Source organism: Lemur catta, chromosome 26 (assembly GCF_020740605.2).
Source record: "Lemur catta isolate mLemCat1 chromosome 26, mLemCat1.pri, whole genome shotgun sequence".
NCBI lineage: Eukaryota > Metazoa > Chordata > Mammalia > Primates > Lemuridae > Lemur > Lemur catta.
Genome location: NC_059153.1, coordinates 8097038 through 8169126, shown reverse-complemented (window position 1 = coordinate 8169126; position 72089 = coordinate 8097038). Strand labels below are relative to the sequence as shown.

At 40.9% G+C, this 72089-nt stretch overlaps 1 protein-coding gene, 1 long non-coding RNA gene and 2 other non-coding genes across 4 annotated transcripts; all 4 read right to left on the bottom strand.

Moving 5' to 3' along the window:
- Positions 1–15186: 15186 nt before the first annotated feature.
- LOC123627682 lies at positions 15187–20659 on the bottom strand. The gene is made up of 3 exons (XR_006731422.1): positions 20592–20659; positions 20146–20216; positions 15187–15225 (listed from the first exon to the last, which is right to left on the bottom strand). It is a non-coding gene; the product is annotated as an uncharacterized LOC123627682 (long non-coding RNA).
- A 20883-nt stretch (positions 20660–41542) lies between these two features.
- On the bottom strand, positions 41543–62099 carry LOC123627681 (ankyrin repeat domain-containing protein 26-like). Its single transcript, XM_045537364.1, has 5 exons — positions 62076–62099; positions 49353–49428; positions 45197–45257; positions 44916–45109; positions 41543–41831 (listed from the first exon to the last, which is right to left on the bottom strand). Exons 3-5 carry the CDS (start codon positions 45225–45227, stop codon positions 41763–41765), a joined length of 294 nt encoding a protein of 97 aa, XP_045393320.1. The 5' UTR covers positions 45228–45257; positions 49353–49428; positions 62076–62099; the 3' UTR covers positions 41543–41762.
- LOC123627774 lies at positions 58701–58807 on the bottom strand. Its single transcript, XR_006731484.1, has one exon. It is a non-coding gene; the product is annotated as a U6 spliceosomal RNA (small nuclear RNA).
- Positions 62100–68523: 6424 nt separating the features above from the next.
- LOC123627773 lies at positions 68524–68630 on the bottom strand. Its single transcript, XR_006731483.1, has one exon. It is a non-coding gene; the product is annotated as a U6 spliceosomal RNA (small nuclear RNA).
- Positions 68631–72089: the final 3459 nt, after the last annotated feature.

The following is a 72089-nucleotide window of genomic DNA, read 5'->3' as shown; positions in this document are numbered from 1 at the left end:
ATTCCAGCTTCCAAAAGATGCTACTCCAAACTCTTTCTCTTTGAATGTCATTGGACCTTTCACACGTTCACATGTACCATGCAATTTAACATTTGGCCACGGCTTGACCCGGAAGAATTCTTTAGCTTGTAGGTCAACATACTTCAAAGCCCAAATTGATTCTTTCCCACTTCTTAGCCTTATTTTTTACCCTACAGTATGATGGCCTCTTAAAACTATGCAGCAAACGAGCAGAATTATACTGCACAGCTGTCATGTCCTCAGCACACCATTATTTTCTGACCTATAAGCTGAAAATGGTAAGACGATCAGCCCTTTTATGCAAATGCAGAGGTCAGACTGTGACATCACACTACCCCTTCTTGGATTTTAACTTCACTCAATGCTTAGATTTTAACAGCATAACAACAACAACAACAAAACACAGTACCTCCGAATCCCAATCCCAAGGTGACGACGCTTCCTGTTCCTTCGGTCCAGACGTTAACAAGGACATCTTAGCTGTAAAATGTCATTCACAGAGTCATTTATGAGAACATGTGTGACTGTATGTTTCAAATACCTACACAAGTCTACTGCCATTCACTTTTATTTAGATGCAATAAAATTAATAGCAAAAAATTATTTCAGAATTGATGCAGATTAAAAGAACAAAAGCTAGGCCGTATGAAGGAATACAAGAAAAGAAAACTAATTACAGGAAATGGTGGTTACATTTGAAACCACATACGTTAACTGGTGCCTTTATAACAGTATTTACGCATGGAAAAATCTCAGAGATATTCACTGATTTACCGCTTCTGCTATTTTCACGCGTTACAGTGAAACTGACATTACTTTTTTGCTCTCGTGGAGCATTTTCAATAGTACTCATACCATTTTCCTCTCTGAAACCTGCTGGCCTTGTTGTCTCCTCCTGTAAAAAAAAAAAAAAAAAAAAAGAAACGCACTTCAGAACACATTGTATTTATTCTCTCACTCACCCACTCAGTCATTCAGATAACACACAGTCACTGTGTCTGCCAAATCATGGGCAACATTCTGGGACAAAGCGGAACATATAAACAGAAGGCAGATTCTGCCTGATATTCAAGCGGGACTTGAGATGTACGGAAGCAAATAAGAAGACAAATGGGTAAGTCACTAAGTCACCAGTTCGACAAATGGACTGAACAAAGTCTAGTGAGGGCACAAAGGAGCGAACAGTCCGTTCTAACTGGGAAACTCCAGAAACGCTACAAAGAGAGGAATGGATTTTGAAGGGCACACAAAATACAGACCGAAGGTGTGAAGAATTTCTTGACATGTGAGATCAGCCCAAGGACAAGGAAGCAACCAGGCAAATAGGGGAAGCAAAATAATGTGGTAAAACTGCAAAACAGCTATAGGAAGCGGGATGGAGAGGGAAAACGGGAGAATCAGTCATGGAATGAGCATCCCCTCAATGAGGAGATGACTTACATCTTCACAAATATATTTTGAAAGGTCACCCAGGCAGCCATGGAAAGCTAAATGAACTTAGCAAGCGGGGGTGGGGGGCGGGAATCCAGAAAACAGTCTTCCAACATCATAAGTCAGAGAGTGAGTAAGCGTAATAAGATAGGAAAAATGGTGAGCAGGTAGAAGATACAGAACTTGGTGAATGACAGATTTGGCGACTGGGGGGAGGACTGGAGAGCTGGACTGTTCCTGCTTGAGTCTTTCACTGCTATTTATTCGGGGTTGTTTACTGGGGTGAAGAAGCCAGATGTCGGAGTATATTACGGACAGTCAGGAAGACTCAGACAAGGGTCAAGGACAGCTTCACCTGGCAATGCGTCAAAGCTGAGGACCCAGCGGACGTGATGCACAACACAGAGCTGGGTAAACACACTGGGCGTAGGAATCGGTAAGCTTACTCGGGAAAATTACCTGGAGTTATGAAGGTAAATATTTGAAAACCATACAAAAGTGGCAGAATTCAATAAGGCAAACATAGAAAGAACTCACTAATTCTAGAAGGATAAGGAGAGGAGGGAAATAAGAGACGGGATGCAATTTTTCAATTACATAACTCAGTGTTTGATTCAAGGATATGAAATATACTTTTATTTATATACGCAAATATTTACTTCCAGAAAATTGCCGGGATATGCATGATTCAATGAAATGAAATCAAATGGCTGAATTCTACAACACTGATTCAAAATGCCTGTTCAAGAGGATTCCTTTGTAAAAATTTATCTGATGAGTGTTAAACTGTAGAAGACCTCCTTCTCCATTTGTGTGATTACAGAATTAGGAGGCATCTTTAAGTGCTACTATAATGTAAAAAGGAAACATAATACTCTATGTTGAATTTCACGTGCTTTTCCTTCTGCCCCGGTAGGGGACATACTAATAGCTCTAATTTCCGCTTTATGCCAGATAGGGTAGTAGTTAAGAGTGGGAGAGAGCATCTAGTATGAAGAAAAGTAAAGCCAGGACTATCCACGTTGAAGATTAAAAACCTTCAGGTACACCTACGACTGTCAAGGGGGACCCAATGTTCCTAGGAAGACAGAAGAATTTGACTGAAATGTCAAATGTACAGGGTTCCTCAGTTTCAGAGATGAATGACTGTACAGGCCAGGTGGAACAACTGTGAATACGAAAGTTCACAAAGCTTCCCGGGAACAATATAAAGCGTGCCCTTGGCGGGAGATATTTTTAAAATTAAAAAATCACCGCCCAGAGATGATTTTCTATACTCCTTTGGAAACCATGCCTTCAGCATGTTTCTGTGATAAAAGGTAGTTTATGTGAGCAAGCAATCGACAATTCTGTTTACGTTCATGTGGCATGTGTACATACAGGTGGCCGTTAGGTACCGATATTATTGCCACAAGACAGATCAGAGTAACTCCAGAAAGAAATAATCGCTGCACTGATTTCTCTAAGAGGGTTGTGGCTCAAAATTGCTTTTCTGATTTCATCGAAACAGACTGAGAACCTCCTGTATATAACCTCACATTTCAATTTTCGTTAACAAAGATATCCAATCAAAGGCTGATTTATTTCTCTCTCCTTATTCTCCAAAAGATCTAAAACAGCCACCAAGATTATATCAAACAATAAGATAAATTACTTAGGTAACTGATGGAATGACTGAACACTAAGTTGGACACGTTTACCAAGAAACAAAAGAGTCAAAACTACTTTGCATCACGTAGGACAGAGATTTTACTAGATTCAATACAAGACATCACTTTACTAAATTGAAAGGAAGTGAGGATTAAATTTTCCTTACTTCCCACATGGATTCTAATTGATGCTCACTAGGTGTACACATATGAGGACTAACATGTGATAATTTGAAACATTCATTTGAGTAGAACCTTAAATGATTCTCTTTTCTATATGCTAGCAACATTCAAATTATCCTCTTCTAGCAATTTTAAAATGCCCAGCTGATTAATGTTCATGACAATCATCTCAAACTCTCTTTCAGTCCTTCATTAACATCAGGGATATGTCGTTCTGAAGAATCTTTTGCACTGACTGTCTCTCGTTTCTTAATTTGCATTTATTTTTATTTTTATTTATTTATTTTTTATTTCGGCTCATCATGGGGGTACATAAGTTCAGGTTATATACATGGTCCATGTCCCGCCCATCCCCCTGAGTCAGAGCCCCAAGGGTGTCCATTCTCCAGACAGTGTGCCTGGCACTCACCATGCAGTCATACCTCCATCCCCTCCCACCCCACCTCCCCAAGTCTTAATTTGCATTTAAAAGCATTTCCATCTAGCACTCTGGGAGGCCTGGGCTGGTGGATCCTCTGAGCTCAGGAGTTCCAGACCAGCCTCAGCAAGAGCAAGAGCCCCTCTCTACTAAAAATAGAGAGAAATTAGCAGGACAACTAAAAATATACAGGAAAAAACTAGCCAGGCATATTGGCGCATGCCTGTACTCCCGGCCACTTGACAGGCTGAGGCAGGAGGATTGCTTGAGTCCAGGACTTTGAGGTTGCTGTGAGCTAGGCCGATGCCACGCCACTCTAGCCCGCTGTCTCAAAAAAAAATAATAAAAATAAAAATAAAAAATACAAGCATTTTCATCATATTTTTTAATGTGGAGAGATCCTGCTCTCATTTAACTCCACTATTTCTGAGGTGTTTTTCTACTAATCTGTCATATTGACGCTCTTTTTCAATCATTACGTTTATCTTGCCCTTCGCACATGAATTCTTCCCCTTCATTCATTCCTCCATCCACATCTTTGTGGAGCAGCACTTTTGGGTTGCTTTCTAATTCTTTGCTCACACAGTGGCAGCCCTAAGAATTGTTTTCTCCCACCAAAGTTTATAAATCTCAATCCTGTACATCTCTCTCTCTTGTGATTACACTGGTTTCTATGATGACCTTGAGGCCATCCACTACTTTCTAGGATCCTTGTCAGCATGATGAGGGTCAGGGGGTGGTATGTGAACAAAGCGTGGGGAAAAGAAGGGGTTTTTGTTGTTGTGGTTCCTTAAACTAACTTACCTCTGTGTGACCTTCCTCAGTTGAAGACATCAAGACAGGTTGCAGACCAGGGCCATGTGTGTCAACGAAACGAGCATGAAAGCCCTGGACTTTGACTGACGTCGGAAGGCTTTCAACCACATCTCGATGATGAGAAATACCGTCCTGTAACATGGTTTCCTTTTCTGTTCCCACACCATTATATTTGCCTTTTAGTACTGCAAATATAAAGAGTATATGAAAATATGTGTAATTAGTTAACAAGGAAGAACACAATATAGGCAGTCTTGAAATAGCTTACCACTTTTCGTGAGTTGCTGAGAAGTGGCCTTTGGCTTCGTCAATCCTGGTTGTGCAACATTCTAGAACGAAAACCAGAAGCCTTAATAAAAATGAGTATCAACACGGGTAACTCAAGTGTAATGTTCACCATTACCAGACGAATCAACACAACGTGCACAGCTTGTGGAATCACTTCAATGTAGACCCAACACTCAATTCTGTCATTATTTAACACATATCTTCGTGTGGGGAGAGCGTTAAGGGAGCTAATACAGATGTCCTCAAAATATTATCCCCCTCATGCCTACTTCATTACTATACAAACAGTATGATTCATTTAGAGTATTTTCTTAACCAGAATAACCGAGGACAAAAATTTTCCGACATAGTTGAGAGCATTTCTGAAACAACTAACATTAAGGAACTTACAGTCATCATGTGTTATATTTTTACATCCATCCACATGATTTATATTTGTATGAATTATCTCTTGCCCATCAATATGTGGGAGTTTAGTTTTTACTAGTACCTTACCCAAAAGGATGGAGATTAAAAGTAGTATAAGACACTTCTATCTTGTTTGACAAAAAGCTACAGAGAAATGATTGTGCCCACTCAGGTCTTTGCAAGAAAGAGAGAAATAAACATTAATAAAGCTCACAGGGCACTGATGGAAGAAAGAAAGGCACACATAGCTACTACAAAGAAACCTGTAACTAAATACGGAGGCAGAGAGGGAATGAAGAGACAGACACTGAAGAAACGTCTCCTACAAGGAAAATTTAGGTGGGTGTGAAACCATTTCAAAAGCTGCGGGCACATGGATGAACACACAAACAAAAACAAGAAACATTTCCACTCAATTATGAACGTAAATCAAGAAAGAAAAGAAAAGACATTCAGCACAATAAGATCTATAACAGAGACTTCTGTTCATAGCACATCCACAATAATACTGACTAACATTTACGTGACAGTTACTTTTTGTCTCCACTTTTGTAGACTTTAATTTATTGCTATAAAATGAGCCATTCAAGTAGCGAAACATGGTCACATACCACTATCTGAAAGCTGTAAACTTATAAATACAAAAAGAGAAAAATAGAAACAGAAGCATTCCATCAGTTTCTCCTAGGAGAAAAAAAAAAAAAATAAATGGGTAATGAGAATTCCAAACAGTAATGTGCGGCTTGTAATGATATCATGTCTTAAAGATATCTTCAGAAACCCTCACTAGAAAGAGCACAGAGGGGAATACGGGCAGAATGGCTGACTACAGATATCGGGCACCGGATCCTACGAGGAAGAACAGAAAGTCTCAGATGGTAAGGCACACCCCAGGTGTAATTCTAAGGACACAGTGCCAGAAACCACCACAGATCCCACGGGAAGAAGTCGCAGGGCAGAACAGGAAGGAGCAACGTTCTGGCAGAGAGAGACCCCGGAGGACCTGGGAGCCCCAGGGAAAGGGTAGGTGGGGAGGTTTGTCTTTCCTCCCCTCACACCTCTGGCAGTCTGCAGGCCCCCAAACTGTCAGACAGCCCCTCTGTCCTCAGGAGCCCAAGCGCTGCTGCCCTCAGGGAACTGGGAGCTTCCTGAGCACAGAGCACAAGGCCGCTGGCACCCTGGAGGTCCTTCTCCCTCCCCACAGACCACAGCCCACCTGGTGGGCACCATACTGCTTTCGCACCCATTGTGTGCCTCTGTGCTGCCCAGGGAGCTTCAGCCCTTCAGTTTCTCATTTCACTGGAACCGACACAAATGTGCTACACAACCCACTCAGACTGCAGCAGCCAGAGGGCACCAGTGAATCTCGGGGACCTGAGCGATCTCACAGCTGGCACATTCTGGGCAGGCTGCCTACATGTGAGAGGACAGCACCAAATCCCAGAAGGGCTCCTTGAGACACAGGTGTCAAGAATGACAGGTCTCATTCTTGTAGACCCTTCTGATCTTGCTCCTCCCTCCCTCTTCTGTCCACCGCTGCTGGCACAGCCCTGGCAGTTCCCTCAGATTTCATGCCTAGTGTAATCAGTGACATAACCAGGATGCTAACGTGTCACCTGACTTCTCCTCCGTCCAGGTACCACTGTGCAGCAGCTGCTTCTATCTAAGAGGTCAAGCTCTTTCCACAGCTGTCCCCTTACTATATACGGCGTCACTAGTTCCTACCTACCCTTGTAAAAGCACAGCAGCCACAAATATATTTAGCGCATTTTGTTTTTGAAAACAAATTCTACTCATCAAAACATCACTAAATAGAATTGCTGTTATTAAACTCTCACGCATTTACTATTCCTCACACTTTTCCATCTCCTCTTTCCTCAACATCTTGACTTGACTACCCAACATTTTAAAATCTTCAGGTTTCAGGCACTATCTTTGTTAATTCCAGCTTCCAAAACATGCTACTCCAAACTCTTTCTCTTTGAATGTCATTGGACCTTTCACACGTTCACATGTACCATGCAATTTAACATTTGGCCACGGCTTGACCCGGAAGAATTCTTTAGCTTGTAGGTCAACATACTTCAAAGCCCAAATTGATTCTTTCCCACTTCTAAGCCTTATTTTTTACCCTACAGTATGATGGCCTCTTAAAACTATGCAGCAAATGAGCAGAATTATACTGCACAGCTGTCATGTCCTCAGCACACCATTATTTTCTGACCTATAAGCTGAAAATGGTAAGACGATCAGCCCTTTTATGCAAATGCAGAGGTCAGACTGTGACATCACACTACCCCTTCTTGGATTTTAACTTCACTCAATGCTTAGATTTTAACAGCATAACAACAACAACAACAAAACACAGTACCTCCGAATCCCAATCCCAAGGTGACGACGCTTCCTGTTCCTTCGGTCCAGACGTTAACAAGGACATCTTAGCTGTAAAATGTCATTCACAGAGTCATTTATGAGAACATGTGTGACTGTATGTTTCAAATACCTACACAAGTCTACTGCCATTCACTTTTATTTAGATGCAATAAAATTAATAGCAAAAAATTATTTCAGAATTGATGCAGATTAAAAGAACAAAAGCTAGGCCGTATGAAGGAATACAAGAAAAGAAAACTAATTACAGGAAATGGTGGTTACATTTGAAACCACATACGTTAACTGGTGCCTTTATAACAGTATTTACGCATGGAAAAATCTCAGAGATATTCACTGATTTACCGCTTCTGCTATTTTCACGCGTTACAGTGAAACTGACATTACTTTTTTGCTCTCGTGGAGCATTTTCAATAGTACTCATACCATTTTCCTCTCTGAAACCTGCTGGCCTTGTTGTCTCCTCCTGTAAAAAAAAAAAAAAAAAAAAAGAAACGCACTTCAGAACACATTGTATTTATTCTCTCACTCACCCACTCAGTCATTCAGATAACACACAGTCACTGTGTCTGCCAAATCATGGGCAACATTCTGGGACAAAGCGGAACATATAAACAGAAGGCAGATTCTGCCTGATATTCAAGCGGGACTTGAGATGTACGGAAGCAAATAAGAAGACAAATGGGTAAGTCACTAAGTCACCAGTTCGACAAATGGACTGAACAAAGTCTAGTGAGGGCACAAAGGAGCGAACAGTCCGTTCTAACTGGGAAACTCCAGAAACGCTACAAAGAGAGGAATGGATTTTGAAGGGCACACAAAATACAGACCGAAGGTGTGAAGAATTTCTTGACATGTGAGATCAGCCCAAGGACAAGGAAGCAACCAGGCAAATAGGGGAAGCAAAATAATGTGGTAAAACTGCAAAACAGCTATAGGAAGCGGGATGGAGAGGGAAAACGGGAGAATCAGTCATGGAATGAGCATCCCCTCAATGAGGAGATGACTTACATCTTCACAAATATATTTTGAAAGGTCACCCAGGCAGCCATGGAAAGCTAAATGAACTTAGCAAGCGGGGGTGGGGGGCGGGAATCCAGAAAACAGTCTTCCAACATCATAAGTCAGAGAGTGAGTAAGCGTAATAAGATAGGAAAAATGGTGAGCAGGTAGAAGATACAGAACTTGGTGAATGACAGATTTGGCGACTGGGGGGAGGACTGGAGAGCTGGACTGTTCCTGCTTGAGTCTTTCACTGCTATTTATTCGGGGTTGTTTACTGGGGTGAAGAAGCCAGATGTTGGAGTATATTACGGACAGTCAGGAAGACTCAGACAAGGGTCAAGGACAGCTTCACCTGGCAATGCGTCAAAGCTGAGGACCCAGCGGACGTGATGCACAACACAGAGCTGGGTAAACACACTGGGCGTAGGAATCGGTAAGCTTACTCGGGAAAATTACCTGGAGTTATGAAGGTAAATATTTGAAAACCATACAAAAGTGGCAGAATTCAATAAGGCAAACATAGAAAGAACTCACTAATTCTAGAAGGATAAGGAGAGGAGGGAAATAAGAGACGGGATGCAATTTTTCAATTACATAACTCAGTGTTTGATTCAAGGATATGAAATATACTTTTATTTATATACGCAAATATTTACTTCCAGAAAATTGCCGGGATATGCATGATTCAATGAAATGAAATCAAATGGCTGAATTCTACAACACTGATTCAAAATGCCTGTTCAAGAGGATTCCTTTGTAAAAATTTATCTGATGAGTGTTAAACTGTAGAAGACCTCCTTCTCCATTTGTGTGATTACAGAATTAGGAGGCATCTTTAAGTGCTACTATAATGTAAAAAGGAAACATAATACTCTATGTTGAATTTCACGTGCTTTTCCTTCTGCCCCGGTAGGGGACATACTAATAGCTCTAATTTCCGCTTTATGCCAGATAGGGTAGTAGTTAAGAGTGGGAGAGAGCATCTAGTATGAAGAAAAGTAAAGCCAGGACTATCCACGTTGAAGATTAAAAACCTTCAGGTACACCTACGACTGTCAAGGGGGACCCAATGTTCCTAGGAAGACAGAAGAATTTGACTGAAATGTCAAATGTACAGGGTTCCTCAGTTTCAGAGATGAATGACTGTACAGGCCAGGTGGAACAACTGTGAATACGAAAGTTCACAAAGCTTCCCGGGAACAATATAAAGCGTGCCCTTGGCGGGAGATATTTTTAAAATTAAAAAATCACCGCCCAGAGATGATTTTCTATACTCCTTTGGAAACCATGCCTTCAGCATGTTTCTGTGATAAAAGGTAGTTTATGTGAGCAAGCAATCGACAATTCTGTTTACGTTCATGTGGCATGTGTACATACAGGTGGCCGTTAGGTACCGATATTATTGCCACAAGACAGATCAGAGTAACTCCAGAAAGAAATAATCGCTGCACTGATTTCTCTAAGAGGGTTGTGGCTCAAAATTGCTTTTCTGATTTCATCGAAACAGACTGAGAACCTCCTGTATATAACCTCACATTTCAATTTTCGTTAACAAAGATATCCAATCAAAGGCTGATTTATTTCTCTCTCCTTATTCTCCAAAAGATCTAAAACAGCCACCAAGATTATATCAAACAATAAGATAAATTACTTAGGTAACTGATGGAATGACTGAACACTAAGTTGGACACGTTTACCAAGAAACAAAAGAGTCAAAACTACTTTGCATCACGTAGGACAGAGATTTTACTAGATTCAATACAAGACATCACTTTACTAAATTGAAAGGAAGTGAGGATTAAATTTTCCTTACTTCCCACATGGATTCTAATTGATGCTCACTAGGTGTACACATATGAGGACTAACATGTGATAATTTGAAACATTCATTTGAGTAGAACCTTAAATGATTCTCTTTTCTATATGCTAGCAACATTCAAATTATCCTCTTCTAGCAATTTTAAAATGCCCAGCTGATTAATGTTCATGACAATCATCTCAAACTCTCTTTCAGTCCTTCATTAACATCAGGGATATGTCGTTCTGAAGAATCTTTTGCACTGACTGTCTCTCGTTTCTTAATTTGCATTTATTTTTATTTTTATTTATTTATTTTTTATTTCGGCTCATCATGGGGGTACATAAGTTCAGGTTATATACATGGTCCATGTCCCGCCCATCCCCCTGAGTCAGAGCCCCAAGGGTGTCCATTCTCCAGACAGTGTGCCTGGCACTCACCATGCAGTCATACCTCCATCCCCTCCCACCCCACCTCCCCAAGTCTTAATTTGCATTTAAAAGCATTTCCATCTAGCACTCTGGGAGGCCTGGGCTGGTGGATCCTCTGAGCTCAGGAGTTCCAGACCAGCCTCAGCAAGAGCAAGAGCCCCTCTCTACTAAAAATAGAGAGAAATTAGCAGGACAACTAAAAATATACAGGAAAAAACTAGCCAGGCATATTGGCGCATGCCTGTACTCCCGGCCACTTGACAGGCTGAGGCAGGAGGATTGCTTGAGTCCAGGACTTTGAGGTTGCTGTGAGCTAGGCCGATGCCACGCCACTCTAGCCCGCTGTCTCAAAAAAAAATAATAAAAATAAAAATAAAAAATACAAGCATTTTCATCATATTTTTTAATGTGGAGAGATCCTGCTCTCATTTAACTCCACTATTTCTGAGGTGTTTTTCTACTAATCTGTCATATTGACGCTCTTTTTCAATCATTACGTTTATCTTGCCCTTCGCACATGAATTCTTCCCCTTCATTCATTCCTCCATCCACATCTTTGTGGAGCAGCACTTTTGGGTTGCTTTCTAATTCTTTGCTCACACAGTGGCAGCCCTAAGAATTGTTTTCTCCCACCAAAGTTTATAAATCTCAATCCTGTACATCTCTCTCTCTTGTGATTACACTGGTTTCTATGATGACCTTGAGGCCATCCACTACTTTCTAGGATCCTTGTCAGCATGATGAGGGTCAGGGGGTGGTATGTGAACAAAGCGTGGGGAAAAGAAGGGGTTTTTGTTGTTGTGGTTCCTTAAACTAACTTACCTCTGTGTGACCTTCCTCAGTTGAAGACATCAAGACAGGTTGCAGACCAGGGCCATGTGTGTCAACGAAACGAGCATGAAAGCCCTGGACTTTGACTGACGTCGGAAGGCTTTCAACCACATCTCGATGATGAGAAATACCGTCCTGTAACATGGTTTCCTTTTCTGTTCCCACACCATTATATTTGCCTTTTAGTACTGCAAATATAAAGAGTATATGAAAATATGTGTAATTAGTTAACAAGGAAGAACACAATATAGGCAGTCTTGAAATAGCTTACCACTTTTCGTGAGTTGCTGAGAAGTGGCCTTTGGCTTCGTCAATCCTGGTTGTGCAACATTCTAGAACGAAAACCAGAAGCCTTAATAAAAATGAGTATCAACACGGGTAACTCAAGTGTAATGTTCACCATTACCAGACGAATCAACACAACGTGCACAGCTTGTGGAATCACTTCAATGTAGACCCAACACTCAATTCTGTCATTATTTAACACATATCTTCGTGTGGGGAGAGCGTTAAGGGAGCTAATACAGATGTCCTCAAAATATTATCCCCCTCATGCCTACTTCATTACTATACAAACAGTATGATTCATTTAGAGTATTTTCTTAACCAGAATAACCGAGGACAAAAATTTTCCGACATAGTTGAGAGCATTTCTGAAACAACTAACATTAAGGAACTTACAGTCATCATGTGTTATATTTTTACATCCATCCACATGATTTATATTTGTATGAATTATCTCTTGCCCATCAATATGTGGGAGTTTAGTTTTTACTAGTACCTTACCCAAAAGGATGGAGATTAAAAGTAGTATAAGACACTTCTATCTTGTTTGACAAAAAGCTACAGAGAAATGATTGTGCCCACTCAGGTCTTTGCAAGAAAGAGAGAAATAAACATTAATAAAGCTCACAGGGCACTGATGGAAGAAAGAAAGGCACACATAGCTACTACAAAGAAACCTGTAACTAAATACGGAGGCAGAGAGGGAATGAAGAGACAGACACTGAAGAAACGTCTCCTACAAGGAAAATTTAGGTGGGTGTGAAACCATTTCAAAAGCTGCGGGCACATGGATGAACACACAAACAAAAACAAGAAACATTTCCACTCAATTATGAACGTAAATCAAGAAAGAAAAGAAAAGACATTCAGCACAATAAGATCTATAACAGAGACTTCTGTTCATAGCACATCCACAATAATACTGACTAACATTTACGTGACAGTTACTTTTTGTCTCCACTTTTGTAGACTTTAATTTATTGCTATAAAATGAGCCATTCAAGTAGCGAAACATGGTCACATACCACTATCTGAAAGCTGTAAACTTATAAATACAAAAAGAGAAAAATAGAAACAGAAGCATTCCATCAGTTTCTCCTAGGAGAAAAAAAAAAAAATAAATGGGTAATGAGAATTCCAAACAGTAATGTGCGGCTTGTAATGATATCATGTCTTAAAGATATCTTCAGAAACCCTCACTAGAAAGAGCACAGAGGGGAATACGGGCAGAATGGCTGACTACAGATATCGGGCACCGGATCCTACGAGGAAGAACAGAAAGTCTCAGATGGTAAGGCACACCCCAGGTGTAATTCTAAGGACACAGTGCCAGAAACCACCACAGATCCCACGGGAAGAAGTCGCAGGGCAGAACAGGAAGGAGCAACGTTCTGGCAGAGAGAGACCCCGGAGGACCTGGGAGCCCCAGGGAAAGGGTAGGTGGGGAGGTTTGTGTTTCCTCCCCTCACACCTCTGGCAGTCTGCAGGCCCCCAAACTGTCAGACAGCCCCTCTGTCCTCAGGAGCCCAAGCGCTGCTGCCCTCAGGGAACTGGGAGCTTCCTGAGCACAGAGCACAAGGCCGCTGGCACCCTGGAGGTCCTTCTCCCTCCCCACAGACCACAGCCCACCTGGTGGGCACCATACTGCTTTCGCACCCATTGTGTGCCTCTGTGCTGCCCAGGGAGCTTCAGCCCTTCAGTTTCTCATTTCACTGGAACCGACACAAATGTGCTACACAACCCACTCAGACTGCAGCAGCCAGAGGGCACCAGTGAATCTCGGGGACCTGAGCGATCTCACAGCTGGCACATTCTGGGCAGGCTGCCTACATGTGAGAGGACAGCACCAAATCCCAGAAGGGCTCCTTGAGACACAGGTGTCAAGAATGACAGGTCTCATTCTTGTAGACCCTTCTGATCTTGCTCCTCCCTCCCTCTTCTGTCCACCGCTGCTGGCACAGCCCTGGCAGTTCCCTCAGATTTCATGCCTAGTGTAATCAGTGACATAACCAGGATGCTAACGTGTCACCTGACTTCTCCTCCGTCCAGGTACCACTGTGCAGCAGCTGCTTCTATCTAAGAGGTCAAGCTCTTTCCACAGCTGTCCCCTTACTATATACGGCGTCACTAGTTCCTACCTACCCTTGTAAAAGCACAGCAGCCACAAATATATTTAGCGCATTTTGTTTTTGAAAACAAATTCTACTCATCAAAACATCACTAAATAGAATTGCTGTTATTAAACTCTCACGCATTTACTATTCCTCACACTTTTCCATCTCCTCTTTCCTCAACATCTTGACTTGACTACCCAACATTTTAAAATCTTCAGGTTTCAGGCACTATCTTTGTTAATTCCAGCTTCCAAAACATGCTACTCCAAACTCTTTCTCTTTGAATGTCATTGGACCTTTCACACGTTCACATGTACCATGCAATTTAACATTTGGCCACGGCTTGACCCGGAAGAATTCTTTAGCTTGTAGGTCAACATACTTCAAAGCCCAAATTGATTCTTTCCCACTTCTAAGCCTTATTTTTTACCCTACAGTATGATGGCCTCTTAAAACTATGCAGCAAACGAGCAGAATTATACTGCACAGCTGTCATGTCCTCAGCACACCATTATTTTCTGACCTATAAGCTGAAAATGGTAAGACGATCAGCCCTTTTATGCAAATGCAGAGGTCAGACTGTGACATCACACTACCCCTTCTTGGATTTTAACTTCACTCAATGCTTAGATTTTAACAGCATAACAACAACAACAACAAAACACAGTACCTCCGAATCCCAATCCCAAGGTGACGACGCTTCCTGTTCCTTCGGTCCAGACGTTAACAAGGACATCTTAGCTGTAAAATGTCATTCACAGAGTCATTTATGAGAACATGTGTGACTGTATGTTTCAAATACCTACACAAGTCTACTGCCATTCACTTTTATTTAGATGCAATAAAATTAATAGCAAAAAATTATTTCAGAATTGATGCAGATTAAAAGAACAAAAGCTAGGCCGTATGAAGGAATACAAGAAAAGAAAACTAATTACAGGAAATGGTGGTTACATTTGAAACCACATACGTTAACTGGTGCCTTTATAACAGTATTTACGCATGGAAAAATCTCAGAGATATTCACTGATTTACCGCTTCTGCTATTTTCACGCGTTACAGTATAACTGACATTACTTTTTTGCTCTCGTGGAGCATTTTCAATAATACTCATACCATTTTCCTCTCTGAAACCTGCTGGCTTTGTTGTCTCCTCCTGTAAAAAAAAAAAAAAAAAAGAAACGCACTTCAGAACACATTGTATTTATTCTCTCACTCACCCACTCACTCAGTCAGATAATACACAGTCACTGTGTCTGCCAAATCATGGGCAACATTCTGGGACAAAGCGGAACATATAAACAGAAGGCAGATTCTGCCTGATATTCAAGCGGGACTTGAGATGTACGGAAGCAAATAAGAAGACAAATGGGTAAGTCACTAAGTCACCAGTTCGACAAACGGACTGAACAAAGTCTAGTGAGGGCACAAAGGAGCGAACAGTCCGTTCTAACTGGGAAACTCCAGAAACGCTACAAATAGAGGAATGGATTTTGAAGGGCACACAAAATACAGACCGAAGGTGTGAAGAATTTCTTGACATGTGAGATCAGCCCAAGGACAAGGAAGCAACCAGGCAAATAGGGGAAGCAAAATAATGTGGTAAAACTGCAAAACAGCTATAGGAAGCGGGATGGAGAGGGAAAACGGGAGAATCAGTCATGGAATGAGCATCCCCTCAATGAGGAGATGACTTACATCTTCACAAATATATTTTGAAAGGTCACCCAGGCAGCCATGGAAAGCTAAATGAACTTAGCAAGCGGGGGTGGGGGGCGGGAATCCAGAAAACAGTCTTCCAACATCATAAGTCAGAGAGTGAGTAAGCGTAATAAGATAGGAAAAATGGTGAGCAGGTAGAAGATACAGAACTTGGTGAATGACAGATTTGGCGACTGGGGGGAGGACTGGAGAGCTGGACTGTTCCTGCTTGAGTCTTTCACTGCTATTTATTCGGGGTTGTTTACTGGGGTGAAGAAGCCAGATGTCGGAGTATATTACGGACAGTCAGGAAGACTCAGACAAGGGTCAAGGACAGCTTCACCTGGCAATGCGTCAAAGCTGAGGACCCAGCGGACGTGATGCACAACACAGAGCTGGGTAAACACACTGGGCGTAGGAATCGGTAAGCTTACTCGGGAAAATTATCTGGAGTTATGAAGGTAAATATTTGAAAACCATACAAAAGTGGCAGAATTCAATAAGGCAAACATAGAAAGAACTCGCTAATTCTAGAAGGATAAGGAGAGGAGGGAAATAAGAGACGGGATGCAATTTTTCAATTACATAACTCAGTGTTTGATTCAAGGATATGAAATATACTTTTATTTATATACGCAAATATTTACTTCCAGAAAATTGCCGGGATATGCATGTTTAAATGAAATGAAACGAAATGGCTGAATTCTACAACACTGTTTCAAAATGCCAGTTCAAGAGGATTCCTTTGTAAAAATTTATCTGATAAGTGTTAAACTGTAGAAGACCTCCTTCTCCATTTGTGTGATTACAGAATTATTAGGCATCTTTAAGTGCTACTATAATGTAAAAAGGAAACATAATACTCTATGTTGAATTTCACGTGCTTTTCCTTCTGCCCCGGTAGGGGACATACTAATAGCTCTAATTTCCGCATTATGCCAGATAGGGTAGTAGTTAAGAGTGGGAGAGAGCATCTAGTATGAAGAAAAGTAAAGCCAGGACTATCCACGTTGAAGATTAAAAACCTTCAGGTACACCTACGACTGTCAAGGGGGACCCAATGTGCCTAGGAAGACAGAAGAATTTGACTGAAATGTCAAATGTACAGGGTTCCTCAGTTTCAGAGATGAATGACTGTACAGGCCAGGTGGAAAAACTGCAAATACGAAAGTTCACAAAGCTTCCCGGGAACAATATAAAGCGTGCCCTTGGCGGGAGATATTTTTAAAATTAAGAAATCATCGCCCAGAAATGATTTTCTATACTCCTTTGGAAACCATGCCTTCAGCATGTTTCTGTGATAAAAGGTAGTTTATGTGAGCAAGCAATCGACAATTCTGTTTACGTTCATGTGGCATGTGTACATACAGGTGGCCGTTAGGTACCGATATTATTGCCACAAGACAGATCAGAGTAACTCCAGAAAGAAATAATCGCTGCATTTATTTCTCTAAGAGGGTTGTGGCTCAAAATTGCTTTTCTGATTTCATCGAAATAGCTTGAGAACCTCCTGTATATACCGTCACATTTCAATTTTCGTTAACAAAGATATCCAATCAAAGGCTTATTTATTTCTCTCTCCTTATTCTCCATAAGATCTAAAACAGCTACCAAGATTATATCAAACAATAACATATACTACTCAGTTAAGTATCCAGAGACCAAACACTAACTTAGAAACCTTAAACAAGAAACAGAAGAGTCAAAACTTAATAACTCACTAATATAATCTGACAAGTCCGAAAGAGATAGCACTTTACATGATCTATGACACAGGTTTTACTTGACCCTCAGTTCTCTGATTTGTTCCCCTACATCTTCTCATTGGGAGAGGATTATGAGAGCTCATACAGACATCTTCCAAATATGACTCCGGTTACTGCTAATGCATTATTATGTAAGCATTATGATATCCATTAGATTATTTTCATAACAAGAATAACCTAGGAAAAATATTTCCCCAGGTAGTCTGAGCATTTTTGAAATAAGTAACATTAAGAAACTTACATTAATTTTGTGTTATATTTTGCAATGCGTTCACATGATTTATACTTCTGTGAATTATCTCTTGTCTCGGAATATGGAGAGTTTAGATTTTAGTAGTACCTTATGAACAAGTGTTGACATTGCAAATACTTCAAGTCACTGCTATCGTGGTTTGTCAAAAACCTAACGATAAATGATTGTACCCACTCAGGGCTTTGCAAGAATGGGAGAAATACACTGGAATAAACCCTGTTGGGCAATGATGGATGAATGAAAGGCACACATAGCTACTACACACAAAGCTGTAACTAAATATGGGGACAGAGAGGGAATGAAGGGACAGAGACTGAAGAAACGTCTTCTGCAAAAAAAATCTAGGTGGATGTAAAACCATTTCAAAAGGTGGGGGAGCATGGACGAACACCACAAACAAAAAGAAGAGATATTCCCAGTCTATGAGGTCTGAACATAAATCAAGGAAGAAAAGAAAAAAAATTCGGAGCAGAAAGATATATTAACAGACATTTCTGTTCGTAGCACATCCCTAATAATGATGCCTTTCCCTTGACAGTTGCTTTTTGTGTCTACTTCTATACATATGATTATATTGCTGTAAAACGAGACATTGAACTAGTGAAAAATCGTCACCTATAACTACCTGAAAGCTGAGAAAGAAAAACGGAAACAAAACTGTGCCATCAATTTCCACCTTGAGGAAAAATGGGGCATCAGAATTCTAAAAAGTAATGTGCAGCTTGTAATAATATCATGTCTTAAAGTTATCTTCAGAAAACCTCACTAGAAAGAGCACAGAGGGGAATACGGGCAGAATGGCTGACTACAGATATCGGGCACCGGATCCTACGAGGAAGAACAGAAAGTCTCAGATGGTAAGGCACACCCCAGGTGTAATTCTAAGGACACAGTGCCAGAACCCACCACAGATCCCACGGGAAGAAGTCGCAGGGCAGAACAGGAAGGAGCAACATTCTGGCAGAGAGAGACCCCGGAGGACCTGGGAGCCCCAGCGAAAGGGTGGGTGGGGAGGTTTGTTTTTCCTCCCCTCACACCTCTGGCAGTCTGCAGGCCCCCAAACTGTCAGACAGCCCCTCTGTCCTCAGGAGCCAAGCGCTGCTGCCCTCAGGGAACTGGGAGCTTCCTGAGCACAGAGCACAAGGCCACTGGCACCCTGGAGGTCCTTCTCCCTCCCCACAGACCACAGCCCACGTGGTGGGCACCATACTGCTTTCGCACCCATTGTGTGCCTCTGTGCTGCCCAGGGAGCTTCAGCCCTTCAGTTTCTCATTTCACTGGAACCCACACAAATGTGCTACACAACCCACTCAGACTGCAGCAGCCAGAGGGCACCAGTGAATCTCGGGGACCTGAGCGATCTCACAGCTGGCACATTCTGGGCAGGCTGCCTACATGTGAGAGGACAGCACCGAATCCCAGAAGGGCTCCTTGAGACACAGGTGTCAAGAATGACAGGTCTCATTCTTTTAGACCCTTCTCATCTTGCTCCTCCCTCCCTCTTCTGTCCACTGCTGCTGGCACAGCCCTGGTAGTTCCCGCAGATTTCATGCCTAGTGTAATCAGTGACATAACCAGGATGCTAACGTGTCACCTGACTTCTCCTCCGTCCAGGTACCACTGTGCAGCAGCTGCTTCTATCTAAGAGGTCAGGCCCTTCCAAGCTCCTTCCACAGTTGTTGCCTTACTATAAGTCATCAGCAGTTCCTACCTACCCTTGTAAAAAGCGCAGCAGCCACAAATATATTTAGTGCATTTTCTTTTTGAAAACAAATTCTACTCATCAAAATATCACTTATTAGAATTGTTATTATTATACTCCCACTTATTCACTATTCCCCACAATTTTCCATCTCCTGTTTCCTCAACATCTTGACTTGACTATCCAACATTATAAAATCTTCAGGTTTCAGGCACTATCTTTTTTAATTCCAGGTTCCAAAACATTCTACTCCAAACTCTTTTTCTTTCAATGTCATTAGACCATTCACACGTTCCCATGTACCATGCAATTTTACATTTGGCCACGGCTTGACCCAGAAGAATTCTTTAGCTTGCAGGTCAACATACTTCAAAGCCCAAATTTATTCTTTCCCAATTCTAAGCCTCATTTTTTATCCTACAGTATGATGGCCTCTTAAAAAAAATGCAGCAAACTAGAAGAATCATACTGTACAGGTGTAATGTACTTAGCACACCATTATTTTCTGACTTATAAGCGGAAACATGTAAGACCATCAGTCCTTATATGCAAATGGAGAGGTCAGACCATGACATCACAGCACCACTTATTTGATTTTAACATCACTCAGTGCTTAGGTTTCAACCCCATAACACCACCACCACCACACATTACCTCCGAATCTGAATCCCAAGGTGATGACTCTTCCTCTTCCTTTGGTCCAGATGTTAACAAGGACATCTTAGCTATAAAATGTCATTCACAGAGTCATTTATGAGAACATGTGTGACTGTATGTTTCAAATACCTACACAAGTCTACTGCCATTCATTTTTATTTAGATGAAATAAAAGTAATAGCAAAAAATTATTTCAGAATTGATACAGATTAAAAGAACAAAAGGTAGGCCATATGAAGGAAAACAGGAAAAGAAAAATAATTACAGGAAATGGTTGTTACATATGAAACCACATAGGTTAAGTGGTGCCTTTACAACAGTATTTACACATGGAAAAATCTCAGATATATTCACTGATTTATCGCTTCTGTTATTTTCACGTGTTAAAGTAAAAGTGACATTATTTTTTTGCTCTTGTTGAGCATTTTCCATAATATTCATACCATTTTCCTCTCTTAAACCTGGTGGCTTTCTTGTCTCCTCCTGTGAAAAAAAAAAAGAAATGCACTTCAGAACACATTGAATTTATTCACTCCCACACCCACTCACTCAGTCAGATAACACACAGTCACTGTGTCTTCCAAATCATGGGCAATATTGTGGGACAACGCAGAACATATAAAAAGAAGGCAGATTCTGCCTGATATACAAGTGGGACTTGAGATGTATGGAAACAAATAGGAAGACAAATGGGTAAGTCACTAAGTCACCAGTTCGACAAATGGACTGAAGAAAGTCTAGTGAGGGCACAAAGGAGAGAGCAGTCCGTTCTAACTGGGAAACTCCAGAAATGCTACAAAGAGAGGAATGGATTTTGAAAGGCACACAAAATAGAGACGGAAGGTGTGAAGAATTTCTTGACATGTGGGATCAGCACAAGGATAAGGAAGCAACCAGGCAAATAGGGGAAGCAAAATAATGTGGTAAAACAGCAAAACAGCTATAGGAAGCGGGATGGAGAGGGAAAATGGGAGAATCAGTCATGAAATGAGGATCCCCTCAATGAGAAGATGACTTACATCTTCACAAATATATTTTAAAAGGTCACCCAGGGAGCAATGGAAAGCTAAATGAACTTACCAAGTGAGGGTGGGGGGCGGGAGTCCAGAAAACAGGTTTCCAACATCGTAAGTCAGAGAGTGAGTAAGCATAATAAGATACGAAAAATGGTGAGCAGGGAGAAGATACAGAACTTGGTGAATGACAGAATTGGGACTGGGCGGAGGACTGGAGAGCTGATTGTTCCTGCTTGAGTCTTTCAGTGCTATTTATTCGGGGTTGTTTACTGGGGTGAAGAAGCCAGATGTCGGAGTATATTACGGACAGTCAGGAACCCTCAGACAAGGGACAAGGACAGCTTCACTTGGAAACGCGTCAAAGTTCAGGCACCCAGTGGACGTGATACACAACACAGAGCTGGGTAAACACACTGGGCGTAGGAATCGGTAAGCTTACTTGGGAAAATTATCTGGAGTTATGAAGGTAAATATTTGAAAACCATACAAAAGTGGTAGAATTCAATAAGGGAAACATAGAAAGAACTCGCTAATTCTAGAAGGATAAGGAGAAGAGGGAAATAAAAGATGGGATGCAATTTTTATATTACATAACTCAGTGTCTGATTCAAGGATATAAAATATACTTTTATTTATATACGCAAATATTTACTTCTAGAACGTTGCCGGGATATGCACGTTTAAATGAAACGAAATGAAATGGCTGAATTCTACAACACTGATTCAAAATGCCAGTTCAAGAGGATTCCTTTGTAAAAATTTATCTGATGAGTGTTAAACTGTAGAAGACCTCCTTCTCCATTTGTGTCATTACAGAATTAGGAGGCATCTTAAAATGCTACTATAATGTAAAAAGGAAACATAATACTCTATGTTGAATTTCACATGCTTTTCCTTCTGCCCCGGTAAAGGACATACTAATAGCTCTAATTTCCGCTTTATGCCGTATAGGGTAGTAGTTAAGAGTGGGAGAGAGCATCTAGTATGAAGAAAAGTAAAGCTAGGATTATCCACGTTGAAGATTAAAAACCTTCAGGTACACCTACGATTGTCAAGGGGGACCCAATGTGCCTAGGAAGACAGAAGAATTTGACTGAAATGTCAAATGTACAGGGTTCCTCAGTTTTAGAGATGAATGACTGTACAGGCCAGGTGGAACAACTGTGAATACGAAAGTTCACAAAGCTTCCAGGGAACAACATAAAGCGTGCCCTTAGCGGGAGATATTTTTAAAATTAAAAAATCATTGCCCAGAGATGATTTTCTATACTCCTTTGGAAACCATGCCTTCAGCATGTTTCTGTGATAAAAGGTAGTTTATGTGAGCTAGCAATCGACAATTCTGTTTACGTTCACGTGGCATGTGTACATACAGGTGGCCATTAGGTACCAATATTATTGCCACAAGATAGATCAGAGTAACTCCAGAAAGAAATAATCGCTGCACTTATTTCTCTAAGAGGGTTGTGGCTCAAAATTGCTTTTCTGATTTCATCGAAACAGATTGAGAATCTCCTGTATATAACCTCACATTTCAATTTCCGTTAACATAGATATCCAATCAAAGGCTTATTTATTTCTCTCTCCTTATTCTCCATAGGATCTAAAACAGCTACCAAGATTATCTCAAACAATAACATAAATTACTCAGGTAAGTATCGAGAGACCAAACACTAACTTAGAAACCTTAAACAAGAAACAGAAGAGTCAAAACTTAATAATTCATTAATAAAATCTGACAAGCCTGAAAGAGATAGCACTTTACATCATCTATGACACAGGATTTACTTGACCCTCAGTTCTCTGATTTGTTCCCCTATATTTTCTCATCAGGAGAGGATTATGAGAGCTCATACAGACATCTTCCAAATATCACTCCCTTTACTGCTAATGCATTATTATGTAAGCATTATGATATCCATTAGATTATGTTCATAACAAGAATATCCTAGGACAAACGTTTCCCCAGGTAGTCTGAGCGTTTTTGAAATAAGTAACATGTAGTAGCTTACATTAATTTTGTGTTATATTTTGTAATGCGTTCACGTGATTTATACTTCTGTGAATTATCTCTTCTCTGGGAATACGTGGGAGTTTAGATTTCAGTAGTACCTTATAAACAAGGGTCGACATTGCAAATACTTCAAGTCACTGCTATCGTGGTTTGTCAAAAAGCTAAAGAGAAATGATTGTACCCACTCAGGGCTTTGCAAGAAAGGGAGAAATACACTGGAATAAACCCTGTTGGGCAATGATGGATGAATGAAAGGCACACATAGCTACTACACACAAAGCTGTAATTAAATATGGGGACAGAGAGGGAATGAAGGGACAGAGACTGAAGAAACATCTTCTGCAAGAAAAATCTAGGTGGATGTAAAACCATTTCAAAAGGTGTGGGAGCATGGACAAACAACACAAACCAAAAGAAGAGATATTCCCAGTCTATGAGGTCTGAACATAAATCAAGGAAGAAAAGAAAAAAAATTCGGAGCAGAAAGATATATTAACAGACATTTCTGTTCGTAGCACATCCCTAATAATGACGTCTTTCCCTTGACAGTTGCTTTTTGTGTCTACTTCTATAGACTTTGATTTTATTGTTATAAAATGAGACATTCAAGCACTGAAAAATCCTCACCTACCACTACCTGAAAGGTGAGAAAGAAAAATGGAAACAAAACTGTGCCATCAATTTCCACCTTCAGGAAAAATGAGGAATCAGAATTCTAAAAAGTAATGTGCAGCTTGTAATGATATCATGTCTTAAAGATATCTTCAGAAACCCTCACTAGAAAGAGCACAGAGGGGAATACGGGCAGAATGACTGACTACAGATATCGGGCACCGGATCCTACGAGGAAGAACAGAAAGTCTCAGATGGTAAGGCACACCCCAGGTGTAATTCTAAGGACACGGTGCCAGAACCCACCACAGATCCCACGGGAAGAAGTGGCAGGGCAAACTGGAAGGAGCAAGATTCTGGCAGAGAGAGACCCGAGAGGACCTGGGTGCCCCACGGAAAGGGTAGGTGAGGAGGTTTGTTTTTCCTCCCCTCGCACCTCTGGCAGTCTGCAGGCCCCCAAACTGTCAGACAGCCCCTCTGTCCTCAGGAGCCCAAGCGCTGTTGCCCTCAGGGAACTGGGAGCTTCCTGAGCACAGAGCACAAGGCCGCTGGCACCCTGGAGGTCCTTCTCCCTCCCCACAGACCACAGCCCACGTGGTGGGCACCATACTGCTTGTGCACCCATTGTGTGCCTCTGTGCTGCCCAGGGAGCTTCAGCCCTTCAGTTTCTCATTTCACTGGAACGGACACAAATGTGCTACACAACCCACTCAGACTGCAGCAGCCAGAGGGCACCAGTGAATCTCGGGGACCTGAGCGATCTCACAGCTGGCACATTCTGGGCAGGCTGCCTACATGTGAGAGGACAGCACCGAATCCCAGAAGGGCTCCTTGAGACACAGGTGTCAAGAATGACAGGTCTCATTATTTTAGACCCTTCTCATCTTGCTCCTCCCTCCCTCTTCTGTCCACTGCTGCTGGCACAGCCCTGGCAGTTCCCGCAGATTTCATGCCTAGTGTAATCAGTGACATAACCAGGATGCTAACATGTCACCTGCCTTCTCCTCTGCCCAGGTACCACTGTGCAGCAGCTGCTTCTATCTAAGAGGTCAGGCCCTTCCAAGCTCTTTCCACAGTTGTTCCCTTAGTATAAGTCGTCAGTAGTTCCTACCTACCCTTATAAAAAGCACAGCAGCCACAAATATATTTAGTGCATTTTCTTTTTTTTTTTTTTTTTTTTTTTTTTTTTTTTTTGAGACAGAGTCTCACTTTGTTGCCCGGGCTAGAGTGAGTGCCGTGGCGTCAGCCTAGCTCACAGCAACCTCACACTCCTGGGCTTAAGCGATCCTACTGCCTCAGCCTCCCGAGTAGCTGGGACTACAGGCATGCGCCACCATGCCCGGCTAATTTTTTTTTTCTATATATATTTTAGTTGGCCAGATAATTTCTTTCTATTTTTAGTAGAGACAGGGTCTCGCTCAGGCTGGTCTCGAACTCCTGACCTCGAGCGATCCACCCGCCTCGGCCTCCCAGAATGCTAGGATTACAGGCGTGAGCCACCACGCCCGGCCCTGCATTTTCTTTTTGAAAACAAATTCTACTCATCAAAATATCACTAATTAGAATTGTTATTTTTATACTCCCACTTATTCACTATTCCATCTCCTGTTTCCTCAACATCTTGACTTGACTATCCAACATTTTAAAATCTTCAGGTTTCAGGCACTATCTTTTTTAATTCCAGCTTCCAAAAGATTCTACTCCAAACTCTTTCTCTTTCAATGTCGTTAGACCTTTAACACATTCCCATGTACCATGCAATTTTACATTTGGCCACGGCTTGACACGGAAGAATTCTTTAGCTTGTAGGTCAACATACTTCAAACCCAAATTTATTCTTTCCCAATTATAAGCCTCATTTTTTACCCTAAAGTATGGTGGCCTCTTAAAAAAAATGCAGCAAACTAGAAGAATTATATTGTACAGCTGTAATGTACTTAGCACACCAATATTTTCTGACTTATAAGCTGCAACTTATAAGAGGATCAGACCTTATATGCAAATGGAGGTCAGACCGTGACATCACACCACCCCTTCTTTGATTTTAACATCATTCAGTGCTTAGGTTTTAACCCCATAAGGACACCACCACCACCACACAATACCTCCGAATCCGAATCCCAAGGAGATGACTCTTCCTCTTCCTTTGGTCCAGATGTTAACAAGGACATCTTAGCTATAAAATGTCATTCACAGAGTCATTTATGAGAACATGTCTGACTGTATATCTCAAATACCTATACAAGTCTACTGCCATTCATTTTTATTTAGATGATATAAAAGTAATAGCAAAAAATTATTTCAGAATTGATGCAGATTAAAAGAACAAACGGTAGGCCATATGAAGGAAAACAGGAAAAGAAAAATAATTACAGGAAATGGTTGTTACATTTGAAACCACATACGTTAACTGGTGCCTTTAAAACAGTATTTACACATGGAAAAATCTCAGAGATATTCACTGATTTATCGCTTCTGCTATTTTCAAGTGTTACAGTAAGAGTGACATTATTTTTTTACTCTCGTGGAGCATTTTCCAAAATATTCATACCATTGTCCTCTCTGAAACCTGCTGGCTTTGTTGTGTCCTCCTGTGGAAAAAAAAAAAAAAAGAAATGCACTTCAGAACACATTGAATTAATTCTCTCACTAAGACACTCACTCAGTCAGATAACACACAGTCACAGTGTCTGCCAAATCATGGGCAATATTCTGGGACAAAGCGGAACATATAAATAGAAGGCAGATTCTGCCTGATATTGAAGCGGGACTTGAGATGTATGGAAGCAAATAAGAAGACAAATGGGTAAGTCACTAAGTCACCAGTTTGACAGATGTACTGAACAATGTCTAGTGAGGGCACAAAGGAGAAAACAGTCCGTTCTAACTGGGAAACACCAGAAATGCTACAAAGAGAGGAATGGATTTTGAAAGGCACACAAAATACAGACCGAAGGTGTGAAGAATTTCTTGACATGTGGGATCAGCACAAGGATAAGGAAGCAACCAGGCAAATAGGGGAAGCAAAATAATGTGGTAAAACTGCAAAATAGTTATAGGAAGCGCAATGGAGAGGGAAAACGGGAGAATCAGTCTGAACCACACCAGTCACGTGCCATGCTAGAACATCAACTATCCCCTTCATTTATTGAGGATCACCTCAATGAGGAGATGAGTTACATCTTCACAAATATATTTTAGAAAGGTCACCCAGGCAGCAATGGAAAGCTAAATGAACTTATCAAGCGGGGGTGGAGTGCGGGAGTCCACAAAACAGTCTGCCAACATCATAAGGCAGAGAGTGAGTAAGTGTAATAAGACAGGAAAAATGGTGAGCAGGTAGAAGATAAAGAACTTGGTGAACGACAGAATTGGGGACAAGGGGGAGGACTGGAGAGCTCGACTGTTCCTGCTTGAGTCTTTCACTGCTATTTATTCGTTGTTGTTTACTTGGGTGAAGAAGCCAGATGTCGGAGTATATTATGGACAGTCATGAAGAGTCAGATAAGGGTCAAGGACAGCTTCACCTAGCAATGTGTCAAAGTTGAGGCACCCAGTGGACGTGATACACAACACAGAGCTTGGTAAACACACTGGGCGTAGGAATCGGTAAGCTTACTCGGGAAAATTATCTGGAGTTATGAAGGTAAATATTTGAAAACCATACAAAAGTGGTAGAATTCAATAAGGCAAACATAGAAAGAACTCGCTAATTCTAGAAGGATAAGGAGAGGAGGGAAATGAAAGACGGGATGCAATTTTTCAATTACATAACTCAGTGTCTGATTCAAGGATATGAAATATACTTTTATTTATATACGCAAATATTTACTTCCACAAAATTGCCGGGATATCCATGTTTAAATGAAATGAAATGAAATGGCTGAATTCTACAACACTGATTCAAAATGCCAGTTCAAGAGGATTCCTTTGTAAAAATTTATCTGATGAGTGTTAAACAGTAGAAGACCTCCTTCTCCATTTGTGTGATTACAGAATTAGGAGGCATCTTTAAGTGCTACTATAATGTAAGAAGGAAACATAATACTCTATGTTGAATTTCACGTGCTTTTCCTTTTGCCCCGGTAGAGGACATACTAATAGCTCTAATTTCCGCTTTATGCCAGATAGGGTAGTAGTTAAGAGTGGGAGAGAGCATCTAGTATGAAGAAAAGTAAAGCCAGGACTATCCACGTTGAAGATTAAAAACCTTCAGGTACATCTACGACTGTCAAGGGGGACCAAATGTGCCTAGGAAGACAGAAGAATTTGACTGAAATGTCAAATGTACAGGGTTCCTCAGTTTCAGAGATGAATGACTGTACAGGCCAGGTGGAACAACTGTGAATACGAAAGTTCACAAAGCTTCCCGGGAACAATATAAAGCGTGCCCTTAGCGGGAGATATTTTTAAAATTAAAAAATCATCGCCCAGAGATGATTTTGTATACTCCTTTGGAAACCATGCTTTCAGCGTGTTTCTGTAATAAAAGGTAGTTTATGTGAGCAAGCAATCGACAATTCTGTTTACGTTCACGTGGCATGTGTACATACAGGTGGCCATTAGCTACCGATATTATTGCCACAAGACAGATCAGAGTAACTCCAGAAAGAAATAATCGCTGCACTGATTTCTCTAAGAGGGTTGTGGCTCAAAATTGCTTCTCTGATTTCATCGAAACAGACTGAGAACCTCCTGTATATAACCTCACATTTCAATTTTCGTTAACAAAGATATCCAATCAAAGGCTGATTTATTTCTCTCTCCTTATTCTCCAAAAGATCTAAAACAGCCACCAAGATTATATCAAACAATAAGATAAATTACTTAGGTAACTGATGGAATGACTGAACACTAAGTTGGACACGTTTACCAAGAAACAAAAGAGTCAAAACTACTTTGCATCACGTAGGACAGAGATTTTACTAGATTCAATACAAGACATCACTTTACTAAATTGAAAAGAAGTGAGGATTAAATTTTCCTTACTTCCCACATGGATTCTAATTGATGCTCACTAGGTGTACACATATGAGGACTAACATGTGATAATTTGAAACATTCATTTGAGTAGAACCTTAAATGATTCTCTTTTCTATATGCTAGCAACATTCAAATTATCCTCTTCTAGCAATTTTAAAATGCCCAGCTGATTAATGTTCATGACAATCATCTCAAACTCTCTTTCAGTCCTTCATTAACATCAGGGATATGTCATTCTGAAGAATCTTTTGCACTGACTGCCTCTCCTTTCTTAATTTGCATTTATTTTTATTTTTATTTATTTACTTTTTATTTCAGCTCATCATGGGGGTACATAAGTTCAGGTTATATACATTGTCCATGTCCCGCCCATCCCCCTGAGTAAGAGGCTCAAGCCTGTCCATTCTCCAGACAGTGTGCCTGGCACTCACCATGCAGTCATACCTCCATCCCCTCCCACCCCACCTCCCCAAGTCTTAATTTGCATTTAAAAGCATTTCCATCTAGCACTCTGGGAGGCCCAGGCTGGTGGATCCTCTGATCTCAGGAGTTCCAGACCAGCCTCAGCAAGAGCAAGACCCCCTCTCTACTAAAAATAGAGAGAAATTAGCAGGACAACTAAAAATATATAGGAAAAAACTAGCCAGGCATATTGGCGCATGCCTGTAGTCCCGGCCACTGGACAGGCTAAGGCAGGAGGATTGCTTGAGTCCAGGACGTTGAGGTTGCTGTGAGCTAGGCCGATGCCACGCCACTCTAGCCCGCTGTCTCAAAAAAAATAATAAAAATAAAAATAAAGAATAAAAGCATTTTCTCCATATTTTTTTAATGTGGAGAGATCCTGCTCTCAGTTAACTCCACTATTTCTGAGGTGTTTTTATACTAATCTGTCATATTGACGCTCTTATTCAATCATTACCTTTATCTTGCCCTTCGCACATGAATTCTTCCCCTTCATTCATTCCTCCATCCACATCTTTGTGGAGCAGCACTTTTGGGTTGCTTTCTAATTCTTTGCTCACACAGTGGCAGCCCTAAGAATTGTTTTCTCCCACCAAAGTTTATAAATCTCAATCCTGTACATCTCTCTCTCTTGTGATTACACTGGTTTCTATGATGACCTTGAGGCCATCCACTTCTTTCTAGGATCCTTGTCAGCATGATGAGGGTCAGGGGGTGGTATGTGAACAAAGCGTGGGGAAAAGAAGGGGTTTTTGTTGTTGTGGTTCCTTAAACTAACTTACCTCTGTGTGACCTTCCTCAGTTGAAGACATCAAGACAGGTTGCAGACCAGGGCCATGTGTGTCAACGAAACGAGCATGAAAGCCCTGGACTTTGACTGACGTCGGAAGGCTTTCAAGCACATCTCGATGATGAGAAATACCGTCCTGTAACATGGTTTCCTTTTCTGTTCCCACACCATTATATTTGCCTTTTAGTACTGCAAAAATAAAGAGTATATGAAAATATGTGTAATTAGTTAACAAGGAAGAACACAATATAGGCAGTCTTGAAATAGCTTACCACTTTTCGTGAGTTGCTGAGAAGTGGCCTTTGGCTTCGTCAATCCTGGTTGTGCAACATTCTAGAACGAAAAACAGAAGCCTTAATAAAAATGAGTATCAACATGGGTAACTCAAGTGTAATGTTCACCATTACCAGACGAATCAACACAACGTGCACAGATTGTGGAATCACTTGAATGTAGACCCAACACTCAATTCCGTCATTATTTAACACATATCTTCGTGTGGGGAGAGCGTTATGGGAGCTAATACAGATGTCCTCAAAATATTATCCCCCTCATCCCTACTTCATTACTATACAAACACTATGATCCATTTAGAGTATTTTCTTTTTTTTTTTTTTTGAGACAGAGTCTCGCTCCGTTGCCCGGGCTAGAGTGAGTGCTGTGACATCAGCCTCGCTCACAGCAACCTCAGACTCCTGGGCTTAAGCGATCCTCCTGCCTCAGCCTCCTGAGTAGCTGGGACTACAGGCATGGGTCACCATGGCCAGGTAGTTTTTTGTATATATATTTTTAGTTGGCCAGATAATTTCTTTCTATTTTTTTGGTAGAGACGGGGTCTCACTCTTGCTCAGGGTGGTCTCGAACTCCTGACCTCGAGCGATCCACCCGCCTCGGCCTCCCAGAGCTAGGATTACAGGCGTGAGCCACCGCGCCTGGCCTAGAATATTTTCTTAACCAGAATAACCTACGACAAAAATTTTCCGACATAGTTGAGAGCATTTCTGAAACAACTAACATTAAGGAACTTACAGTCATCATGTGTTATATTTTTACATCCATCCACGTGATTCATATTTGTATGAATTATCTCTTGCCCATGAATATGTGGGAGTTTAGTTTTTACTAGTACCTTACCTAAAAGGATGAAGATTAAAAGTAGTACAAGACACTTCTATCTTGTTTGACAAAAAGCCACAGAGAAATGATTGTGCCCACTCAGGTCTTTGCAAGAAAGAGAGAAATAAACATTAATAAAGCTCACATGGCACTGATGGAAGAAAGAAAGGCACACAAAGCTACTACAAAGAAACCTGTAACTAAATACGGAGGCAGAGAGGGAATGAAGAGACAGACACTGAAGAAACGTCTCCTGCAAGGAAAATTTAGGTGGGTGTAAAACCATTTCAAAAGCTGTGGGCACATGGATGAACACACAAACAAAAACAAGAAACATTTCCACTCAATTATGAACGTAAATCAAGAAAGAAAAGAAAAGACATTCAGCACAATAAGATCTATAACAGAGACTTCTGTTCATAGCACATCCACAATAATACTGACTAACATTTACGTGACAGTTACTTTTTGTCTCCACTTTGGTAGACTTTAATTTATTGCTACAAAATGAGGCATTCAAGTAGCGAAACATGGTCACATACCACTATCTGAAAGCTGTAAACTTATAAATACAAAAAGAGAAAAATAGAAACAGAAACATGCCATCAGTTTCTCCTCAGAGAAAAAAGAAAAAAATGGGTAATGAGAATACCAAACAGTAATCTGCGGCTTGTAAAGATATCATGTCTTAAAGATATCTTCAGAAACCCTCACTAGAAAGAGCACAGAGGGGAATACGGGCAGAATGGCTGACTACAGATATCGGGCACCGGATCCTACGAGGAAGAACAGAAAGTCTCAGATGGTAAGGCACACCCCAGGTGTAATTCTAAGGACACAGTGCCAGAACCCACCACAGATCCCACGGGAAGAAGTCGCACGGCAGAACAGGAAGGAGCAAGATTCTGGCAGAGAGAGACCCCAGAGGACCTGGGAGCCCCACGGAAAGGGTAGGTGGGGAGGTTTATTTTTCCTCCCCTCACACCTCTGGCAGTCTGCAGGCCCCCAAACTGTCAGACAGCCCCTCTGTCCTCAGGAGCCCAAGTGCTGCTGCCCTCAGCGATCTGGGAGCTTCCTGAGCACAGAGCACAAGGCCGCTGGCACCCTGGAGGTCCTTCTCCCTCCCCACAGACCACAGCCCACGTGGTGGGCACCATACTGCTTTCGCACCCATTGTGTGCCTCTGTGCTGCCCAGGGAACTTCAGCCTTTCAGTTTCTCATTTCACTGGAACCGACACAAATGTGCTACACAACCCACTCAGACTGCAGCAGCCAGAGGGCACCAGTGAATCTCGGGGACCTGAGCGATCTCACAGCTGGCACATTCTGGGCAGGCTGCCTACATGTGAGAGGACAGCACCGAATCCCAGAAGGGCTCCTTGAGACACAGCTGTCAAGAATGACAGGTCTCATTCTTTTAGACCCTTCTCATCTTGCTCCTCCCTCCCTCTTCTGTCCACCGCTGCTGGCACAGCCCTGGCAGTTCCTGCAGATTTCATGCCTAGTGTAATCAGTGACATAACCAGGATGCTAACATGTCACCTGCCTTCTCCTCTGCCCAGGTACCACTGTGCAGCAGCTGCTTCTATCTAAGAGGTCAGGCCCTTCCAAGCTCTTTCCACAGTTGTTCCCTTAGTATAAGTCGTCAGTAGTTCCTACCTACCCTTATAAAAAGCACAGCAGCCACAAATATATTTAGTGCATTTTCTTTTTTTTTTTTTTTTTTTTTTTTTTTTTTTTTGAGACAGAGTCTCACTTTGTTGCCCGGGCTAGAGTGAGTGCCGTGGCGTCAGCCTAGCTCACAGCAACCTCACACTCCTGGGCTTAAGCGATCCTACTGCCTCAGCCTCCCGAGTAGCTGGGACTACAGGCATGCGCCACCATGCCCGGCTAATTTTTTTTTTCTATATATATTTTAGTTGGCCAGATAATTTCTTTCTATTTTTAGTAGAGACAGGGTCTCGCTCAGGCTGGTCTCGAACTCCTGACCTCGAGCGATCCACCCGCCTCGGCCTCCCAGAATGCTAGGATTACAGGCGTGAGCCACCACGCCCGGCCCTGCATTTTCTTTTTGAAAACAAATTCTACTCATCAAAATATCACTAATTAGAATTGTTATTTTTATACTCCCACTTATTCACTATTCCATCTCCTGTTTCCTCAACATCTTGACTTGACTATCCAACATTTTAAAATCTTCAGGTTTCAGGCACTATCTTTTTTAATTCCAGCTTCCAAAAGATTCTACTCCAAACTCTTTCTCTTTCAATGTCGTTAGACCTTTAACACATTCCCATGTACCATGCAATTTTACATTTGGCCACGGCTTGACACGGAAGAATTCTTTAGCTTGTAGGTCAACATACTTCAAACCCAAATTTATTCTTTCCCAATTATAAGCCTCATTTTTTACCCTAAAGTATGGTGGCCTCTTAAAAAAAATGCAGCAAACTAGAAGAATTATATTGTACAGCTGTAATGTACTTAGCACACCAATATTTTCTGACTTATAAGCTGCAACTTATAAGAGGATCAGACCTTATATGCAAATGGAGGTCAGACCGTGACATCACACCACCCCTTCTTTGATTTTAACATCATTCAGTGCTTAGGTTTTAACCCCATAAGGACACCACCACCACCACACAATACCTCCGAATCCGAATCCCAAGGAGATGACTCTTCCTCTTCCTTTGGTCCAGATGTTAACAAGGACATCTTAGCTATAAAATGTCATTCACAGAGTCATTTATGAGAACATGTCTGACTGTATATCTCAAATACCTATACAAGTCTACTGCCATTCATTTTTATTTAGATGATATAAAAGTAATAGCAAAAAATTATTTCAGAATTGATGCAGATTAAAAGAACAAACGGTAGGCCATATGAAGGAAAACAGGAAAAGAAAAATAATTACAGGAAATGGTTGTTACATTTGAAACCACATACGTTAACTGGTGCCTTTAAAACAGTATTTACACATGGAAAAATCTCAGAGATATTCACTGATTTATCGCTTCTGCTATTTTCAAGTGTTACAGTAAGAGTGACATTATTTTTTTACTCTCGTGGAGCATTTTCCAAAATATTCATACCATTGTCCTCTCTGAAACCTGCTGGCTTTGTTGTGTCCTCCTGTGGAAAAAAAAAAAAAAAGAAATGCACTTCAGAACACATTGAATTAATTCTCTCACTAAGACACTCACTCAGTCAGATAACACACAGTCACAGTGTCTGCCAAATCATGGGCAATATTCTGGGACAAAGCGGAACATATAAATAGAAGGCAGATTCTGCCTGATATTGAAGCGGGACTTGAGATGTATGGAAGCAAATAAGAAGACAAATGGGTAAGTCACTAAGTCACCAGTTTGACAGATGTACTGAACAATGTCTAGTGAGGGCACAAAGGAGAAAACAGTCCGTTCTAACTGGGAAACACCAGAAATGCTACAAAGAGAGGAATGGATTTTGAAAGGCACACAAAATACAGACCGAAGGTGTGAAGAATTTCTTGACATGTGGGATCAGCACAAGGATAAGGAAGCAACCAGGCAAATAGGGGAAGCAAAATAATGTGGTAAAACTGCAAAATAGTTATAGGAAGCGCAATGGAGAGGGAAAACGGGAGAATCAGTCTGAACCACACCAGTCACGTGCCATGCTAGAACATCAACTATCCCCTTCATTTATTGAGGATCACCTCAATGAGGAGATGAGTTACATCTTCACAAATATATTTTAGAAAGGTCACCCAGGCAGCAATGGAAAGCTAAATGAACTTATCAAGCGGGGGTGGAGTGCGGGAGTCCACAAAACAGTCTGCCAACATCATAAGGCAGAGAGTGAGTAAGTGTAATAAGACAGGAAAAATGGTGAGCAGGTAGAAGATAAAGAACTTGGTGAACGACAGAATTGGGGACAAGGGGGAGGACTGGAGAGCTCGACTGTTCCTGCTTGAGTCTTTCACTGCTATTTATTCGTTGTTGTTTACTTGGGTGAAGAAGCCAGATGTCGGAGTATATTATGGACAGTCATGAAGAGTCAGATAAGGGTCAAGGACAGCTTCACCTAGCAATGTGTCAAAGTTGAGGCACCCAGTGGACGTGATACACAACACAGAGCTTGGTAAACACACTGGGCGTAGGAATCGGTAAGCTTACTCGGGAAAATTATCTGGAGTTATGAAGGTAAATATTTGAAAACCATACAAAAGTGGTAGAATTCAATAAGGCAAACATAGAAAGAACTCGCTAATTCTAGAAGGATAAGGAGAGGAGGGAAATGAAAGACGGGATGCAATTTTTCAATTACATAACTCAGTGTCTGATTCAAGGATATGAAATATACTTTTATTTATATACGCAAATATTTACTTCCACAAAATTGCCGGGATATCCATGTTTAAATGAAATGAAATGAAATGGCTGAATTCTACAACACTGATTCAAAATGCCAGTTCAAGAGGATTCCTTTGTAAAAATTTATCTGATGAGTGTTAAACAGTAGAAGACCTCCTTCTCCATTTGTGTGATTACAGAATTAGGAGGCATCTTTAAGTGCTACTATAATGTAAGAAGGAAACATAATACTCTATGTTGAATTTCACGTGCTTTTCCTTTTGCCCCGGTAGAGGACATACTAATAGCTCTAATTTCCGCTTTATGCCAGATAGGGTAGTAGTTAAGAGTGGGAGAGAGCATCTAGTATGAAGAAAAGTAAAGCCAGGACTATCCACGTTGAAGATTAAAAACCTTCAGGTACATCTACGACTGTCAAGGGGGACCAAATGTGCCTAGGAAGACAGAAGAATTTGACTGAAATGTCAAATGTACAGGGTTCCTCAGTTTCAGAGATGAATGACTGTACAGGCCAGGTGGAACAACTGTGAATACGAAAGTTCACAAAGCTTCCCGGGAACAATATAAAGCGTGCCCTTAGCGGGAGATATTTTTAAAATTAAAAAATCATCGCCCAGAGATGATTTTGTATACTCCTTTGGAAACCATGCTTTCAGCGTGTTTCTGTAATAAAAGGTAGTTTATGTGAGCAAGCAATCGACAATTCTGTTTACGTTCACGTGGCATGTGTACATACAGGTGGCCATTAGCTACCGATATTATTGCCACAAGACAGATCAGAGTAACTCCAGAAAGAAATAATCGCTGCACTGATTTCTCTAAGAGGGTTGTGGCTCAAAATTGCTTCTCTGATTTCATCGAAACAGACTGAGAACCTCCTGTATATAACCTCACATTTCAATTTTCGTTAACAAAGATATCCAATCAAAGGCTGATTTATTTCTCTCTCCTTATTCTCCAAAAGATCTAAAACAGCCACCAAGATTATATCAAACAATAAGATAAATTACTTAGGTAACTGATGGAATGACTGAACACTAAGTTGGACACGTTTACCAAGAAACAAAAGAGTCAAAACTACTTTGCATCACGTAGGACAGAGATTTTACTAGATTCAATACAAGACATCACTTTACTAAATTGAAAAGAAGTGAGGATTAAATTTTCCTTACTTCCCACATGGATTCTAATTGATGCTCACTAGGTGTACACATATGAGGACTAACATGTGATAATTTGAAACATTCATTTGAGTAGAACCTTAAATGATTCTCTTTTCTATATGCTAGCAACATTCAAATTATCCTCTTCTAGCAATTTTAAAATGCCCAGCTGATTAATGTTCATGACAATCATCTCAAACTCTCTTTCAGTCCTTCATTAACATCAGGGATATGTCATTCTGAAGAATCTTTTGCACTGACTGCCTCTCCTTTCTTAATTTGCATTTATTTTTATTTTTATTTATTTACTTTTTATTTCAGCTCATCATGGGGGTACATAAGTTCAGGTTATATACATTGTCCATGTCCCGCCCATCCCCCTGAGTAAGAGGCTCAAGCCTGTCCATTCTCCAGACAGTGTGCCTGGCACTCACCATGCAGTCATACCTCCATCCCCTCCCACCCCACCTCCCCAAGTCTTAATTTGCATTTAAAAGCATTTCCATCTAGCACTCTGGGAGGCCCAGGCTGGTGGATCCTCTGATCTCAGGAGTTCCAGACCAGCCTCAGCAAGAGCAAGACCCCCTCTCTACTAAAAATAGAGAGAAATTAGCAGGACAACTAAAAATATATAGGAAAAAACTAGCCAGGCATATTGGCGCATGCCTGTAGTCCCGGCCACTGGACAGGCTAAGGCAGGAGGATTGCTTGAGTCCAGGACGTTGAGGTTGCTGTGAGCTAGGCCGATGCCACGCCACTCTAGCCCGCTGTCTCAAAAAAAATAATAAAAATAAAAATAAAGAATAAAAGCATTTTCTCCATATTTTTTTAATGTGGAGAGATCCTGCTCTCAGTTAACTCCACTATTTCTGAGGTGTTTTTATACTAATCTGTCATATTGACGCTCTTATTCAATCATTACCTTTATCTTGCCCTTCGCACATGAATTCTTCCCCTTCATTCATTCCTCCATCCACATCTTTGTGGAGCAGCACTTTTGGGTTGCTTTCTAATTCTTTGCTCACACAGTGGCAGCCCTAAGAATTGTTTTCTCCCACCAAAGTTTATAAATCTCAATCCTGTACATCTCTCTCTCTTGTGATTACACTGGTTTCTATGATGACCTTGAGGCCATCCACTTCTTTCTAGGATCCTTGTCAGCATGATGAGGGTCAGGGGGTGGTATGTGAACAAAGCGTGGGGAAAAGAAGGGGTTTTTGTTGTTGTGGTTCCTTAAACTAACTTACCTCTGTGTGACCTTCCTCAGTTGAAGACATCAAGACAGGTTGCAGACCAGGGCCATGTGTGTCAACGAAACGAGCATGAAAGCCCTGGACTTTGACTGACGTCGGAAGGCTTTCAAGCACATCTCGATGATGAGAAATACCGTCCTGTAACATGGTTTCCTTTTCTGTTCCCACACCATTATATTTGCCTTTTAGTACTGCAAAAATAAAGAGTATATGAAAATATGTGTAATTAGTTAACAAGGAAGAACACAATATAGGCAGTCTTGAAATAGCTTACCACTTTTCGTGAGTTGCTGAGAAGTGGCCTTTGGCTTCGTCAATCCTGGTTGTGCAACATTCTAGAACGAAAAACAGAAGCCTTAATAAAAATGAGTATCAACATGGGTAACTCAAGTGTAATGTTCACCATTACCAGACGAATCAACACAACGTGCACAGATTGTGGAATCACTTGAATGTAGACCCAACACTCAATTCCGTCATTATTTAACACATATCTTCGTGTGGGGAGAGCGTTATGGGAGCTAATACAGATGTCCTCAAAATATTATCCCCCTCATCCCTACTTCATTACTATACAAACACTATGATCCATTTAGAGTATTTTCTTTTTTTTTTTTTTTGAGACAGAGTCTCGCTCCGTTGCCCGGGCTAGAGTGAGTGCTGTGACATCAGCCTCGCTCACAGCAACCTCAGACTCCTGGGCTTAAGCGATCCTCCTGCCTCAGCCTCCTGAGTAGCTGGGACTACAGGCATGGGTCACCATGGCCAGGTAGTTTTTTGTATATATATTTTTAGTTGGCCAGATAATTTCTTTCTATTTTTTTGGTAGAGACGGGGTCTCACTCTTGCTCAGGGTGGTCTCGAACTCCTGACCTCGAGCGATCCACCCGCCTCGGCCTCCCAGAGCTAGGATTACAGGCGTGAGCCACCGCGCCTGGCCTAGAATATTTTCTTAACCAGAATAACCTACGACAAAAATTTTCCGACATAGTTGAGAGCATTTCTGAAACAACTAACATTAAGGAACTTACAGTCATCATGTGTTATATTTTTACATCCATCCACGTGATTCATATTTGTATGAATTATCTCTTGCCCATGAATATGTGGGAGTTTAGTTTTTACTAGTACCTTACCTAAAAGGATGAAGATTAAAAGTAGTACAAGACACTTCTATCTTGTTTGACAAAAAGCCACAGAGAAATGATTGTGCCCACTCAGGTCTTTGCAAGAAAGAGAGAAATAAACATTAATAAAGCTCACATGGCACTGATGGAAGAAAGAAAGGCACACAAAGCTACTACAAAGAAACCTGTAACTAAATACGGAGGCAGAGAGGGAATGAAGAGACAGACACTGAAGAAACGTCTCCTGCAAGGAAAATTTAGGTGGGTGTAAAACCATTTCAAAAGCTGTGGGCACATGGATGAACACACAAACAAAAACAAGAAACATTTCCACTCAATTATGAACGTAAATCAAGAAAGAAAAGAAAAGACATTCAGCACAATAAGATCTATAACAGAGACTTCTGTTCATAGCACATCCACAATAATACTGACTAACATTTACGTGACAGTTACTTTTTGTCTCCACTTTGGTAGACTTTAATTTATTGCTACAAAATGAGGCATTCAAGTAGCGAAACATGGTCACATACCACTATCTGAAAGCTGTAAACTTATAAATACAAAAAGAGAAAAATAGAAACAGAAACATGCCATCAGTTTCTCCTCAGAGAAAAAAGAAAAAAATGGGTAATGAGAATACCAAACAGTAATCTGCGGCTTGTAAAGATATCATGTCTTAAAGATATCTTCAGAAACCCTCACTAGAAAGAGCACAGAGGGGAATACGGGCAGAATGGCTGACTACAGATATCGGGCACCGGATCCTACGAGGAAGAACAGAAAGTCTCAGATGGTAAGGCACACCCCAGGTGTAATTCTAAGGACACAGTGCCAGAACCCACCACAGATCCCACGGGAAGAAGTCGCACGGCAGAACAGGAAGGAGCAAGATTCTGGCAGAGAGAGACCCCAGAGGACCTGGGAGCCCCACGGAAAGGGTAGGTGGGGAGGTTTATTTTTCCTCCCCTCACACCTCTGGCAGTCTGCAGGCCCCCAAACTGTCAGACAGCCCCTCTGTCCTCAGGAGCCCAAGTGCTGCTGCCCTCAGCGATCTGGGAGCTTCCTGAGCACAGAGCACAAGGCCGCTGGCACCCTGGAGGTCCTTCTCCCTCCCCACAGACCACAGCCCACGTGGTGGGCACCATACTGCTTTCGCACCCATTGTGTGCCTCTGTGCTGCCCAGGGAACTTCAGCCTTTCAGTTTCTCATTTCACTGGAACCGACACAAATGTGCTACACAACCCACTCAGACTGCAGCAGCCAGAGGGCACCAGTGAATCTCGGGGACCTGAGCGATCTCACAGCTGGCACATTCTGGGCAGGCTGCCTACATGTGAGAGGACAGCACCGAATCCCAGAAGGGCTCCTTGAGACACAGCTGTCAAGAATGACAGGTCTCATTCTTTTAGACCCTTCTCATCTTGCTCCTCCCTCCCTCTTCTGTCCACCGCTGCTGGCACAGCCCTGGCAGTTCCTGCAGATTTCATGCCTAGTGTAATCAGTGACATAACCAGGATGCTAACATGTCACCTGCCTTCTCCTCTGCCCAGGTACCACTGTGCTGCAGCTGCTTCTATCTAAGAGGTCAGGCCATTCCAAGCTCTTTCCACAGTTGTTCCCTTACTATATACTGCGTCACTACTTCCTACCTACCCTTGTAAAAGCACAGCAGCCACAAATATATTTAGTGCATTTTGTTTTTGATAACAAATTCTACTCTTCAAAATATCACTAAATAGAATTGCTGTTATTAAACTCTCGCGCATTTACTATTCCTCACACTTTTCCATCTCCTCTTTCCTCAACATCTTGACTTGACTATCCAACATTTTAAAATCTTCAGGTTTCAGGCACTATCTTTGTTAATTCCAGCTTCCAAAACATGCTACTCCAAACTCTTTCTCTTTGAATGTCATTGGACCTTTCACACGTTCACATGTACCATGCAATTTAACATTTGGCCACGGCTTGACCCGGAAGAATTCTTTAGCTTATAGGTCAACATACTTCAAAGCCCAAATTGATTCTTTCCCACTTCTAAGCCTTAGTTTTTACCCTACAGTATGATGGCCTCTTAAAAAAATGCAGCAAACGAGCAGAATTATACTGTACAGCTGTCATGTCCTTAGCACACCATTATTTTCTGACCTATAAGCTGAAAATGGTAAGAGGATCAGCCCTTATATGCAAATCCAGAGGTCAGACTGTGACATCACACCACCCCTTCTTGGATTTTAACTTCACTCAATGCTTAGATTTTAACAGCATAACAACAACAACTAAACACAGTACCTCCGAATCCGAATCCGCAGGTGACGATGCTTCCTCTTCCTTTGGTCCACATGTTAACAAGGACATCTTAGCTATAAAATGTCATTCACAGAGTCATTTATTAGAATATGTCTGACTGCACATTTCAAATACATATACAAGTCTACTGCCATTCATTTTTATTTAGATGAAATAAAAGTAATAGCAAAAAATTATTTCAGAATTGATGCAGATTAAAAGAACAAAAGGTAGGCCATATGAAGGAAAACAGGAAAAGAAAAATAATTACAGGAAACGGTTGTTACATTTGAAACGACATATGTTAACTGGTGCCTTTATAACAGTATTTACACATGGAAAAATCTCAGAGATATTCACTGATTTACCGCTTCTGCTACTTTCACGTGTTACAGTAAAAGTGACATTATTTTTTTGCTCTCATGGAGCATTTTCAGTAATACTCATACCATTTTCCTCTCTGAAACCTGCTGGCTTTGTTGTCTCCTCCTGTGAAAAAAAAAAAAAAAAACAGAAATGCACTTCAGAACACATTGTATTTATTCTCTCACTCACCCACTCACTCAGTCAGATAACACACAGTCACTGTGTCTGCCAAATCATGGGCAATATTATGGGACAAAGCGGAACATATAAACAGAAGGCAGATTCTGCCTGATATTCAAGCGGGACTTGAGATGTATGGAAGCCAATAAGAAGACAAATGGGTAAGTCACTAAGTCACCAGTTTGACAAACGGACTGAACAAAGTCTAGTGAGGGTACAAAGGGGAGAACAGTCCATTCTAACTGGGAAACTCCAGCAATGCTACAAAGAGAGGAATGGATTTTGAAAGGCACAAAAAATACAGACCGAAGGTGTGAAGAATTTCTTGACATGTGGGATCAGCACAAGGATAAGGAAGCAACCAGGCAAATAGGGGAAGCAAAATAATGTGGTAAAACTGCAAAACAGCTATAGGAAGCGGGATGGAGAGGGAAAATGGGAGAATCAGTCTGAACCACAGCAGTCACGTGCCATCCTAGAACATCAACTGTTCCCTTCATGGAAGGAGGATCCCCTCAATGAGGAGGTGACTTACATCTTCACAAATATATTTTAGAAAGGTCACCCAGGCAGCAATGGAAAACTAAATGAACTTACCAAGCAGGGGTGGGGGTGGAGGGAATCCAGAAAACAGTCTTCCAACATCATAAGTCAGAGAGTGAGTAAGCGTAATGAAATAGGAAAAATGGTGAGCAGGTAGAAGATACAGAACTTGGTGAATGACAGAATTGGCGACTCGGGGGAGGACTGGAGAGCTGGACTGTTCCTGCTTGAGTCTTTCACTGCTATTTATTCGGGGTTGTTTACTTGGGTCAAGAAGCCAGATGTCGGAGTATGTTACGGACAGTCAGGGAGACTCAGACAAGGGTCAAGGACAGCTTCACCTGGCAATGCGTCAAAGCTGAGGCACCCAGTGGACGTGATGCACAACACAGAGCTGGGTAAACACACTGGGCGTAGGAATCGGTAAGCTTACTCGGGAAAATTATTTGGAGTTATGAAGGTAAATATTTGAAAACCATACAAAAGTGGTAGAATTCAATAAGGCAAACATAGAAAGAACTCGGAAATTCTGGAAATGAAAATGAGAGTAGGGAAATATAATATGGAATGCAACGTTTTCAAATACATTACCCCAAATCTGTCAAGGATATAAAATATACTTTCCTTTATATATGCAAATATTTACTTCCAGAAAATTGCCGGGATATGCATGTTTAAATGAAATGAAATGGTTGAATTCTAAAGCACTGATTCAAAATGCCAATTCAATAGGATTCCTATGTAAAAATTAATCTTAAAAGTTTTAATCTGTTAGAGACCTCCTTCTCCATTTGTTTGATTACAGAATTAGGAGGCATGTTTAAATACTACTATAATTTAAGAAGGAAATGTAAAGCCCCATGTTGGATGTGACATGGTTTTTCTTCTGCCCCGGTAAAGGACATAGTAATAGCTCTAATTTCCTCTTTATGCCACATAGGATATTAGTTAAAAATCAGAGAGAGCATCTAGCATGAAGAAAATAAAGCCATGATTATTCAAGTTGAAGATAAAAAATCCAAAAACGTCTATGATTGTGAAGGAGGACCCAATATTCCTAGGAAGACAGAAGAAACAGACTCAAATGTCAGGTGTAAAGGATTCCTGAGTTTAAGAGATGAATTCATCTCTGTGCCAGGTCAAAAATCTATAAATACTAAAGTTCATAAAGCTTCCTGTGAATAATATAAAGGGTCCCGTTTTGGGGAGATATTTTTAAAAGAAAAAAACCATCGTCTAGAGATGATTTTGTATTCTCCATTGGAAATCATTCCTTCATTGTTTCTATAAGTAGTTTATGTGAGAGAAGAGTTACAAATTATGTTTAAGTTCATGGCATGTGTATATACAGGTGCCCTTTACATACAGATAGTATTAGCATAAGATCAATGAGAATAACTGCAGAAATAAATAATTGCTGCATTTATTTCTCTAAGAGGGCTGTGGCTCAAAATTTCTTTTCTCTTAGCATCAATAAAAATTCAGAACCTCCCTTATATAATCTGAGATTATAATTTTAATTAATCAAAAGATCAAATAAAAGGTTTATTTATTTCTTTCTCCTTATTCTCTAAAAGATCTAAAACAGTCACCAGGGTTGTATCAAACAGTAAAATATATTACTTAGGCAAGTTATGGATAGAGAAAACACTAAGTTAGCAACCTTAAGGAAGGAACAAGAGTCTAAACTAAATAATTCATTAAAAAATCTGACAAGCCCCAAGATAGATATCTCTTGGCATTATCTACGACATAGGTTTTACTAGATTCAGATTAAGACATCACTTTACTAAATTTAACAGAAATGAAGAATAAATTCTTTTATTTCTAAGTCATTTTTAACTGCTGCATACTTGGTGCACATATATGGGGCCTACATGTGATAATTTGACCCTTCATATTAATAGAATCATACAGGGTAATTGGGATATCCATCACCTTAATCATTTTCAAATTGTCTTTCATTTCTTCACTGAAATCAGGTACATGTCATTCTGAAGAATCTGAGCATCTTTTGTGCTGATTGTCTTTTCTCAATTTGCATTTAAAAGAATTTCCATCGGATTTTACATATGGAGAGTTCCTGCTCTCATTGAACTCCACTATTGCTGTGGTGCTTTTATAATAATCTCTCACTTTGACTCTCTCATTCAACCCTTGTATTTATCTTGCCCTTCTCTCATGAATTCCTCCCCCTCATCCCTTTCTCATCTACATGTCTGTTGAGCAGTCCTTTTGGGTTGCTTTCTAATTCTCTGCTCACACAATGGCAACTCAAAGAATTCTTCACTCCCAACCAAACTTTAGAAATCTCAATCCTATACATCTCTCTCTCTTGTGATTACACTGCTTTCTATTATGATCTTGAGGACATACATTTCTACCATCCTTGTCAGCATGATGGAGATGGGGGGTGGTATGTGAAAAAAGCATGGGGAAAAGAAGGGGTTTTTGTTGTTGCTGTTGTTGCTTACATTAACTTACCTCTGTACCACCTGGCTTAGTTGAAGACTTGAAGGAAGCTTTCAGACCAGGGCCAGGTGGTTGCAGGAACGGATCATGAAAGCCCTGCACTTCGACTGATGCTGTGGGAAGGCTTGGAACCACATGTGGATGATTAAAAATGCTGTCTTCAAACATTGTTCCATCTTCTGTTCTCACAGTAAATTTGGCTTGTACTAAAATAAAAATAAAGAGTATATGAAAATATTTTTAATTAAATAACAAGAGATAACACAAAAATAGAAAATCTTCAAATAGCTTACCAATTTTCATGTGTTGCCGATAAGCAGTCATTTGCTTTATTACCCCTGGTGGCAGAACATTCTAGAAAAAAAAAACAACAGCTTTAAGAATAACGAGTATCAAAGCGGGTAAATTAAGAATAATATTCACCATTACCATATGATCTAACACAAAGGGCACAGATTTTGGAGTCACTCGGATGTAGACACAACCCTCGATTCTCTGATTTGTTCACCTACATCTTCTCATGGGGAGAGGATTATGAGAGCTCATACAGATATCCTCAAAATATCACTCTGCTTATCCCTAGTTCATTACTGTACAAACACTATGATATGCATTAGATTATTTTCATAACAAGAATAACCTAGGACAAAAATTTTCCCAGATAGTTTAGAGCATTTCTGAAAGAAGTCACATTAAGGAACTTACATTAATCACGTGTTATATTTTGACATATGTTCGCATGATTTATCTTTGTATTATCTTTGTATGAGTTATCTCTTGCCCAGCAATATATGGGACTTTAGCTTTTAGTAGTACCTTATGTAAAAGGGTTGACACTGCAAATAGTATAAGTCACTTCTATCATGTTCCTTAAAAAGCTAAAGGTAAATGATTGTACCCACTCAGGGCTTTGCAAGAAAGAGAGAAGCAAACAGGAATAAACCATGTCAGGTAATGACGGATGAAGGAAAGGCACACAAAGCTACTACATAGAAAGCTGTAACTAAATATGGAGACAGAGAAGGAATGAAGGGACAGACACTGAAGAAACATCTTTTGCAAGGAAAATGTACGTGGATGTAAAACCATTTCAAAAGGCGGGGGAGCATGGAGAAACACACAAACAAAAAAAAGAGACATTCCCACTCAGTTATGAACATAAACCAAGGAGGAAAAAGGAAAACATTCAGAACAATAAAATATATAACAGACTTCTGTTCATAGCATATCCATAATAGTAATGCCTAATATTTATTTCAGAGTTACTTTTTTTTTCTATTCTGTAGACTTTGATTTTATTGCTATGAGACATTCAAGTAGTTAAACTTGGTCATCTACCACTACCTAAAAGCAAACTTTATTACTACAAAGAGAAAAATATGGAAACAGATATGTTTCATTAATCTACTTGGAGGAAAAAAATGTGCAATCAGAATTCTAAAGATAAGGCATGAAAGACACTGGCTAGGGGGAGGGAGCGGTGCCCTTGCTCACCCAGTGCCCCAGTTGCTGCTGGTGGGGGGGGGGGAGAATGGTCTGCCCCGCCCCAATGTCCACAAGGTCCACGCTCCACAATCTTGTGACTGAGGAAGCACTCAGTGTTCACACAAGTACTGTGCAGCTTGTAATGAAAGATATCTCTAGAAGCCCCCAGTAGGAAAAGCATAGAGGGGATACAGGCAGAAGGGCTGACTAGACACACAGGGCACCAGATCTTGTGAGAAAGAACGGAAAGTTTCAGATGACAAGGCACAGCCCAGGTGCCATTCTGAGGAAAGAGTGCCAGAAGCCACCACAGATCCCACAGGAAAAAGTCTCAGGGCAGAAGAAGAAGGGGCAAGATTACAGCAGAGAGAGACCCCGGAGGAACTGGGAGCCCCATGGAAAGGGTAGGCGGGGAGGTTTGTTTTTCCTCCCCTCACACCTCTGGCAGTCTGCAGGCTCTGAATCTCTCAGACAGCTCCCCTCTGTTCTTGAGAACACAGCACCAGGCTGCCAGCACTGTGGAGGATGCTCTTCCTCACCATACACCCGAGCACATGCAGTGAGTGCCATACCACTTTCGTGAAAATCATGCCTCTTTGTCCTGTCTAGGGGGATTCAGCCCTTCAGTGTCTTATTTTTCTTTTCCGTTGTCCCCCCACAAATATTCTGCAACACACACTTACACAGCAACAGCCACAGTTGGCCAGTGAATCCTGGGTGAACTGTGTCATCCCAAATCTGGGACATTCCAGGCAGGCTGCCTAAGGGTCAGAGTACAGCATAGCATGCCAGAAGGGCTCCTCGGGACATACGGGACCAGAGGGCCAGGTCTCCTCCTTTTAGACTCTTCTCTTCCTCCTTCTCCTCCTATCCTCTCCTACCTACCGATGCTGACACAGCCATGGCCATTCCTGCTCAGGGTTGGCATGGGCACCCCAAGGGATGACTATGCTACGGCAATCAGGAGCAACTTCCTCCCCTTTGTCACTGTTCCCTCCATACCATGGATACCACAGATAGTGCACCTCACACCTCTCCCCCTATGAAACTGCAATGATCCAAGGGGTACTCTGACCGTGAGGGCCCTGCCTGCAGGACCTCCTAGTCCTGCCTTGGCTGGCTGCTCCAGCACAATGGGTGTTACTCTAAAGCACAAGGACATTAATCCTCCCTGAGTACTCCATGGGCAACTCAGGACCAAAACACCTCTCCCTGTCACAGTTTGGGGATTCAACTCATCAGATGGAAGGCCAGCTCTGCAGGCCTTTCCCATTCCCCCAGGATTCAATCACATCATTCGGGGCCATGGGGATGTGTGAACTGACCTTCAGAAGGGAGGAAGGCCACCTGGGCAGAAATGAAAGCAGAGTTCACTGTGGGTCTGAGCCACAGTGAACTTGCCAACTTGCCGAGTACCCCTCCCCTCACAAGATGGGCATGTTTTCTGTCAGGGCCAGGGTCCTGGGAAGGGAAGCTAGAAGCTTATAGCCTGCAGACGCATTACTGGTAAACTTATTTGCCTTGGACTGCTGCCAGGGACCAGATGCCAGAGGAGAGCTGTGGGACAAGGGAAGTGGCAGGAGAGTGAAACCCACTCCCATCTGCTGGACTGTGAATTCCTGACTTCTCCTCCCACAGGAGCAGACTTGTTGGCATGGTGGGAACACCCAGCCCCTAACTGGTGGCTATCTCCAGTGGTCTGAGACATGACCGTGTCCCCTGCTGAGACAGCATTTGTATCCACCTTTGTGGAGCCTCAACATGGCTCTCCCAAACGAACCCCACCCAATCTCACTTGCCTCTCCCTGACAGCTCTGGTGCAGCACAAGAAGGGGTCCCTTGGGGGATCTAGAACCCCCCCATTGCCTGGGACGACATGCTTTTCTCATGATTGACTGAGGCTAAAAACAGGCGCCAAAAAACCCACTACAGTGGACTCTCTCCAGCAAGCAACATGTACTGGCAGTGCGATCAACATGTACGGGTCAGCACAGCACTGACACATTGCATGGTACAGGATTTGGCAGACTTTTACCCACAGGCACCACCTACTGACTTCAAGATTAAACTGAATGTCCCAGTATAATTCATGCTGTTACATCTACAGGGTGGGGAAAGAGACAACGTAACAACAACCCTCCATCTCCCCATCTCAACAAGAGGCAGGGTTTGAGAAAGAGAATTCAAATTTCTAAATGTCCACAAATTCTTTTTTTTCTCAGTAGGGATACAGTCTCACCATGATGCCCAGATCGTCTTGAACTCCTGGGCTCAAGCAATCCTCTCACCAAAGCCTCCCAAGTGGCTGGGACAATAGGCTCACGTCACCATGCCTAGCTAAAGTTCTACTACTTCTAATATTATTTAAGTCTAAACAGAGCACTAAGGGTATAAATAGAGAAAAAGATCTCTCCTAAAAACTATATGATACCAAAATAACATGTGTCTAAGAGAAAAAAGAGGAACTTTATGCTATGTGCTGTACAGTTTTGGAAATAAAAGGCACCAGGGAGATTCCGTGATCACTGTAATAAGCAACTGGATGCATTAAAGATTAATTCAGACATAAGTATTATAACAGTCATGTCAGTATGACCTAAAAGTAACAGTAAGGACATGTATGCAAATTAACCTGGACCAAATTTCATATTTCCTCTACCATGGGAAAGCTTTACCTAATAAAATTTCCCTGTGACTCTGTATTTCCCGGATCATTCTTTTTTTAATCAGATCCACCCCCTGAACAGTATTTATCAATCCTCTCTTATTTACCAAAGTAAAAATTTAAAGTAAAAATTTAAAGAAAAAATTCAAGGGGTCCTATTATCAAATGGTGTTCTCTGAACAACTTTCTATTACCAAGATGAAACCATGATAGGTGGACCACTGCTAAATATTATGAGTTAACACTATAGAAAATTAGATACAGAGTGAAAAAATTAGTTCCTTGAGAGACTACTTTACCTTGGTATCAACATCGAGGTGTTCAGAAAATGAGTCAGTATCTGGTTTTCCATAAATATCCGGTTTGATGGAAATCCTTTACAGCAAAAATAAACAACAGAAATAAGCCAGGTCATTTCCTTAAAAGAAAAACATTGGCCATTTCTTACCTGGGCACCCACTCCCGAATAAAACACAAGAATCAGGCAAAAGGTCACCTACCACTATACTAAATGCCATTTCTTCATAGAGTTAGTGTTTAGTCTCTGATTTAAGAAAAATTTTACTTACCTGTTTTTCTCTCCGCCTCTCCCAAACTTGGAAATATTCAATGAAAACTTACTTCTAGTTCCTTAATGATTAGTGACAGCTAATACATTGACAGAGCCGGAGAATAATTTCTCTTAACTAATAGCCTATCCAGTTAATGGCGGACATAACTCGTGTTATCTGAACTGGAACAAACCTGATAACCTGAAACAAGGTAGAAAGATACCACCCCTTCTTCGTTATCTAGCTCTGGTTCTAAGACTAATCTGTATCACTCAAGATTGGCAGTCTTGGACTCTCACCATGGAAACCCTTTCTGAAGGCCCCATTGCATCCCTTTACCCACAAACAGCACAAGGAGTGACCGAAAACATTTGAAATGCCTGGAAGTTAAATGCACAAAACTCAAAGAACAAATGCATACACACTGATAATCGATATAGGGGGGAAAAAAAAACCAGTAAATGCATATGTTGTTATTAGGAATACTCTTCCGAGAAACAATAAAAACTTAAAAATTATAAAATCCAATTGTTTCCCCGATATACGTCCTATCTTATTGAGGTCCACATAAACTAGCAAGCCCTTAAAAACCTTCACAGGAACTCCGATACCCAAGCAGAGAGACTCCTGGAAAAACAGAATCCTGGAAGTTGTACTTCTATTTCCCATAGTATTGTCTAAACGTCTTCCTTCTTATGGGCTCCCACTTCCAGATCCCTCCCCTCTTCTGCAGGGCTCCATGGCAGTCTCCAACCTCTAAATATTCAGCCTAAGAAAGCACAGATTCCTGAAAGGATGGGCCCAAGTGACCAAGAGCAGGAGATCTCTATTTCCCTGCTCCTAGAAAACAAGTGAAAGGGACGCTCAGTCACACTCTCCTAGCAGAGACATGTTACAAACTACCCAACTGAAGCTCCATGAGGGATCTCCCAGCCATTCCCACCCCTGCCTTCCCTACATGTACATGGGAAGGACATCAGTGAATTGGGAAAAGAGGTGGCGGAGACACCGGACCTGGGACACACATCTGTCTTTCAGGAACCTCCAGACCCTAGGAATCGAGGGGCTCTCAGCCAGTCCTCTGTAACTTGAGGTGGAAGCAGATCATACCACATTCTGATCTGCTCTACAGATTCTTCCAAAATTCTTCAAACATCTTTCAATAGCAACCTCCAAATCTGTCAGTTCCTCCAATTAAACAAAAAAACAGCAAGCTCTTCAGGACTCCCTTTGAGTCCTCTATTTTAAGATACTCTTCTAGATAACTCCCGACTCCCTGTGTCCTTCATTCCTATGATTCATCTTTATCAAACTTCTCAGACACTCCAATATTCTGATTTCTTTTCTAAAATGCTCATTCCTGTACAACCCACTGTTGTTTCTCTTCAAACTTGGCGTTCCCCTGCTAATTCCCTTCATATCCACTAACACTGAGCTCATCAGCTAATTCCATTCTTATCCTTTTCCGTTGGCTTCACTAGACCCACACCCACCGTCTATTATTAAAACACTCACCTACAGGATGATAAACAAGGAAGAGTACTGGGCTTTCGATTAAGAAACCTGAGTTCACATCTCATTTCTAACACTCACTATCTCCAAATGAGTCACTTTAATCTCTTTGACTTTCAGGTTCTCCACCTGAGCAATTACTAGGGCAGGATGTTAAGTACAGGTGGAATTCCTAGAGAATACTTTGCTTGGTCTCTTAAGATTGCTTAAAATCCTGAAATTCTGTGTGCTTTGGATTTCCTCTATAGGAAAATGTGCAAGACTTAGCTGGCAGAATGGAAAGGAAAAAAAACACAACAAAAGAAATACCAAAAAAGGCAGAGAAGAAAGAAAACAAAATCAAGACAAGATTAGAGAAAAGTCACAGAGGAAGAAAAAAGATGCTAGGAAAAAAGAAAAATCTTCATGAACTAGGCATGTGCAGTAGCTGAGGATAGTCTTACTGTCTACTTACTGGGAAGTCAGTAAGTAGAAAGATCAATCAGAAAAATCCTCTAAATAGACGCTAACTGTAATTAACAAAACATGGCATACCTGTAGACATCCTTCACTTACAGGAAATTAACTCCTTCTAGGACTTGCTTGGTCTTGCTTATGTTAAACCTACGGTCCTGTGGCCACGGCAAAGTGAGATCTGCCCTCAAACTTTCGATGGTGAAAACAATGACCACTGCAATTGTTGAACATAGCAGGACAAGCTGTTGACTAACCAGCCTTCTAAGGAACACTTTTGAGGAGAGTTAACGTATAACTAAATCTGACTTTCTGCATCGATCTCAGCTGGACCAGTACCTGGATCCCAGTGCTGCACAGTTCTTTATCATATGCTCAGGGGAAGAAGTAGGGATTTGGGAGCCAGGCAGGTTTATTGTCAAATCATGGGTCAGCTACTTGTTCGCTATGGGATCATGGGACAATTAGTCAACTTCAGAACCACAGTAGCCTAATTCCTAAACAGGAATAGCACAAGTACTTTGCAAGTATTTGTGGAGATTATATGAGATGATCAATGTTAAGTACATGATATGGCATCTAGCTCATAGTAGAACACTCATCAAATATTAGTTTCTTTGCTTTGTATTCCCTTAGTGAACACATAATTTTTAAAAAATATGCAAGATCCTACCTGAACACGGGGTCCCCAGCAATCTCATCCACTGCTAAAGAAAAAAGTAAAATATATTTTAAATCAACCATATAAAATTATGGAACATTAAAAGCCTACGATAGCATGCTGGCCTATAATCCCAAGGTAATTAGGAGGCTGAAGTGAGCGTATTGCTTGAGGCTGACACTTTAACCCTGCAGTGCGCTATGATCACATACAATCATTGGATATGCTATAATACTGTACTGCTGATCACAAGCTCCTCTTATTCGTTTCTAAGATTTCTGTTCATTTCTTCTGAAACTAAAAACACTGTTCACCTACTAAAGGAGGCTCCTTAAAGAACAAGTCAAAAAGTGCATACAGTTGCATCCGAAGCATAGGAAGAGTTATACACTGCTCCAAGACAGATGGCTGTGACCATTAAGGACCACTTGGACCTCCAAGTTATTTCGAGGGTAATGGGGGTTTATCATACAGACAGATAGATAGACAGATATAGATATAGATATAGATATAGATAGATGGTTAAAAGTGTTGTGATCCAAGCCACCAAGTATTCTAGTTAAATCACAGATTACCAACTTCCGAACAAATATAATACCAGAAAAGCATTTCACATGAAAACTATGCCAGATAGAACACACAGTATTTGACAACCCAGAAGACACCTAAAATCTTGGCAGCCCACCATCAGTGACACTGTCATTGTGGTACAGCCATTTGCCGTTAGAATCTAAGAGAATACCAGATACACTTTAGGACAAGTAGCCAACTGTCTTCAAAGGAAATAATAAACACTCGTAAGACATACATATGTTAGTAATATGTTCTCACACTATTTTCTCGTTGGAGATGAAATTAAAAAGAAAGCAGGAAAAGCAGAGATATCAGAAGAAGGCAAATGGAAAGAGAACTGCACTAATGAAGACATTCAGGTACTGACTTTTCTACTGAAGTCACCAGAATTCCCCAAGTACTGAGAACCAGTATATTCAGCATATCCCCTTACAGTTGCCTCCATATATTCTTTCAGTTTTCTGCAGTAAAGTATTTAAACGATGTCAGTTTCTCCAACTTGCAGGTCTGTAATCCATTGCTGACCAAAATTTGAAACCCAGTCCCAAAATGGCTGTGTTACGATTCCACGTCAGAGGGAGGGTATGTGTGTTCCACAGTGGCTTCCAGTGTTGCTGCCAGGTTTTGTTTCAGAATGCGTGCACAAGAGCTCATCAAGGCCGTGGGTATAAAGCAAGCATTTCCACAACAAGCAGATAAGAGAGACACCACTTCCCCTTACAGGTGATCTTCAGGTTTTAACAATTTTGGAGTAATATTGGCACATTGGACTCACCAGTCTAGACAATTTTCCTGACCCTATGTGGATACCTGCTACAGTTACAAAACTTTTAGGTAGCATCTTAAAGATGTGTCCTTCCACATCTGGACACCAGAAGTACGAGTCACATACAAAGTAGACCTTACAATTTTAAAATTATTGTTTTGAAAAGGGAACCACCACACATGAGAAAGTTCACTCCAACTCGCTTTAGTAATCTTACTTGCCAGAATTTATAGTCTCCTACTTGAAATTCTCATGTATTAAAAAATCTTTACAACATAACTTGCTCTTGATTCCTCTCTGACATTTCTCTACCCACTGCTCAGTCTTCTTTGCTGACTCCTTTTCCTTTCGGAAACGTGGATGCGCCAAGGGTTTTGGCACTGGCCGCCTTCTCATTCTACATCTTCCCTATCAAGGAGAAGCTCATTCAGATCTATGACTTTGGTAATTACAGTAACAGTATTCCAAGTCTGTGACTCCAACCTCAGGGTCCCATCTCCTGGTAGAAATGCCTATCATCCAATTACCAACTGAAAATATCCCACATGAATATCCTGTTAAACTCAACATGGATAGAAAACAGTTAATCTTCCCTGCTGACCTGCTGCTCTTCTCTATACACCTGACAGTTTGCTACTCTTTCCTCGTGTCCAATTTAAACGTGACTGCATAACCTGGAAACCTGTGAGTCAGACAGCTGAGATTTCTCTCTGCCCTTAAATTTGAACATTCAGTAACCACTAAATCATATGAACTGTCTTTCTCTTCTAACTCCTCTTTACATGTCTACCACCAAGGTTTTATTTCAAGATTCAGCATGGACTCTTAACTTCTGGCTCTCACAGGGGGAAAAAACCCACCAACTATTATCATTACTTCTTAAATTTAAAAAAAAAATAAGTAAAAAAAGGAAAAGGCAAGAAAAAGAACAACGTCTTAAAATGAATAAACTGACCTTCCTAACTATTTCCTTCGCTGTGGATGGATAACCACTAGATTGCTACTAATCCAAGCTTTGTGTGACAAGGAAACTACAGCTTTGACTATTGTAAAAGCTTCCTTCTCTTGTCCTCCAGTCTCATTAGATGGTAACCTTCCATCTACCTTCTACATGGGGGGGTCAGCAAACTACAGGCCACAGGCCACATCTACCCTGCCACACGGTTATTTAAACCAAGTTTCGTCGGAGCACAGTCATGTCTATTTGCTTACCTCTTATCTATGACTGCTTTCATACTACAATGGCAGGGTTGAATAGATATGACTGAGACCACCTGGCCTAAAAGGTATACTACCTCAACCCTTTACAGAAAAAGCTTGACCATCCCTGCTTTACACCATAACCACAATGCCCTCATACTCAATTCTAATCCTGTGACTCCCAGGAAAATGGAACTGCTGGAAAACCTTGCAAATCTGACCCATGAGTCTCAGCTTTTGCACTTGCTGTTCTTGGACCTCATGTGCAATCCTGCTAGGTGTTCCTTCTGCCAAGCACCATCTTTCTGCCTCTTTACCTGGCAAACTTCTACTCACTCTGCCTTGCTTACCTTCAATCCTAGTCAATGTCTAAAGAATTAATTCTGCATGATAGACTTAAAGTGTCTGGCACACATTTAACACGATAAGCACAAGGTAAATGATGATTATATTAATAAGCTCCCAGAGGGCATCTGGCACCCAGTAACCACTGAATAAAGTAGTAAATAATATAAGTAACAATAAAAATAAGTTCCTGACTGTATTTGTAAAATGTACGTGTTTAGTTACATCGGAACAATACTTATCACCCAAAAGACATTTCATAGCTATTTGTGAGGTGGGCAAGTGAATACGATGAATAAAAATGGTTTGACAGTCCCGTTGAAGAAACACAGAAGTTAAACAGGAACAGGTCTAGCTTATCACAAGCACCTCAAAGACAAAAACTATGCCTACTCGACCTTTGTCTCCTACTACTTACAATACCTAAATTTTGGAATTTCTTTGATGAATATATACTACATTAAAGGTGCCCTCATATACCTCAGATTGTACAAGGATGTAGGTGTCCCACCTAGGTAGCACAGTAGCATTTTTGTTATTGTGAAATACTTCTCTACTTTTATTATTATTGGTTTAGCCCACGGTTGGGCTACTGGAATATTTCTTAGGAAAATCGTTTGGCTAAGGGACACAAAGTCACTGTTATCATGACAATTATCCAGCAGATAGGAGAACACATCTCGTTCTAGTGAAGTAAATACATATCATTTGGTTTTAACCTATGGGGAATGAATTCAATAATAGTGAGACCTTGTTGGTATACGGATTTCTAACATAATCTGTACTTCTCAACAAAGAATTGCTTTTCTGACATCTTCATTCAACAGGTATCTTTATAAAATAATCCACTGGCTTGGTATGGTGGCCCATGATGCTTGTAATCCTAGCACTATAGGAGGCTGAGGCAGGAGGATCCTTGAGGGCAAGAGTTCCAGACCAGTCTGAGCAAGAGTCAGACCCCATCTCTACTAAAAATAGAAAAAATTAGCCAGCAAACTAAAAATAGAATGAAAAAAGTAGTTGGGTGCGGTGGCAAGCACCTGGAGTCCCAGCTACTCAGGAGGCTGAGGCAGGAAGATCGCTTGAGGCCAGCAGTTTGAGATTGCTGTGAGCTAGGCTGATGCCATGGCACTCTAGCCTGGGAAACAAGGTGAGTCTCTCTCTCTCTCTCTCAAAAAATGAAAGAAACCATCTCTGCAAAAAAAATTTAAAAATAAGCTGGGCTTGGTGCCATGCACCTGTAGGTCCAGCTACTCGGGAGGCTGAGGCAGGAGGATCATTTGAGCCCTGGAGTCTGAGGTTACAGTGAGCTATGATGATCCTACTGCACTGACTGCACTCTAGGCCCTGCACTCTAGCCTGGGCAACAGAGTGAGTGAGACCTTGTCTCCAAAAATAAATAAATAAAATAATATTCTCCTATTAGTTATTGCTGCACACTGGCCACAATTTGCAGTTAATATTGTCATTTGTTCATGCTATCACAAAGGTATTTTTGAGTTCTCGGTTTTAAAAATAGTTACTTTTCTGTGACACAAATCACTATGTAATACAAATACATAGTCTCCCTTTGACAACAGGTGTTTGAACTGCAGGGGTCCACTTAGATGCAGATTTTCTTCTGCTCTGTCACCCAGACACAGCTGGACCAACCTCTCCTATTCCCCCTCCTCTTTATCAGCCTAGTCAATGTGAAGATAAAGAGGATAAAGACCTTTATGATGATCCACTTCCAGTTCATGAATAGGAAATGTATTTTTTCTTCCTTATGATTTTCTTCATAACAGTGGCTTTTCACTAGCTTACCTAATTGTGAGAATACAATATAGAACACATATGACATACAACCTATGTGTTAATTGACTATTTATGTTATCACAAGGCTTCCAGTCCACAGTAGGCTGTAAGTAAAGTTTTGCAAAGTAAAATGTTATACACAGATTTTCGGATGAAAGGGGATTGACGTCCCTAAAGCTCCCATGGTTCAAGGTCAACTGTAACTACCATTCACTAAATGCAAACCATTTATTATAAAAATTAAATAGAAGATGCATTTTTATACCAAGTGCAATTCATTATAATGTGACTGGAAACGGAATATACTAACTTAAAAATCTTCTTTCTTATTTAGCCAAAAATATCAAACAGCATTTTAGGGACCAAAATTAAATAAATGATTTCTTTCCAGACAATATTGTTTGAGATAATAAATGACGTACGCCTAACTTAAAGTAACTCCGCATTCCAGACTACTAAAAAACATTCAAGAAGAAATATGCATGCAGTTTACACATTGACCTTTTAAACTCCTCCTTTATACTCAAAACTTCACTATTCCTACTTATGTATCTATTGTACGCCCACCAAAGAGGCAGTCACTGTCAGAAGGCTTACCTGGATTGCTAATTTGAGAAGGATTTTCCAGAATCTTTTCTTCTTTATCTTCTGAAATTTCTTGGGGAATTCTATTTCTAAAAATGTAATAAATAAAATTACTATTTTAATACTGACATGAAAATCATTTACCAAATAAATTAAATTCTGAAGAGTATTTCAGACAGTATCAGAGCTATTATAATAACAGATCTTTAATTATCCCATATACCTCAAGTTTGTAAGCTCAACAAACTCCTTATTAAGCTTCTAGTTAAAGAAGAAAAGAAAGGCGAAGTACTCATGAAGGGAGTATAGAGCAGTGAATTAACCAGAGGTCCCTTGACATGATGCAATGTGTCCTGAACTCAGAAGAAGTCCTAGCTCTCTGTAAGCAACAGCTATTTGTCCTTGGACAAGTTGCTTCTCTCAGGCTCATTGCCTTCTAAAAATAAGGATGTTACTGCCTTAGTTCACTGGGTTCTAAAACAACATTTAATGAGAGAACAGTTTTACAAGGCTCAGAAAGATAGGGAATCAATGGAATAATTTGTCCTGGAACTTTATGGTTGAAATGATTTTGGAATCCCAAACAAAACACATTTGTAGATTTCCATAGGTACTAATACTCAAATGATACAGTTTTCAAAAATGTTACTAAGCCCCACCCTTGTTTATTACTTGTTCTACTGTTTGTGGCTTGCAATTCAGGGAATCTCATCGGTTTCTTAATTTTAACAAAATTTATTATAAATATTACTTCAGTAAATGGGATAACATAATTGTCCACTGTTACTGAGCTACTTAATCACAGCAAGGGCAGAAAATTAATGGATGTCATAACCTAACTTGGACTACTACTGTTCCTCCTCTACCTGCTCAAACTCTGAATCAGCAGATCTTTGCTAGAATGATGCTTAATCTCCATGCCCGTCTCCAACTGACGTGGCAGGCAAAACCCTATTTTTATTTAAGTTGAACAAAGGCAATGCAAGTTAACATTTTCTCATTTCTAACTACCAACAACATATTTGCACACAACATTCCACACTACTGAGCTCCATTGACATTTCATAGATCATATTATGGGCCTATCTCTGTACTGAAAGTCCCAACACAATTTTAATATTGGGTGTCACCTGTTTTTGCCTTGACACACACTGTTACCTTGGAGCTAGTCAGCAAATGGGCCAATGATGTTTCAGGGACTGGATAAAAAACGGAATGCTTCACCGATGTTCATGTCTACCTTGGGCAGGGACCATGCTAATCTTCTCTGCAGGGTTCCAATTTTAGTGTATATGCTGCCGGAGCAAACACAAAGCCCTACTTTTCTTTGTGGATACTGATGACTCATGGATGAAGCTTGGCTCTGTTAAATTCAACTATTCTACTTTAGATTCAGAGAATTCTGTTGAATGGCTTTCTTGCTAGGAAGAATCTGAAAATAATTTTAGAACATGACACACACACGCAAGTGCCTTGGGAGGTTTTCATTGCTAACAGTAAACAGGTCACTTGCCAGGCCAACTGTGAGTTGGTGACCACTACTCTGGGGAAGGACAATATGGGAACGTCTGCTACCTAAGAAAAGGTGCTACACGGGATAGAAAGGGCCCTCAGGATACAGATGTGGTAGCAAAGAAGTAAGGAAATTCTCATCTCTTCCTGTAACATTATTTGAACCTCTCTGAACTTTAGAACAATCCCAACTACTACTTGCTGTAGAAAAGACAGACAAAGGCCTCAAAGGGTAACTGACCATTACCTTTGAGACCTTGCTCAAAGGTCTAGGCTAAGTCTAGGCTAACATGAGTACTCCACAGACAGTTCTGAGTGTGAGGGAAAGGTCAACTTGCTCACTATGTGTGTGGCTAAAGCTATGAGGCCCGACTGCCAGAGCAGAGTACTGGTGTTTTGGGAATGATGGCTGAGCAATTAAGCATTTGAATGTGATCTAAAAAAAAATAACTTTGAAATCTAAGTACGTATCACCATGAGGACTGCGGGATCTGGGTCAGTGAGGGCACCCTGGTAGCAAAGGTCAATCCTTCCCAGACTGCAGGACCAGTCTCAATAGCAACAAGGCAGCACCAGAACTGACAGAATGATTGAAAGGTCCTTTAATTCCCTTCCCTTTTTTAGATTTTACCAAATTGTTTAGGGACATGGTCTCACTCTGTCACCCAAGGTGGGATGCAGTGGCACAATCATAGCTTACTGGTGCTTCAAACTCCTGGGATTAAGTGATCCTCCTGCCTCAGCCCCTTGACTACCTAGGAATACAGGCAGGCACCACCACCCAATGCCTATTTTTTCTTTTTTTTTAAGAGATGGGGTCTACCTATGCCGCCCAGGCTGTTCTTGAACACCTAGCCTCAAGTAATCATCCTGGCTAACCCTCCCAAAGTGCTGGGATTATAGGCGTGAGCCTTCACACCTAGTTTTCCCCTCCTCCTAACCTGTAATTAGAACTGTCTTCCTTGTACTTAGGGAACCCCTTCCTTTCTTGAAAAATTCAAGCAGGAGGGTAGAGGACATAATGCCCAAAGGATTCACAGGCACTCAGATACCCAAACAGAGAGACTCCTGGAAAAACAGAATCCTGGAATTTGTACTTCTATTTCCCATAGTATTGTCTAAACGTCTTCCTTCTTATGGGCTCCCACTTCCAGATCCCTCCCCTCTTCTGCAGGGCTCCATGGCAGTCTCCAACCTCTAAATATTCAGCCTAAGAAAGCACAGATTCCTGAAAGGATGGGCCCAAGTGACCAAGAGCAGGAGATCTCTATTTCCCTGCTCCTAGAAAACAAGTGAAAGGGACGCTCAGTCACACTCTCCTAGCAGAGACATGTTACAAACTACCCAACTGAAGCTCCATGAGGGATCTCCCAGCCATTCCCACTCCTGCCTTCCCTACATGTACATGGGAAGGACATCAGTGAATTGGGAAAAGAGGTGGCGGAGACACCGGACCTGGGACACACATCTGTCTTTCAGGAACCTCCAGACCCTAGGAATTGAGGGGCTCTCAGCCAGTCCTCTGTAACTTGAGGTGGAAGCAGATCATACCACATTCTGATCTGCTCTACAGATTCTTCCAAAATTCTTCAAACATCTTTCAATAGCAACCTCCAAATCTGTCAGTTCCTCCAATTAAACAAAAAAACAGCAAGCTCTTCAGGACTCCCTTTGAGTCCTCTATTTTAAGATACTCTTCTAGATAACTCCCGACTCCCTGTGTCCTTCATTCCTATGATTCATCTTTATCAAACTTCTCAGACACTCCAATATTCTGATTTCTTTTCTAAAACGCTCATTCCTGTACAACCCACTGTTGTTTCTCTTCAAATTTGGTGTTCCCCTGCTAATTCCATTCATATCCACTAACACTGAGCTCATCAGCTAATTCCATTCTTATCCTTTTCCGTTGGCTTCACTAGACCCACACCCACTGTCTATTATTAAAACACTCACCTACAGGATGATAAACAAGGAAGAGTCCTGGGCTTTCGATTAAGAAACCTGAGTTCTAACACTCACTATCTCCAAATGAGTCACTTTAATCTCTTTGACTTTCAGGTTCTCCACCTGAGCAATTACTAGGGCAGGATGTTAAGCACAGGTGGAATTCCTAGAGAATACTTTGCTTGGTCTCTTAAGATTGCTTAAAATCCTGAAATTCTGTGTGCTTTGGATTTCCTCTATAGGAAAATGTGCAAGACTTAGCTGGCAGAATGGAAAGGAAAAAAAACACAACAAAAGAAATACCAAAAAAGGCAGAGAAGAAAGAAAACAAAATCAAGACAAGATTAGGGAAAAGTCACAGAAGAAGAAAAAAGATGCTAGGAAAAACGAAAAATCTTCATGAACTAGGCATGTGCAGTAGCTGAGGATAGTCTTACTGTCTACTTACTGGGAAGTCAGTAAGTAGAAAGATCAATCAGAAAAATCCTCTAAATAGACGCTAACTGTAATTAACAAAACATGACATACCTGTAGACATCCTTCACTTACAGGAAATTAACTCCTTCTAGGACTTGCTTGGTCTTGCTTATGTTAAACCTATGGTCCTGTGGCCACGGCAAAGTGAGATCTGCCCTCAAACTTTTGATGGTGAAAACAATGACCACTGCAATTGTTGAACATATCAGGACAAGCTGTTGACTAACCAGGCTTCTAAGGAACACTTTTGAGGAGAGTTAACGAATAACTAAATCTGACTTTCTGCATCGATCTCAGTTGGACCTGTACCTGGATCCCAGTGCTGCACAGTTCTTTATCATATGCTCAGGGGAAGAAGTAGGGATTTGGGAGCCAGGCAGGTTTATTGTCAAATCATGGGTCAGCTACTTGTTCGCTATGGGATCATGGGACAATTAGTCAACTTCAGAACCACAGTAGCCTAATTCCTAAACAGGAATAGCACAAGTACTTTGCAAGTATTTGTGGAGATTATATGAGATGATCAATGTTAAGTACATGATATGGCATCTAGCTCATAGTAGAACACTCATCAAATATTAGTTTCTTTGCTTTGTATTCCCTTAGTGAACACATAATTTTTAAAAAATATGTAAGATCCTACCTGAACACGGGGTCTCCAGCAATCTCATCCACTACTAAAGAAAAAAGTAAAATATATTTTAAATCAACCATATAAAATTATGGAACATTAAAAGCCTACGATAGCATGCTGGCCTATAATCCCAAGGTAATTAGGAGGCTGAAGTGAGCGTATTGCTTAAGGCTGACACTTTAACCCTGCAGTGCGCTATGATCACATAAAATCATTGGATATGCTAAGATACTGTATTGCTGATCACAAGCTCCTCTTATTCGTTTCTAAGATTTCTGTTCATTTCTTCTGAAACTAAAAACACTGTTCACCTACTAAAGGAGGCTCTTGAAAGAACAAGTCAAAAAGTGCATACAGTTGCCTCCGAAGCATAGGAAGAGTTATGCACTGCTCCAAGACAGATGGTTGTGACCATTAAGGACCACTAGGACCTCCAAGTTATTTCGAGGGTAATGGGGGTTTATCATACAGACAGATAGATAGACAGATATAGATATAGATATAGATAGAAGGTTAAAAGTGTTGTGATCCAAGCCACCAAGTATTCTAGTTAAATCACAGATTAGCAACTTCTCAACAAATATAATACCAGGAAAGCATTTCACATGAAAACTATGCCAGATAGAACACATAGTATTTGACAACCCAGAAGACACCTAAAATCTTGGCAGCCCACCATCAGTGACGCTGTCATTGTGGTACAGACATTTGCCGTTAGAATCTAAGAGAATACCAGGTACACTTTAGGACAAGTAGCCAACTGTCTTCAAAGGAAATAATAAACACTTGTAAGACATACACATGTTAGTAATATGTTCTCACACTATTTTCTCGTTGGAGATGAAATTAAAAAGAAAGCAGGAAAAGCAGAGATATCAGAAGAAGGCAAATGGAAGGAGAACTGCACTAATGAAGACATTCAGGTACTGACTTTTCTACTGAAGTCCCCAGAATTCCCCAAGTACTGAGAACCAGTATATTCAGCATATCCCCTTACAGTTGCCTCCATATATTCTTTCAGTTTTCTGCAGTATAGTATTTAAACGATGTCAGTTTCTCCAACTTGCAGGTCTGTAATCCATTGCTGACCAAAATTTGAAACCCAGTCCCAAAATGGCTGTGTTATGATTCCACGTCAGAGGGAGGGTATGTGTGTTCCACAGTGGCTTCCAGTGTTGCTGCCAGGTTTTGTTTCAGAATGCGTGCACAAGAGCTCATCAAAGCCGTGAGTATAAAGCAAGCATTTCCACAACAAGCAGATAAGAGAGACACCACTTCCCCTTACAGGTGATCTTCAGGTTTTAACAATTTTGGAGTAATATTGGCACATTGGACTCACCAGTCTAGACAATTTTCCTGACCCTATGTGGATACCTGCTGCAGTTACAAAACTTTTAGGTAGCATCTTAAAGATGTGTCCTTCCACATCTGGACACCACAAGTACGAGTCACATACAAAGTAGACCTTACAATTTTAAAATTGTTGTTTTGAAAAGGGAACCACCACACATGAGAAAGTTCACTCCAACTCGCTTTAGTAATCTTACTTGTCAGAATTTATAGTCTCCTACTTGAAATTCTCATGTTTTAAAAAATCTTTACAACATAACTTGCTCTGATTCCTCTCCGACATTTCTCTACCCACTGCTCAGTCTTCTTTGCTGACTCCTTTTCCTTTGGGAAACGTGGATGCGCCAAGGGTTTTGGCACTGGCCGCCTTCTCATTCTACATCTTCCCTATCAAGGAGAAGCTCATTCAGATCTATGACTTTGGTAATTACAGTAACAGTATTCCAAGTCTGTGACTCCAACCTCAGGGTTCCATCTCCTGGTAGAAATGCCTATCATCCAATTACCAACTGAAAATATCCCACAGGAATATCCCGTTAAACTCAACATGGATAGAAAACAGTTAATCTTCCCTGTTGACCTGCTGCTCTTCTCTATACACCTGACAGTTTGCTACTCTTTCCTCGTGTCCAATTTAAACGTGACTGCATAACCTGGAAACCTGTGAGTCAGACAGCTGAGATTTCTCTCTGCCCTTAAATTTGAACATTCAGTAACCACTAAATCATATGAACTGTCTTTCTCTTCTAACTCCTCTTTACATGTCTACCACCAAGGTTTTATTTCAAGATTCAGCATGGACTCTTAACTTCTGGCTCTCACAGGGGGAAAAACCCACCAACTATTATCATTACTTCTTAAATCTAAAAAAATAATAAGTAAAAAAAGGAAAAGGCAAGAAAAAGAACAACGTCTTAAAATGAATAAACTGACCTTCCTAACTATTTCCTTCGCTGTGGATGGGTAACCACTAGATTGCTACTAATCCAAGCTTTGTGTGACAAGGAAACTACAACTTTGACTATTGTGAAAGCTTCCTTCTCTTGTCCTCCAGTCTCATTAGATGGTAACCTTCCATCTACCTTCTACATGGGGGGTCAGCAAACTACAGGCCACAGGCCACATCTACCCTGCCACACGGTTATTTAAACCAAGCTTCGTCGGAGCACAGTCATGTCTATTTGCTTACCTCTTATCTATGACTGCTTTCATACTACAATGGCAGGGTTGAATAGATATGACTGAGACCACCTGGCCTAAAAGGTATACTACCTCAACCCTTTACAGAAAAAGCTTGACCATCCCTGCTTTACACCATAACCACAATGCCCTCATACTCAATTCTAATCCTGTGACTCCCAGGAAAATGGAACTGCTGGAAAACCTTGCAAATCTGACCCATGAGTCTCAGCTTTTGCACTTGCTGTTCTTGGACCTCATGTGCAATCCTGCTAGGTGTTCCTTCTGCCAAGCACCATCTTTCTGCCTCTTTACCTGGCAAACTTCTACTCACTCTGCCTTGCTTACCTTCAATCCTAGTCAATGTCTAAAGAATTAATTCTGCATGATAGACTTAAAGTGTCTGGCACACATTTAACACGATAAGCACAAGGTAAATGATGATTATATTAATAAGCTCCCAGAGGGCATCTGGCACCCAGTAACCACTGAATAAAGTAGTAAATAATATAAGTAACAATAAAAATAAGTTCCTGACTGTATTTGTAAAATGTACGTGTTTAGTTACATCGGAACAATACTTATCACCCAAAAGACATTTCATAGCTATTTGTGAGGTGGGCAAGTGAATACGATGAATAAAAATGGTTTGACAGTCCCGTTGAAGAAACACAGAAGTTAAACAGGAACAGGTCTAGCTTATCACAAGCACCTCAAAGACAAAAACTATGCCTACTCGACCTTTGTCTCCTACTACTTACAATACCTAAATTTTGGAATTTCTTTGATGAATATATACTACATTAAAGGTGCCCTCATATACCTCAGATTGTACAAGGATGTAGGTGTCCCACCTAGGTAGCACAGTAGCATTTTTGTTATTGTGAAATACTTCTCTACTTTTATTATTATTGGTTTAGCCCACGGTTGGGCTACTGGAATATTTCTTAGGAAAATCGTTTGGCTAAGGGACACAAAGTCACTGTTATCATGACAATTATCCAGCAGATAGGAGAACACATCTCGTTCTAGTGAAGTAAATACATATCATTTGGTTTTAACCTATGGGGAATGAATTCAATAATAGTGAGACCTTGTTGGTATACGGATTTCTAACATAATCTGTACTTCTCAACAAAGAATTGCTTTTCTGACATCTTCATTCAACAAGTATCTTTATAAAATAATCCACTGGCTTGGTATGGTGGCCCATGATGCTTGTAATCCTAGCACTATAGGAGGCTGAGGCAGGAGGATCCTTGAGGGCAAGAGTTCCAGACCAGTCTGAGCAAGAGTCAGACCCCATCTCTACTAAAAATAGAAAAAATTAGCCAGCAAACTAAAAATAGAATGAAAAAAGTAGTTGGGTGCGGTGGCAAGCACCTGGAGTCCCAGCTACTCAGGAGGCTGAGGCAGGAAGATTGCTTGAGGCCAGCAGTTTGAGATTGCTGTGAGCTAGGCTGATGCCATGGCACTCTAGCCTGGGAAACAAGGTGAGTCTCTCTCTCTCTCTCTCAAAAAATGAAAGAAACCATCTCTGCAAAAAAAATTTAAAAATAAGCTGGGCTTGGTGCCATGCACCTGTAGGTCCAGCTACTCGGGAGGCTGAGGCAGGAGGATCATTTGAGCCCTGGAGTCTGAGGTTACAGTGAGCTATGATGATCCTACTGCACTGACTGCACTCTAGGCCCTGCACTCTAGCCTGGGCAACAGAGTGAGTGAGACCTTGTCTCCAAAAATAAATACATAAAATAATATTCTCCTATTAGTATTGCTGCACACTGGCCACAATTTGCAGTTAATATTGTCATTTGTTCATGCTATCACAAAGGTATTTTTGAGTTCTCGGTTTTAAAAATAGTTACTTTTCTGTGACACAAATCACTATGTAATACAAATACATAGTCTCCCTTTGACAACAGGTGTTTGAACTGCAGGGGTCCACTTAGATGCAGATTTTCTTCTGCTCTGTCACCCAGACACAGCTGGACCAACCTCTCCTATTCCCCCTCCTCTTTATCAGCCTAGTCAATGTGAAGATAGAGAGGATAAAGACCTTTATGATGATCCACTTCCAGTTCATGAATAGGAAATGTATTTTTTCTTCCTTATGATTTTCTTCATAACAGTGGCTTTTCACTAGCTTACCTAATTGTGAGAATACAATATAGAACACATATGACATACAACCTATGTGTTAATTGACTATTTATGTTATCACAAGGCTTCCAGTCCACAGTAGGCTGTAAGTAAAGTTTTGCAAAGTAAAATGTTATACACAGATTTTCGGATGAAAGGGGATTGACGTCCCTAAAGCTCCCATGGTTCAAGGTCAACTGTAACTACCATTCACTAAATGCAAACCATTTATTATAAAAATTAAATAGAAGATGCATTTTTATACCAAGTGCAATTCATTATAATGTGACTGGAAACGGAATATACTAACTTAAAAATCTTCTTTCTTATTTAGCCAAAAATATCAAACAGCATTTTAGGGACCAAAATTAAATAAATGATTTCTTTCCAGACAATATTGTTTGAGATAATAAATGACGTACGCCTAACTTAAAGTAACTCCGCATTCCAGACTACTAAAAAACATTCAAGAAGAAATATGCATGCAGTTTACACATTGACCTTTTAAACTCCTCCTTTATACTCAAAACTTCACTATTCCTACTTATGTATCTATTGTACGCCCACCAAAGAGGCAGTCACTGTCAGAAGGCTTACCTGGATTGCTAATTTGAGAAGGATTTTCCAGAATCTTTTCTTCTTTATCTTCTGAAATTTCTTGGGGAATTCTATTTCTAAAAATGTAATAAATAAAATTACTATTTTAATACTGACATGAAAATCATTTACCAAATAAATTAAATTCTGAAGAGTATTTCAGACAGTATCAGAGCTATTATAATAACAGATCTTTAATTATCCCATATACCTCAAGTTTGTAAGCTCAACAAACTCCTTATTAAGCTTCTAGTTAAAGAAGAAAAGAAAGGCGAAGTACTCATGAAGGGAGTATAGAGCAGTGAATTAACCAGAGGTCCCTTGACATGATGCAATGTGTCCTGAACTCAGAAGAAGTCCTAGCTCTCTGTAAGCAACAGCTATTTGTCCTTGGACAAGTTGCTTCTCTCAGGCTCATTGCCTTCTAAAAATAAGGATGTTACTGCCTTAGTTCACTGGGTTCTAAAACAACATTTAATGAGAGAACAGTTTTACAAGGCTCAGAAAGATAGGGAATCAATGGAATAATTTGTCCTGGAACTTTATGGTTGAAATGATTTTGGAATCCCAAACAAAACACATTTGTAGATTTCCATAGGTACTAATACTCAAATGATACAGTTTTCAAAAATGTTACTAAGCCCCACCCTTGTTTATTACTTGTTCTACTGTTTGTGGCTTGCAATTCAGGGAATCTCATCGGTTTCTTAATTTTAACAAAATTTATTATAAATATTACTTCAGTAAATGGGATAACATAATTGTCCACTGTTACTGAGCTACTTAATCACAGCAAGGGCAGAAAATTAATGGATGTCATAACCTAACTTGGACTACTACTGTTCCTCCTCTACCTGCTCAAACTCTGAATCAGCAGATCTTTTCTAGAATGATGCTTAATCTCCATGCCCGTCTCCAACTGACGTGGCAGGCAAAACCCTATTTTTATTTAAGTTGAACAAAGGCAATGCAAGTTAACATTTTCTCATTTCTAACTACCAACAACATATTTGCACACAACATTCCACACTACTGAGCTCCATTGACATTTCATAGATCATATTATGGGCCTATCTCTGTACTGAAAGTCCCAACACAATTTTAATATTGGGTGTCACCTGTTTTTGCCTTGACACACACTGTTACCTTGGAGCTAGTCAGCAAATGGGCCAATGATGTTTCAGGGACTGGATAAAAAACGGAATGCTTCACCGATGTTCATGTCTACCTTGGGCAGGGACCATGCTAATCTTCTCTGCAGGGTTCCAATTTTAGTGTATATGCTGCCGGAGCAAACACAAAGCCCTACTTTTCTTTGTGGATACTGATGACTCATGGATGAAGCTTGGCTCTGTTAAATTCAACTATTCTACTTTAGATTCAGAGAATTCTGTTGAATGGCTTTCTTGCTAGGAAGAATCTGAAAATAATTTTAGAACATGACACACACACGCAAGTGCCTTGGGAGGTTTTCATTGCTAACAGTAAACAGGTCACTTGCCAGGCCAACTGTGAGTTGGTGACCACTACTCTGGGGAAGGACAATATGGGAACGTCTGCTACCTAAGAAAAGGTGCTACACGGGATAGAAAGGGCCCTCAGGATACAGATGTGGTAGCAAAGAAGTAAGGAAATTCTCATCTCTTCCTGTAACATTATTTGAACCTCTCTGAACTTTAGAACAATCCCAACTACTACTTGCTGTAGAAAAGACAGACAAAGGCCTCAAAGGGTAACTGACCATTACCTTTGAGACCTTGCTCAAAGGTCTAGGCTAAGTCTAGGCTAACATGAGTACTCCACAGACAGTTCTGAGTGTGAGGGAAAGGTCAACTTGCTCACTATGTGTGTGGCTAAAGCTATGAGGCCCGACTGCCAGAGCAGAGTACTGGTGTTTTGGGAATGATGGCTGAGCAATTAAGCATTTGAATGTGATCTAAAAAAAAATAACTTTGAAATCTAAGTACGTATCACCATGAGGACTGCGGGATCTGGGTCAGTGAGGGCACCCTGGTAGCAAAGGTCAATCCTTCCCAGACTGCAGGACCAGTCTCAATAGCAACAAGGCAGCACCAGAACTGACAGAATGATAGAAAGGTCCTTTAATTCCCTTCCCTTTTTTAGATTTTACCAAATTGTTTAGGGACATGGTCTCACTCTGTCACCCAAGGTGGGATGCAGTGGCACAATCATAGCTTACTGGTGCTTCAAACTCCTGGGATTAAGTGATCCTCCTGCCTCAGCCCCTTGACTACCTAGGAATACAGGCAGGCACCACCACCCAATGCCTATTTTTTCTTTTTTTTTTAAGAGATGGGGTCTACCTATGCCGCCCAGGCTGTTCTTGAACACCTAGCCTCAAGTAATCATCCTGCCTAAGCCTCCCAAAGTGCTGGGATTATAGGCGTGAGCCTTCACACCTAGTTTTCCCCTCCTCCTAACCTGTAATTAGAACTGTCTTCCTTGTACTTAGGGAAACCCTTCGTTTCTTGAAAAATTCAAGCAGGAGGGTAGAGGACATAATGCCCAAAGGATTCACAGGCACTCAGATACCCAAACAGAGAGACTCCTGGAAAAACAGAATCCTGGAATTTGTACTTCTATTTCCCATAGTATTGTCTAAACGTCTTCCTTCTTATGGGCTCCCACTTCCAGATCCCTCCCCTCTTCTGCAGGGCTCCATGGCAGTCTCCAACCTCTAAATATTCAGCCTAAGAAAGCACAGATTCCTGAAAGGATGGGCCCAAGTGACCAAGAGCAGGAGATCTCTATTTCCCTGCTCCTAGAAAACAAGTGAAAGGGACGCTCAGTCACACTCTCCTAGCAGAGACATGTTACAAACTACCCAACTGAAGCTCCATGAGGGATCTCCCAGCCATTCCCACCCCTGCCTTCCCTACATGTACATGGGAAGGACATCAGTGAATTGGGAAAAGAGGTGGCGGAGACACCGGACCTGGGACACACATCTGTCTTTCAGGAACCTCCAGACCCTAGGAATTGAGGGGCTCTCAGCCAGTCCTCTGTAACTTGAGGTGGAGGCAGATCATACCACATTCTGATCTGCTCTACAGATTCTTCCAAAATTCTTCAAACATCTTTCAATAGCAACCTCCAAATCTGTCAGTTCCTCCAATTAAACAAAAAAACAGCAAGCTCTTCAGGACTCCCTTTGAGTCCTCTATTTTAAGATACTCTTCTAGATAACTCCCGACTCCCTGTGTCCTTCATTCCTATGATTCATCTTTATCAAACTTCTCAGACACTCCAATATTCTGATTTCTTTTCTAAAACGCTCATTCCTGTACAACCCACTGTTGTTTCTCTTCAAATTTGGTGTTCCCCTGCTAATTCCATTCATATCCACTAACACTGAGCTCATCAGCTAATTCCATTCTTATCCTTTTCCGTTGGCTTCACTAGACCCACACCCACTGTCTATTATTAAAACACTCACCTACAGGATGATAAACAAGGAAGAGTACTGGGCTTTCGATTAAGAAACCTGAGTTCACATCTCATTTCTAACACTGATTATCTCCAAATGAGTCACTTTAATCTCTTTGACTTTCAGGTTCTCCACCTGAGCAATTACTAGGGCAGGATGTTAAGCACAGGTGGAATTCCTAGAGAATACTTTGCTTGGTCTCTTAAGATTGCTTAAAATCCTGAAATTCTGTGTGCTTTGGATTTCCTCTATAGGAAAATGTGCAAGACTTAGCTGGCAGAATGGAAAGGAAAAAAAACACAACAAAAGAAATACCAAAAAAGGCAGAGAAGAAAGAAAACAAAATCAAGACAAGATTAGGGAAAAGTCACAGAAGAAGAAAAAAGATGCTAGGAAAAAAGAAAAATCTTCATGAACTAGGCATGTGCAGTAGCTGAGGATAGTCTTACTGTCTACTTACTGGGAAGTCAGTAAGTAGAAAGATCAATCAGAAAAATCCTCTAAATAGACGCTAACTGTAATTAACAAAACATGGCATACCTGTAGACATCCTTCACTTACAGGAAATTAACTCCTTCTAGGACTTGCTTGGTCTTGCTTATGTTAAACCTATGGTCCTGTGGCCACGGCAAAGTGAGATCTGCCCTCAAACTTTTGATGGTGAAAACAATGACCACTGCAATTGTTGAACATATCAGGACAAGCTGTTGACTAACCAGGCTTCTAAGGAACACTTTTGAGGAGAGTTAACGAATAACTAAATCTGACTTTCTGCATCGATCTCAGTTGGACCTGTACCTGGATCCCAGTGCTGCACAGTTCTTTATCATATGCTCAGGGGAGGAAGTAGGGATTTGGGAGCCAGGCAGGTTTATTGTCAAATCATGGGTCAGCTACTTGTTCGCTATGGGATCATGGGACAATTAGTCAACTTCAGAACCACAGTAGCCTAATTCCTAAACAGGAATAGCACAAGTACTTTGCAAGTATTTGTGGAGATTATATGAGATGATCAATGTTAAGTACATGATATGGCATCTAGCTCATAGTAGAACACTCATCAAATATTAGTTTCTTTGCTTTGTATTCCCTTAGTGAACACATAATTTTTAAAAAATATGTAAGATCCTACCTGAACACGGGGTCTCCAGCAATCTCATCCACTACTAAAGAAAAAAGTAAAATATATTTTAAATCAACCATATAAAATTATGGAACATTAAAAGCCTACGATAGCATGCTGGCCTATAATCCCAAGGTAATTAGGAGGCTGAAGTGAGCGTATTGCTTAAGGCTGACACTTTAACCCT

Coding starts and splice junctions, on each gene's coding strand:
- LOC123627681 (XM_045537364.1), bottom strand. CDS start 45,227: ATGACTGCTTATCGGCAACACATGAAAATTG. Junction 45,110..45,196: donor TCGGCAACACATGAAAATTG/GTAAGCTATTTG, acceptor TTTTTATTTTAG/TACAAGCCAAATTTACTGTG. Junction 41,832..44,915: donor CTAAGCCAGGTGGTACAGAG/GTAAGTTAATGT, acceptor TTTTTTTCACAG/GAGGAGACAACAAAGCCAGC.